This window comes from Trifolium pratense, linkage group LG4 (assembly GCF_020283565.1).
Source record: "Trifolium pratense cultivar HEN17-A07 linkage group LG4, ARS_RC_1.1, whole genome shotgun sequence".
In the NCBI taxonomy this organism is placed as follows: Eukaryota; Viridiplantae; Streptophyta; class Magnoliopsida; order Fabales; family Fabaceae; genus Trifolium; species Trifolium pratense.
The window spans coordinates 39,457,004-39,527,012 of record NC_060062.1 but is presented as its reverse complement, the minus strand read 5'-3'; the positions used below and the strand labels follow the sequence as shown (position 1 = coordinate 39,527,012).

The following is a 70,009-nucleotide window of genomic DNA, read 5'->3' as shown; positions in this document are numbered from 1 at the left end:
ACCATTGCCAACCACAAAATGTTGAAGGGTAGCTACAAATTTGTAGTTGTAATATTAATGCCTCATTCCCATGCAGTGAGTGAAGTCAGTGAACTAGTTGGGACTATAAATATTTTGATTGAAGAAACTGCAGAAACAAGAGAGGAGAAAAAAAAAACTATACTTGTGAGGCATATAACTATGAGCTCTATAGAAAACCAACCATTGCTACTAGGGCTTGACTCAAACTCACACATTGCAAATCTATCAGCAGATGCTATTGAAGAATTCTTGGAACATAGGCCTATTCAGTTAAGATGGTGGCTTAAACTTGTTGCTTGGGAGTCAAGGGTCCTATGGATCCTTTCTGGTGCATCTATTGTTGTCTACCTTTTCAATTACATGCTAAGCTTTGCTACCTTAATGTTTAGTGGACATTTGGGATCTCTAGAGCTTGCTGGTGCTTCTATAGCTAATGTTGGAATTCAAGGTCTTGCTTATGGAATTATGGTATGATTCTTATACTAAATTTTATCCTCATTTCAAAGTAGACTTGTTAGTGACTTGAAAATGTTTATCATTATTATATTATATAGCATTGTACCTAAATTTTATTCATATTTGTTATTTTCCTTAAATAGCTAGGAATGGCAAGTGCGGTACAAACTGTGTGTGGACAAGCTTATGGAGCCAAAAAATATGCAGTAATGTGTATCACATTGCAAAGAGCAGTAGTCTTACATTTAGGAGCAGCAGTGATTCTCACATTTCTCTATTGGTTCTCTGGAGATTTTCTAAGACTCATAGGACAGACAGATAGCATAGCCGAGCAAGGCCAAGTTTTTGCTCGAGGTCTTATTCCTCAACTCTATGCATTTGCATTGAGCTGTCCAATGCAAAGGTTTCTCCAAGCACAGAACATTGTTAATCCTCTTGCATATATGGCAGTCGGAGTGTTCCTTCTTCATCTGCTTCTTAGTTGGCTAGTTGTCTATGTTTTAGACTATGGACTTCTTGGTGCAGCCCTTACTCTCAGCTTTTCTTGGTGGTGTCTTGTCTTGTTAAATGGAGTGTACATCATTCTTAGCCCAAGATGCCGGGAAACTTGGGCCGGCTTCAGTATGAAAGCCTTCATAGGAGTTTGGCCTTACTTTAAGCTCACAGCTGCTTCTGCTGTGATGTTATGGTATGACTCTGCATCCTAATTGTCACTCTCTGACATAAATGCATGCATACACTCTATATATTAACTCAAATTCAGACCATTTTGCTTTGATAATATAATGAAATGTTTCCTGTTGTAGCTTGGAGATATGGTACAGTCAGGGACTAGTACTCATATCAGGGTTGCTCTCCAATCCCACAATAGCACTTGATTCTATTTCAATTTGGTATGTTAACAATTTCTCTCAGAATAATCTTTCTTATTATTTGTCAACATGTTATCTAACCATGATACTTCATCCTTATGTACTTACATTTTTAGCATGAATTACTTAAACTGGGATATGCAAATTATGTTGGGTCTTGGTGCAGCAGCCAGGTTAGGACAATCGATGAAAACAATGTTTTTCATTTAAACAACTTCCACACCATGTTAAAAGTATGTCCTATGATTGCAGTGTGCGAGTTAGCAATGAGTTAGGAGCAGCTCATCCAAGAGTAGCAAAATTGTCCGTGTTCGTAGTGAATGGAAATAGCATCATAATTAGTGTAGTTCTCTCCGCGATTATTATGATATTCCGAGTTGCTTTGAGCGAGCTTTTCACTTCTGACTCTTCAGTCCTTGAAGCTGTATCTGACTTGACTCCATTGCTTGCCATCTCTGTCCTCTTGAATGGCATTCAACCTATACTATCAGGTAATAAAGTTATAAAAACAAACACCAGTTTAAGTTTTTCCGTACTTTTGAATCTGATCCTCCGTATGTTTCCTGTTGATTGGAAAATTTCAGGTGTTGCAATTGGAAGCGGATGGCAAGCTTTGGTGGCTTATGTAAACTTGGTTTGTTACTATGTCATTGGTCTTCCTGTTGGATGTGTTCTTGGCTTTAAAACTTCTTTAGGAGTAGCTGTAAGTTTAAAACATTTCTGTCTAACTGATTATATACAGTTCTTAATTTGTATAAAGTTAGTGTAATGTAATGAATGCAATTGTGATTTTTATAGGGTATCTGGTGGGGATTGATCCTTGGAGTTTTAATACAGACTGTTACACTAATAATTCTGACTGCCAGAACAAATTGGGAAGCAGAGGTAATCAAAACTATTTGGCCTTCAAGATTTTATCTATTTCATATTCTACATTTGGGAAGGTTTGAACCAATTTATAATGCTGTTGTAGGTTGAAAATGCTGTTGTTCGCGTCAAGAGGGCTTCTGAAGATGATACCTTGGATCAGCTGGTTGCCGACATATGAAGGCATTTCTCTTACTGTAACTTTTCTGTTCCAGACATGGAAGAAGAACACTTTAGCAGCAGATTAGTTTTGTTTTTGAACTACAAGGATATTGTTGTTGGGTTTGTTCTATTTAAACTCAACAATAAGATGAATAGAGAATAATAGTATGATGTGGCAAGGTAGTTAGATTATGTTAGCCAATATAGGGCCATGGAGGATTAGAGTTAGAAACCTTCTGTCATAGTTCCTTGTTCAATCAGTAATATTATTTTCTCTTCAATATCAGTTCATAGAATTTTATGAATCAAGTAAATAAAGCAAACCTTCACACCCAGCTTAAGAATTTCAAGTAATAGATTATAGAAAAATGAACTCCAAGACTCAAGTTTCTAATCTCATTTGATGAAAGCAGAACCTATTAGGTGGTGGAAAAATTTGCCTCTGTTATAGGTGAACTAAATAAAACCATAGCTACATGAATCTAAGGTTTAACTTCATTAATAACTAGTAACTACAGGATCAAACTTCAAAGAAAATGATCTCTCTAAATATAAATAGATAATATAAAAAATTGCATTAAAAATAGTAAAATACTCGTCTTGCTCGAGACAAACCAAAATTTCAAGCTCCATGGCTAAAAATGATCGAGATTAACAGAGAAAACTCCAAAGTAACAATACTTAGTATAAAATATAACTGAATGTCTTTTCCAAACACCTAATGATGCATTACTGTACTATCCATGATAATACTCAACCTCAAGGAATCAAAATACTTTAGAGGTACAAAGAGTCACGCCACTCATAAGGGGGCAGCATAAGGCATAATAAAAAAAAAATCAAATACGAGAGATCAGAAGTGGTATGACCGAACCCTCTTCCAACACTGGCTGGAATATATCTAGCTCTCCATATCTTTCTAGGACACGCATCCTGCAGTCCTCAGCAGCCATTGTTCCAGTAGAGTATGCACCATGAACAGACCCTGTATATAATACACTTGTTGCCTCCCCTGCAAAGAATAAGTTATCTACAGGAACCCGCAACCTCTCATACAGACCATGCGGTTTCCCAACTGCATCATAACTATAGGAACCTAAAGAATTAATATCTGTACCCCACCTAGACACGAGATACTGAATCTGCATAAAGGAAACAACTCACTCAATTAGGCCATATTGCTATCATCATATAATGGATTCAATTTTTATAATCTGCGGTAGCCTACAAAACATGGTTCAAGAGATTTTGTTCCTCAAAACTAAAGGGTACACATTACAAAGTAAAATGGTAGTAATGATTTTTCTTAATTGTTTCAGTTCCACACTTTTTCTTCTAAAGTGAACCCTTCAGTCCACCTCACTTTGGAAGAACCAAATCCACTTTGAACCTATTACATCTATTCCATAGTAAAAAAGAGTTAAATAAAAAATTAAAACTATTATAGTTACCGGTGAAGAAGCATCTGGAAGGATCTTCTTGAGTTGCGCAAAAGCAAAGTCAGCAGCTGCTTCATCAGACATTTTCTCAATGTCTTTGGCCAGCCGCCCAGCAGGCATGTAAACAAGAACATTATGACCTGCAGCTTTGTGAAGATTAAGAAAGTAGCTGCATCCATAAGATGTGTCAGCAACTACTCCCAGGAACTCCACATTAGGCCAAAATACATTTTTAAAGTGTAAAATTATTTTATTTTCAACTCCGACTCCAATATCAGCAATAGCAGCTTCTTTCCATTCTGGAAGCTTTGGCTCAAACTTTATGACGTTTGCTTTCAACACACCAAGTGGTACGGCAATGATAGCAGCATCGGCAACAAATGTTTTCCCATTTTCAGTAGTCACCTTTACTCCATTATATCGCCTAACTATCTTTGTCACCCTGGAAATAGGAATTCCCAATGCCAATAAGTTTAGTTAACCAACAAAACAGGACAGAGATTTTCAAAACAAAACTTCAAAATAATATATACCTGTGTCCCAGCCGAATGTCAAGACCCTTGGCTAGGGTATGTATAACAGGAAGGTAGCCCCTGACCATAAGACCATGACCACCAGGGAGCAATTCTTCCTGTAAGCAGATAATATAGAGAAGGGTGAGACATACATAAAATGTTGATGCACATAGTAATTAACAAGTTACTCACTTCACAACATACTGTGAGTAGGGTAACCATATGGAGTCACTTATTAATCTCATCTAATCTAATATTCTTGATAAAAGCAAGAACAAATGGCATATCATATCATTAACATTTAACCAAAACTCACACCTAAGGCGTCTAAACAAGAATTTGCCACTTAATAATTGTGTCCTTCAATTATAAGTCTAGTAAAAAAGATCAAGAAGGACAAAGAGCTGAAATGGAAAAACCATGCATGAATCCTCAGTCCACCTCCGATAAATGAAATGTGTCATGCAATTCAAATTTCAATGACAGAAACTTGAAATGGATGATGCAGGTTATAAAACCCAAACATCTTGCACTTGGTATCGTCCAATTACCTGGTCCCAACATTTCAATGATATGGAATCAGCATCTGCAGCAAACCAACCTTCCATTCTACATAAATACCACTGAAGCACCTTGTGTGAAAGTCCCTCCAATCTGCATCCAATAGTGAAAATAAAATTATATATAAACTACACAAGCTTCAATACAATTAATTGGGGTCAAAGAATGAGTTTTATGCCAATAATGACCTCAGTTCTGGCTTTCTTTCAAAAACAAGTGAAAGTGCACGTAGAATGGACATGTCTTCGCTGAATTCCTGTCGTACATTATCTGTCTGCATTAACAAGGTGACGATTGTTAGATGAGATGCTCGTAGTAAACAATAAGTTGAATCAAACATTTGTGATTTCAATTAGAAAATATTGCATTCCTGAAAATTTGAATTTGAATTCTAAATTGTACAACACATCAAGTAAACCCAATAACTAGAAACAAATGACATACCTCTTGCAAAATCATTTCAAATATTTTACCAACTTCTGTAACCAACTCTTGTGGAACTTGATTTCCATCCATATCAAAGAGCGCATAGCTGTGAAAAGTTGATGAATTTCAATTAAAAAATCCCCAAATAATGTATACCATTCAAGTGACTAGAGGAAAATTGAAGCATGCAATATAATAACAAAAAGTGATGCATTTACCTTTCCAAATCATGATCATAAAGGACAGAGTTATCCTCACAAGTACGGTAAAGAGGTAGGCCCAGCCTTCCAATCAATGGAGCCAGAGGATTCTCATTGCAAACTCCATGCAACCTGAATAATAGTCAGTCAACTTTGATGCTAAAAAAAATTGTTGCATTCTTGTCAAAATGAAAAATTCAGGAAAAAAAGAGTATAATTACCATGATGCACCTAGGTCAATAGGAAAACCAAATGAGTAATCAGTGTGAATCCTGCCACCAAGTCTATCCCGGGATTCTAAAAGAACAACCTGAACAAAAAAGTAGTAAACTTTAGTACAACCTCTCTCAATACAAATAAAGGAGCTGATGACTACAAAATTATGTATGTTCAAGTGGGAAGAGGGGAAAAGGAAACAATAAATATAAGAGATGATGTGTCTCCTCATTAGCTAAATATATGTTTGTTCATCAGTCATCATGTGGAAATGAGAATTTGTCCTAAACGTGTAGTTGAGTTTGACTGACGTACAAAACCAGTCCGATTTTAAACCAACAAAGCAACCAAGTGAAGTCGTGTCTCCCAGAATAGCTCGCCAGGAACCATAAAATGTTTTTATACCAATTATTTTTACCTCCAGACAACCAATAAATTGAGCCAAAACATTACAATCACAATTATAAATGAGTTCTCAAAAATAAAATCATTTTGAGTTTCACCATCTCCATCACCCAATTCTCCCAGGAAACCAAGTCTTGAACGGTTCTACATTATACTGCCACAAACGCAGCTGTCAAGGCCGCTGCAATACTTCATGTGGGGGCAAACACCCACTGTGACGGTACTCCTCAGTAGCACCATTATTTTGCGCTATCGACAACATCAGTAACAACCGATGCAGCAATTCACAGATACGGATAAGTGTAGTCATGTGAGCAGCCACAGGTGAAACTCGGAGAACCAACTGAGTATTGCCGTGGCATGTAACTCTTGACAAACTGAACTTTAAGTAGAAGAAAGCATATAACTAGTACATTATTTGCTTGAATACCTGAAACGAAGCATCCTGAAGTGCACGAGCAGCAGCAATCCCAGCCATACCACCGCCTATGACAATAACAGACGGTGACCTCTCAGACTGCTGGTCAACATTTGTAAAATTAAAACCTACAAAGGAACAGAACACCAAAAAAAAAAACAAGTCAATAACAAACAGAAACACATAAATAGAATCAAAACTTGTGAAAAAAGACAATTATCCAACACAAAAACACATCACTTCTCTATTAGAAACACACCAGTACAACTTTTTGAATTCATCATTTAACAAATGATTAGCTTATGATTATGATGATGATGATGACCCAATTGATTATTTCACTTTTCAAACCCTATTATTGTTTTTCAGCAATATATATAAAAAATTACCCTAATCATAAAAATTAGAAATTTAAGCAATTAGGAGCAAAATCAGCGCAATTTTATTTTAGGTAATAAGTCATTTACACCCAAAGATTTTCTAATAGATTGCAAAAAGCTAATTAATCACTTTCAGTAACCCTAATTAATCACATCAGATCTATAATCTAACCAATATATATAATTACTACATTGAGAATAAATCAAACAAAAAAAGACAGCAACATTTATAAACCAAAATCAATTTGAACTGTAACTACAAAAAACAAAAAAGAGAGAAAATTGGATTAAAAACAAACCTTTGCGTGAATTAGTCTTAATTCGTGACTCCATAGTGAGAATAATCGAAATTAGTATTTAAATTAGTATTAATATTTGAATTGGAATTGATGAATGAAGGTTCAAAATGAAGATTAAAAATTAACAAACAAGTAATGAAGTGAAACGAATTTAGGTTAGAAAATAAACGCAATTTTCCAAACCAGCTCATGCAGCTAAATTTGTTGAAATTCGAAACAAAAGAAAACAATTGATTGAGTAAATTGTGTTTTTCTCTTCTCAGCTCGATCGGATCATGAAAGAAATCAAGCGAATTTTGAGATCCGAGCGAAGAGAAGAGAAATTGGGGAAGAAGAAGAAGAAGGGTTTGGTTTGGTCGGTGTTTGGTTATTGGTTTTTGGAGGAGAAAGAAAAAGAGAGGAAAGTGAAAATTTCAATAATTGGTGCGAAAAGGAACAGAACAGAGAGATTCAGATTTCATAAGAGATGTTGAGTTATGGTTTCGTTATTTATAAGGTTGTTTGTGTGGTGGTTGATATGATGAGGTCAATATAGGGACGCGATTTGTTTTTATATGGGTAGTTTAGTAATTTTAGTTGATTAATCAAAACGACACGTGATGTGAATAGGTTGGGTCTTCTTGAGAATGAAAAGGAAGTAAGTTTGACATCTGCATATACGTTAGTGTATAATTTTGATTACTAATATTTTTAGTTGTTTATTAGTAAAAATTATAAAAACTTAATATTTGGAAAATACTCATCAAAACAAATTAAAATTAATATTTGAAACTTAATTTTTTTTTTTATACAAGATGAAGAAAAAAAGGAAAAGACAAAAATAAAATTATCTAGGAAAAATAGTCTCCCTAGCATCAGCTAGTAGGAGAAGACTCATTTCATCCAACGGAACAGCTATAGGAGAATAAGCTTCAGGGTTGCGAGCTTCAAACTTGGCTAAGAAATTTGCACAAATGTTCCCCTCCCGAAGAGTATGCACCAATCTAACCCTCCAATTTCTAGTAGGAGAAGACTCATTACAGGGGGAGTATTTAGCCACAAGGTCGGTAGTTTGCATCTCTCCAATAATATTCAGAGTCCTTTTTGATTAATTTGTTTTTGAGGTTATGCAAATAGTTTATGCAATATAAATTATGTTTTATGTTTATAAGTTCACACTAGTGAAAAATGTATTTTTATAAGCTATTTTATCATAAACTACCTTGAAAAACTTATAACAATACATAAAAATTGCATAAGCTGTTTACATAAACTCAAAAATAAGCTAATTCAAACGGGCCCTCAGACCGATCTTATATATAAGAAAAATTTGACATTTTAAATTTATTATGGAATTGATATATCTAAACAATAAAACTTATAAATAAAATTCCTTATAAAAATATAATTTTTGTCGGTTAAAATTTATAAATTAACATAAAATTTTATTTATTTGCAAAAGTTATTTTCTTAATCTCAAAAATAAGTTAAATTCAACCGGACTTAAAATAGTAATTGCAACACAAAGTATAAAGTTTAAGACATAATTTTTACGAAAGTACGAAGACAAAATTATACTCAATAAGTGTGGGTTGTGTGGAATGAATGAAATCAGCGTCTCAGGGATTCAGACTGTTCCTTATCTCAACTGTTGGACAAGGTCAAACTTTTTTCCTATTGGTGGTTGATGACTATGAACTTTAATCTATTATCAAACTACCATAGTTAGTGGTCAAACATGTATACTTGTTTGGACATCCATTAATTTTATGTTGTTACTTGGTTTTGACGATTTGGGATCTTTTCGACGGTCCTTGTGCTGAAGAGATTTTCGCTTAATATATATATATATATATATATATATATATATATATATATATATATATATATATATTCATTTTTGCCCATTAAAAAAAATTATACTCAATAATTTTTATTATATCTTAAAACTATTTTAAATTTCTTAAAATTTCAAAATAATTAATTTTTTTTGTGTTTTGCTTTTTTTTTTGTTTTAATATCTAGTATTTGCTATCGACTAAAAATCCGCTACCGCTAGTATATATCAAAATAAAAAAAGGAAGAATTCTTTATCAAGAAGGAAAAATTAAAGGAAAGAGTTGTTCTGTTTTTGTTTAAAATATGTTAATCGTATTTTAAGCCAAAAAAAAAAAAATATGTTATTGGTATTGACTTTTTTTTAAGTATTTTAGTGGCTAGAAATCTCATCCATAAAGTAGTTAAGTGAGATGACCGAGGTTCGAACTTCGAACTCCAACTCGCCTGCATATAATATAAAATATTTGAATATGAAAAATTTGAATATAAAAAAGTTTATGATTCATGTTATGGCATTTGAATATGAAAAATTTGTATTTAATACTATAAAAAATTTGGTGGATTCTAAGGCGAGAGAGCAATTAAATCCTTCACCGGTGTACCATACTATTTCACCATTAGATTAAATGGTCCATTTTTTATTACCACGCCAGATCTTCTTCCATAAAAATAAAATCTTATATCTCCTCTTTGCAAGACCGCAACCATAGATTCTTTTTCTCAGAATTTTGCATCACGGCATAAACCAAAAATCCGCCGTAAAGTAACGTTTTCCATAGATATTTGGATTTGATTTCCGTCAAAAAAAAAAAGAAAACAAAAGAAAAAAAAGGTTTGGATTTGAACAGTAAACATTAATATATATGAAGAGTGTAGTTATTTTTCTCGATTTAATGCAAAACATGAGTTAAGTTTACTATATTATCTCTTTTGAAAAGTGTAAAAGTGAAATAAATGCCTAAAAAATATAATTAAATAAGGATATATTAGGAATAGTAGTATTAATTAGTTTAAAAATAGTTAACTTTTTCTTATAATGGTGACTAAAATTTGAAGTTTTTTTTCTTACAAATGTGATCGGAGGGAGTACCAATTTTCCTAGAAATATAAAGTTGTACCAAACAATTTTTTGTTTTTTGATAACCTTATAAAGAACTACAACGAAATAAGTATAGGGTTGCGATCGCTATAACATCCTCTATCAACAAATGACTAATGTTATTAGGACATCTATTAAAAAGACACTACTAATATTCGTACTACATCCTTGATTATACGATGCATCGACACATTGATTTGCTTCCCAATATGAGTGAGAACTCCCAATTCAAATTTATTAATCTTCGAATTCTCTCTACAAGAGACTCCCATGAACGCTTTTGTCTCCATTAGTTGTAATGGCTTGCACATCCCCTAAAGAATCCACATGTAACTCCACAAAAGTAAAATTGAACCTTCAAAACCCTTTTTGTCAAAAAAAAAAACCCTTCAAAACCCCTTCATAACTCTGCTAAATACGCATTTCCATAGTCAAGACATTTAGCAAAACCATATAACCATTTACCCTTCAAAACCCCTTCATAACTCTTTATGGTCTTTTATTAAAGATCACTAAAAGAGAGAGCGTGCTAAGACTTTTTTTTTTTGACTAAATAAAAGATATTCATTCATTCAAATTGATAAGAGTACACCGATGCAATACAAATCAAAATCGCTAAAAACAAAAAGGATGAATCTGCGAACAAACTCACAGCATCCGTGTTAATAGCATCAAACGGCATATTGCAAAAGCCTACATATTTGACTATATTGAAGTTTCCGGAACATTCATGTCGCCGGATCTGTAGCGTTGATGGTACAAAAGTCATTGATTGGATCTGCACTGGATCAACCTTAATCTTCAAACCTGAAACAAATGAACACCGCACAAAGACGGGACAACAATACTCCGCACTAAGACGGGACAACAATACTGAAAATCAAAACAAAGGATAAAATCGCAAAGATGAAAACAAAACTATAAGACTTAAACTATGTGAAAATCACTTATTTGTATTAAAAAGCAAGAAGAAAAAAATGTAAAGGGGTGATTTTAGGCCAAAAATTGACCTAAAACCACCCCTCTATGGGTGAGAGAAGAAGAAGAAAATCAAAAAGAGTTTTAGGGCCGGCGGTGGTTTTTCTCTACTATAATTTTGTTGAAACATTTCTCATAAAAAATTCTTTTAGAAAATTTAGAACTTTAAAATAAAAAATAGCGTGCTAAGACTTTGGAAAACAGATTTAAATGAAAATGATATATACATGCATGAGAAAATAAACTATTAGTTGACTAATAGCAAGTCAAACTATTTTTTAGTTTTGATGAATCTGAAAGTCAATTTATTTTGATTTGATCCCAAAGAGCATGCTTTCAAAAAATTTAAAAAATATAGAGACTCTTGCATAATTTGTAAACGTCTAAAAAATGTTTGAATTTGTATTAAGAAAAGGGCATTGTTTGTTTTGGTCCTTTTGGCAATATATAGTTGACCAAAACATAATTTTGATAACATGTTCAAGAGATTTAAGAACATCCACAATCGAGCTCTTCAAGTTTGAGTACTTAACTGAATCTCACGTGTATATATATATCACTATAAAGTACCTAATAAGTAATCTCTCCAACCCAACACTCAATGAGTATTGCTACAATAGTAATACCTAATAACACTATATATATAAATACCTAATAGGTACTACCATTAGAGATGGTCTAAGATTGTTCTTAGCGGTACACATTCTTGTGGGAAAAAAATTGGTAGCATGCGATTAGTGTGTCATCAAGGATTAGTTGGGTTAAGTAATTAGTGGCGTAATGGTTTGAGTTTGACTATGAATTTTGTACAAAACCTAAAGCAACCCCAAATATACATTTTTTTTTCTTAACATCATATTATTTGTCCATAAGTATAGAGATTAATCCGATTGTCATTTTGATTGGAAATAAATGAATAATGAGAAGTCTCAGTGAGTTTAGCTCAATTGGTAGGGACATCACATTTTATGTGCAGAAGTCCGAGTTCGAATCAGGAACACTGTGGATTTTCTAGCCACTAGGCTACTTGATTAAATAAAATAAAAATAATGAGAAACATGATAATCATTTTGTCTAGCCAAGTGTTCCATTGGTTATGTGACATCAGTGCAGCTATTGTGGTGGTATCTTAGAGGAAGTGAATTCATTGGGCTAGGTGACGTTTTTTAGTGGGCGGGGAGTATTGAAGGGTTTGAATTTTGATCATGTTTTCCATGGTGGTGGTGAAGGTCACTACTTCAAATGGAGGTGGAAGTATAAGCGAGATGTCTCTTGTTGAAAAGATTTGTCGCTAATTGAGTTGGATTGAGAGATTATGGTTCATCACTCGTATTGTGAAACAAACCAATGTGCAGATGTTTTAGCCAATATTCGGTGTAGCTTGGTGGACGAATGTGTTTTCTTTGATGTGTACTCTAGTGACATTAGTCATGTTTATTTAGCGGATGTTTTGGAGATCGCGACCCTTCATTTAGTTCCTTTGTAATCTTCTTCTATTTGAGCATAGTCCATTTTTATTATTAAAAAAAAAAAAAAGAGATTTAATACTGCTGCATTTTCGCAACTGATTTACCAAATATACATTTTTTTACCAACTGATTTAATACTGTTACATTTTCACAACTGAATTTAAACAATAAACTTTTTGTTATACTAGAATGATCTTTTATCATTTCAGCCAAATATTTTTTAGTTCCCTAATACATATTTTTAGATTTTTTTAACTGATATATTTTATTTTATAATAACCAGATACGTCAGTTATTTGATGAATCTAAAAAGTGAAGTTTTATTTATAATTGTGGTAGGAGGAATTACTATTTTTACAAGTTATTGCAGTAAAAATGTTGATGGCACACCAGATGTATGCATATAAACTAAGGAAATGCTAATTAGTGTCTCCGTAACACTAGTTAAGGAAACTAAATACTAGTATAATCATCTTGGAATATTTATAGTTTAAAATATAAAGGTGAGGCCTACTCCACCTCTTAATAATTTGGGGGTATTGCCCAACAACCAATATTGAGAGCAAGTCACGTAAGTAAAATTGTATAAGCCACATAAGTAAAATTGTATGCGGTACCCACAACTAACTTATAACCAATTTGAGTAGGGGTGTGCAGATTTACCGAATCCGACCGAAACCCGATAAAACCGATAAAAAATAAACCGAACGGGTGGGTGTGAGTCGGTTCACGGGTCTAAAAAATTGAAAAAACCAGTTTGACATGATTATTGTTGGTCGGTTTCGGATTTAAAATAAAAACACCGTCGGAGACCGAGCCCGACCGAGAGGTATTGCAAGAAACTTATGCAAATTGTTTGAAACCCATATGTGTTCAGTTCACGTGCTTTTGCCTGACATGTTCTTTATTTATTTATTTATTTATGTTTATTTCTCATTTTCTCTTGTCAAGTCACATCACTATTTAAGAGAAGCTAAAAAAATCATATCTTTAGCTTAGTGTGTCTGCTACTAGTACAGATTTGTAATCATCTAGACTATACTAGTACTAGACATAAGTTATAACTTAAATTAATATTTAACAATAAGTAATAAATTTGAAACTTATAACTTTTCTTTTTGATAACTTTAGATATTATCTTTCTAATGCTTCGTCTTCCTTTTTTTGAGTTCAAAGCTTTGCACCCTATCTGTCTCTCACTAGCTACAACTTCCTTCTCTGCAGCAACATGAGTTTATGCTCTAAAAAAAAAACTTCATATTGTTTTCAGCAAAAAACTTCCCATCACCTTCCTCAATCTTGAACAAATCTTCCTACTAAACTCAAGAATAGAGATGCAAACCCGAACTAACTGAACCGTGTAACCCGCCACCGATTTCAACCGCACCCGATGAAACCGATGCTCTTGACGGACGAAAATGGGTCTGTTTATTCCCTTCTCGGTTTCATATCAGATGAGATTTTTCGGACCGAATCCGACCGATGCACACCCCTAAATTTGAGACATGTGAGTGTGCTCCTCCTTAAGGTCTCAGGTTTGATTCTCTCTAGTGCCAATTTGAGTGAACTAATTTAGCTTATTCAAAAAACTTATAACCAACTTTTATTTCACATGCATATAGTTTGTTGTCATTGATTAATAGATAAATACTCCAAATTACCAAAAGCTAATCAAATATAAAAGATGTTTATTTTCAACGTAAAGTTTATCATTTTTTTTAGTTTTTTAACTAGTGCCTGAAAAATTAATCAGCATGATTCATAATTAAATAATTTCAATTTTCAAGTCAACTTGTATATTGTTTGTCAAAAGGCCAGTTTTCAAAGGTAGTTTTCATGTTTAATTTTCCCTACCCTTCATGAATAATTTTTATGATGTTATTAAAATTGGTAAACACTCACTAGCATTGTTCATGCCTCTTGAAGGGGGAGAGAAGATAAGCATGAAGACTACCTTTGGAACTGCAACACTGCAAATGCAGGATGGATCATAACTATGTAATAATTAAGAAGATTCAATCATAGTCAAATATTATTTGCAATCGTTTTGTTGCATAATGTCAAATTGATCGCCTCATGATAAATTCCTATAAATCATACTCCACAAATTGTAATTCAATCGATAAAGATGTCGAAATTGTTAGGCCAAACATCATGACCGATGTTCGAACCCCAGCTTCCTCACTTATTGTTAAGAAACATGGCATCATGGAAGAAAAAGAGAATATAGCTCAAAAGTGTATAATATTGATAAAAGAAAAATATTACTAACAAAAAAATTGAGTGTAAAATATTACATCAATATATATATGCATCAACAAATTACTAACTAACGTTAAAAAAAAAAAACAAATTCCTAACTAATTCTCCTAATTACTAACTAACTATATCTTTAACGCTTATACGTGGGAGTTTATTCTGTCATTTCCCTCTATTTAAAAAAATATCCTACCAATTGTAGTATGTAGTAACAAAAAACTAATCGGGCTCTCTTTGCATATAATAAAGCTTCTATGTTTAAAAAAAAAAAGCTTCTAAATAAGTACTGTTGTTTTATTTTATCTTTTTAGTATGATATTAATGATTTTATTTCAATTATACATTCTTACTTATCTTTGTTAATTGTTGATCTTTTCACGAAAAAGTTATTTTCAAAAAAATTATAGTAATCACTTTTTTTTTTTATTATTATTATTATACTCTTACATTCAAATGTTCTTACAATTTTTTCTTCTCATGAATTAGATATTAGCTTTTGGAATAATTATTATCTCGAATTATTTATCTCTTTAAAATGCGAAGACATCATATATTAACTTTTTCTTACAATACCTTACTTGATTATTTTGATTAATATGAGTATTTTAGTCTTCACATATTATATTACTTTAAAAATCAATGCAACTAATGATTTTTTTACAGCTATTAAAATGACACTTATGAGGTAATAAAAATAGGCAAATTCAAAACATGGACAATGTTTGATGTAATGGTAAACCAGAGACAATCCCAATAGGTAGAATTTTTTCTGTAATTTTTTGTCTAAGATTTAACGTAATATTTTTATGTAATGTTTGATATGATTTAAAATATTTATTGAATTTCAAGGAGGGCACGAGAGTTTTGGAGGGAGGGGAGAGAGGGGGTGCTATAGTCTATAGATAACAAAGTTAAAGACAAAATATGGATCCTATGCGATATTGGGCCACATTAATTGTTCAGCAAAATGAATTAAGGACTATCACTTTTGGGATAGCTTATTTTGGCATTCCTGATTTTTCTTGAGTGCCTATGGAATTATGAAAATACTCGTATTACTATTTAAGTAGCAAATTAAATTCGCTACTTTCAGTCTACTACTAAGTAGCGGACGGTGTAAAACTTAAAAATTTATGTTAAGGGTATGTTTTTTTTCTTCTCAAATTTATCAATTTATAACTCCACTACTTAAGTAACGGAAGAGTAAAATAGAAAACTAAAAGAGCTCATGAGAAGTATAGGGGCAAGGGAGCGACAAAAGAAGCTCTTCACCTTTGGTGTACACATGAAGCCCATCCTCTTCCTAATTTTGCCCCTAATGATGAAGATTTTTAAAGGAACAAACTTATTCCTTTTTCAACCACCGCCGGCCCTAAAACTCTTTTTGATTTTCTTCTTCTTCTCTCACCCATAGAGGGGTGGTTTTAGGTCAATTTTTGGCCTAAAATCACCCCTTTACATTTTTTTCTTCTTGCTTTTTAATACAAATAAGTGATTTTCACATAGTTTAAGTCTTATAGTTTTGTTTTCATCTTTGCGATTTTATCCTTTGTTTTGATTTTCAGTATTGTTGTCCCGTCTTAGTGCGGAGTATTGTTGTCCCGTCTTAGTGCGGAGTATTGTTGTCCCGTCTTTGTGCGGTGTTCATTTGTTTCAAGTTTGAAGATTAAGGTTGATCCAGTGCAGATCCAATCAATGACTTTTGTACCATCAACGCTACAGATCCGGCGACATGAATGTTCCGGAAACTTAAATATAGTCAAATATGTAGGCTTTTGCAATATGCCGTTTGATGCTATTAACACGGATGCTGTGAGTTTGTTCGCAGATTCATCCTTTTTGTTTTTAGCGATTTTGATTTGTATTGCATCGATGTACTCTTATCAATTTGAATGAATGAATATCTTTTATTTAGTCAAAAAAAAAAAAAACTTATTCCTTTTCGTCTAACAAAATATTTGTAATACACGTTGGAATAAAATAAAAAATACGAGATCTTGCATAAAACTTTGACACTCTCATAATCTCGTAAGAGTATGAACAACAACATTTGTTTATCTCCTAATAAAACTAACTCCATAACTTTGCTTACCATTCACAAAAGCATTAGAATAACATAAGATAGAGCCAAATTCAATAGCATTGGATTTAAGTGTCAATTGATGCCATTTATCACTGTTTTATAATATAGTTTGATGGTAACTTATTGGCAACTTGACATTCTTCTTGTAATTGAATTATAGATTTCATAAGTCCCCCTTGCTTCAGTTTTTTTTTTGTGATAGGAGTTGTTGCTTGTATAAGGTTTTTGTCCAAACAAGTTCACCTCTTTCGTTATTTTAAGATTTGCATGGTTCAGGGAAAATAGAGAAAAACTTGGAAAATCTTTAAGATAGTAAAAATTATAAGATTCATATTTGATAAAAGATGGTGAAAATAGTACAATAGAGGCTCTTGTATAGAGCAATTTGAGGATAAACTAACTAACCAACTAATAACCAACTTAACAAACTAGTGGAGATTCTAACTAACTAATAGAAGTTCTAACTAACTATTTTTTTTTGAAAACTCGGTATATATTCAGCCCTATGACTGACTAATCCGAGTGGAGATTCTACCTAACTAATAGAAGTTCTAACTAACTATCTATATTCTTTAACACGTTACATATTGAAAAATTCTTGTGTGGTCACAAATTTTGGACACTCTCACAAAAGCGAAAAAGTAATTTAATAATATATATATTTTTAAATAATTAAAGTAAATATTTTTATGTGTGTCCAAATTTTATGTCCAATATATTGTGTCCATCAATGTATCTTGTCCAAATCATGTAAATTTCTCTAAGTCTGTTCAATTTTTTTTTTCTCTAAGTCGTTTGGTAACTTAATTAGAAAGCTGCAGTTGTCTCATTGTCAATACCTTGCTTAATTTGGATAATGGTATTATTCTTTCCATTACTAATCACTTGAGTATTTTTATTTTTTTAGATTGACAAAAATGACAATAGCCATTAAAAACTGACAAATATCAAACTATCAATAGGAAAATTTAATTTCAGCTCTGCAAAATGGTTCAATACATTTATAGCCCTCTTTGTTTGAGAATTAGGGGAAAGAAAACAATATACTAGCAAATTGTTCAATGAATTTGTAACTTACTGCAGAGTGCAAAAGATTAAAAAAAAAATATTATGAGTTATGTACCAAAAAATATATATTATGAGGACTATATATGACATCTTAATGGAAACAGAACACAATATAATAGATTATGCCATAAAATAAACCAGAACACAACTACTACTATATATTGTTGTAATATAAATTTCAGTGAAAACAAACATAATAGATTAATAGAAGCTTACACAGATAGATTAATTACTTACTACTATATAAATACACCATCTCTTATTCTCTACAAATGCAGCACAACACAAACACAAGTGCTAGCTATAACTCTTCATTTCTCACCTCATGTGTGCTTCCTCATAACCTGCTACATGTGGTGCCAAATCAACTATGCTGCGGGCGCTATATCGATGTCGCCATCATCGTCATCGCCTTCACGCTTACTTTGGTTGCAAAAGCTAAGGAATTCAGTTGCAGCCAAGTGATTTCCCATGAGAAACATGGGAAGACTAGATTCCATGGAAGTTGAGACAACCATTGTAGCACAAAAATGTTATAGAGAATAGAGTGTCCTTGGTTTTAATGTGAAGTAAATGTGTTGGACTCAAGATGAGGTAATGAGTCTTCAAAACCACCTTATTTATACACTTAAAGTTTTACTCAAATTTACTGCAGTAAAAAATGGACCCGTATTCGTTTTTTTCCCTTTCTTTTTTCTTGTTTTATTTTTTGGTTCACACCATCATTATCCGGTTCACTGGAACGCCTAATCTGGTTTGGAGGTCAGTTCTGACATCAAATGGTTCTAGTCTCCTCCCGATCACAATTGCGGGGATCGCACTGTGGTCCTCCCTATCAAGTCCAGCGTCAATCACCGTTAGATCAATTAACGATTGGTAATGAACTCGTATTCTATGCAGTCTACGAAATTATGTAATTGCACAGTTGTCTAATTTCAATTGTCCGATGAAGATAAGATTGTACAATTTTAAACTCCAACAAATTAGCTTAGAGCTCTTAGAACACTTATAAAGATAATTATATTATCTTCTTTCAAGAGCACTAACAAGACTCGAACTCAGAACCTCCAAATTTAAAACCTACATTTCTACCACTAAACTAAATTCTTGAAATTACAAATTTAAATTCTTACTACTGAACTATAGACAAAACAATTTAAGATGACATCTACTCCAACACTTATATAATATATACTATAAAAAAAAATACATACATTCAATCATGTTTTATTGTTTTAATCAAATTTCTAAAAGCAACATTTGAGTAAAACGTGTAATTCATAATCTCATACCATAAATGGGACAATTTTAATATATTCAAGATTGTTAGAAAGCTATGTTTGCTTTATTTGCTTTCTCTACCACAATTAAGGCACTTTAATTTTGGTTTTGTTTTCTTGTTAAAACTAAAACATTCTTTAAGAGTGCAAAGGAGGCAATGGCTGAGGTGTTTAGGTTTCTCTCCATACAATTTGACATGATGGACAAATATGGCCCATAACTTGAGCAAAACTCATGGCTTCTTGTTGCATACCACATTCAACATGTGGTATTAAGAGGTTACACACACGCTTGAGTTTTATTGTCACATGCACATTTTAGATGACATGGATAATGATATATATACCAAATAAGTTCTCAAAAGGTGAATGTTAATGCAAAAGGCCAAAGGGTTAAGATAGGTTTAGTTTTTTGGCCAAATGTGACCTCTTGTGTAGAGGAAAAGGGTTGCAACTGTGTAATGCATGTGCTTGTTTCAGAACTTTCATTTCCCTTGTGACTTTTCAAAATTTAAATAGGTAGTATATGAAACTTTGGTGCATATAATCCTACCTAATAAAATAACTTATCTTTCTTTGTAGCCAAACAAATAAACTATCTCTCTTTTTATACAATAGAATAACATCATGTTTTGGCGGTAAATCTCAATTCAACTGAAAATCATAATATTATTAGGTTAGACGTTTTTACTCGGATTCGAACTCGAAACTTTAATGTGTGAATTATAATCCCCCCCTCCCCCCCCCCCCCATCTTTCTCCCAGACCCCCTGAAATTTCGTTTTTGCCCATAGGAGCTTAGTTCATAAACTACGTTCTCAACCATTTTCTAGTTCGGAATCCATTTTCTGTTCGCTTAGGTTCATATTCTATTTTTCGAACTGGTCCTTTATACACACCAGATATTACCCAATGTATTCCACTTCATCTTCTTCATCTATACTTAATCTAAATTTCTCTCAAAAAAGTTTTCGTTTTTGATTGGATTTGGGGTCTAAAATCGACATTGGAGCATTGTCAAGTGGTTTCCACACTCATTTAGACTCAAACATAAGATAATCTTAGTTTTCTACTGATTCCTTTGTGCATTCCTTGATGTTATAATATTTTCGCATTGGAAACTGATTTGGTTAGGAAAACAGATTCTGAACTTTGCCCAGACCTGCAATTTTCCGCAAGTTTTGTATCTTTGACATGCATTATGTGATGTGTTGATGTTTATATGTTTTGTCATTTGTTTGTAGTTATGGTTGATAAATGAAAACCTCCCGATGAATTGAAACCGAATATTGATAAACCTGACTACGGTTCGTTTAGAAGAAACAATATTTTGTGTTGGGTTGTAAGAGGGGTGGCGCATACAAACCAACCAACAAGAAGCCAAAATCTGAAAAGACCAAAACAAGAACATGTGAATGTCCATTTAGACTTCAAGGTTATTTTCTGGCATCACAATAATGGAATCTTACGGTTGTGTGGCTTACACAATCATAAGTTGGACAAATGGTTAGAATGTCATATTATTGCCAGAAGTTTAAAGCCGAAAGAGAAAGAGTTTGTTACTGAGATGACAAGGAATTTGGCCCCGCATAGAAATATTTTGTCAATGTTGAAAGAGCAAAATAAAGAAAGTAAGACCGAAATTAAGTTGTTTACATTGTTTCAAGATATAGATGCTCGTCATGATTCTTCTGTTGTTGCAGAGCCAAAAATTGCATCTAAAATTGTAGATCAGTTCGCTCATGCAAAGAGAGCTAAAGTTCTACAATGTCTGAATTCGCACCAATGGGAAAAATCCACAACTTTAAGTGCAATTTGACAATTTCTAACTTCTCATCAACGGGAGAATCACGAAGTGCATTCATATCTAAAACAACGTAAACAACCTAAGAAAATTGAATTGTCTCAATGAACATAGGTTTTAGATTCTAGAATCTAAACATAATTTTGGATTCTAGAATCCGAACAAGGTATTTTTTAAAAATTCAAAGGGGAAGTGGGTGTGTGAGAGAGGTGGGGGATGGGGGGCAGAAGTAGCGGTCCTCGCATCATAGTTTGTTTCAGACCACAAGATATGGTGGATGACCCAAACATGTGGGACATGATATGAAAGCAACTGTCAAAAAAACATTTTTAAGAAAAATATGAGATTATCCTTTATGTTTTATTTCTATTTTAGGTATGCTTAACAAGTGCACCGGGTGCACCGTTTAACATGACCCTTAAAATATTATGCCAACCACTATAATCTAAAAACATGATGGAGTTTAAGGAAATTATTGTGGTTTCTACTTTCCACCAATGAGTCAATAATGAACATAGCACAAATTTTGAAGACTCCAACATAGAAAATATTAGAGTCAAAGTAGAAGCAACAAATTCAGTTGTGTCCCAATTTCATCACAAGTGAGAAATGGATATTAAAAATCAAACCATCTACATAAACATGAACCTATTCAACCTTCTTTTCTTTGATATTTCCCTTGGGGATTTTGCTAAGCAAACCAGAATCCACCTTCTTATACTGAGTTTGCATCTGATCAATTACCTTGTACACGAAGTTATCAATCTGATCGTCATACTTTTCGTAGAGAACCGGGAGAGTATGTGCAGCAACAAAACCTTAGGACATAACACAAAATTATAGCAATCAAATTCAAGTATGACCAAAATAACATCGACTAGAAAACATCGCCGTTGAACTTCTTAATATCATCCATTCTCACAGTATAATATACATCAACATTGACTAATGTATTGATTACAAGATTTGGTTCTTCATATGATCTATTACCACAAAACACTTAAAAATGTGTGTGTTATTTATGTTATACTATCCACATGACCACACACAAACACATGTATAATTTAGTAAACTATGTGAATTGGATTGTTAATTTCACAGTTTAGAAACATTCTCCATGCTCTCTTCTCTCTTTGTTCAGTTTTTCTTTAATTTTTCATATTATGCAATTGGAATCAAGATAACTTACATATAAAATACTATTTTTACAGTTTCAACTATTTAATTATTTAACGATAAGATTTGTAGGATAATTGAAATTTAAAATATGCTTTGCAAACGTGACCTAACTTAATAACTTGGAAATATTATGGCCAACACATTCTATCGACAGAGAAGGAGGAAGATCTCTTACCGATATACATGACAGTCAAGAAATTGCACCAGCTCCCAAGCACAGCACCAGCCCATAAGCCTACTACAGCCTACAGATGTTTTAAGCATTATCACAAATTCAATCAATGTTTTTGATTTTCAACTTAAAAACTACTACCTCCATCCCTAAATATAAGACCTCGTTGACTAAATCACATGATATTGTTTTTCCTTTATGCTTTTATGATAATATTTATTACAAGTTGCAGAAAAAGATACAACATAATTAGGGGAATGTTGGTAAAGAAATAATTAATACAGTTGAAAATTTGAAAGGGGCCTATAAAAAGTGATAGTGAAAAATCTCAAGAGAGTCCTATATTGGGATGGAGGATAGTATGTTTTTAAGCATGAATATGAATTATCAATGAAAATACAAAGGCAAGAAAACATAAGAGCAAACATACAAGAACAAATTGCTTCAAGTTTCCTCCACATGAAACATTTTGAAGAACCCTTAAACCACGGTTAACCTCAGTACCAACCGCAGTTGCGATATTTGCAAATAAATCTTCTGGGAGAACCAAACGAGGAGCTTTAGATGGCTTCCTGTCACCACAGAAAAAAGAGAAAGTATTATAAAATCTGTAAAGTATTATATAAGAATAAGGCAACACAGGAAGAAATTCAAGGATGCTTCGACAACCTGCTAAACATGGTGGAAGCATTTGTCCAAAGAAACTGTACAGACAAGACAAGAACCAGGGCAAGGAATAGAAGAGATAGGAAATTATAATTAAGCCATTCAAAAAGCACCCAAATAGCTGTTGCAGCGGTTAAAACGCTAGCAGAGATCTTCTTGTTCCTCCATAACAAGACATCAGCAGCTATAACATTCAAAGGGTAAAAAAGAAAACAGATTTAAAAGCTGAAGCCAATATGAAAGATTTTACAGGAAATTCACTAGAATTGCCATTGTCATACATTTTCCACCGCCTAAAATATGGTGCACAGGTTTCTCGCGTCCAAACAATTTATTGAACTGGGAGGTCATTGAGTTTGCCGTCACATCTTCAAAGAATGATCCAGAGTTTTGCTTCTCAAAGAATGACCCAGATTTTTGCTTCTCAAAGAATGACCCAGAGTTTTGCTTCTCAAAGAATGATCCAGATTTTTGCTTCTCTAGTGTTTCCACGAGGGTGTTGAGAAGCTTTTCGGCTGTAGTTTTCTCAGACATTGTTCCTGAAAATCTAACGATAAAAAGAACGTCATAAATGTTGTATGTAATGGCTATCATGCCTAACACCATTGCAACGGCAATCACCATATATGGAGAAATCAACAAACATAAAGCGAATGTAAGAGATGTAAGGGATTCAAGCATTTTCCCCCAAAATCATGACATTAGAGAAGATTGTATAGTTAACTATAAAGTCAACATTCACAAATACATTTTGAATTACATAATAGTATATTTCTCAATGATCCCTTCCACAAAAGCCTATAAGGTATTCATTCGTTACAAACAAACTTACTCAAACAAAAAAGATATCAAACTTAAACATGAAAACCTGTGACTTTTGTAATTTGCTTCACAAAAAAGTCTTCAAAGTTAAAATGAAAACTCGATAGTAAAAGTAAACATTAACAATCGATCTTTAGGAAAAGATAAGTCCATTAGGATCAAGTCAACACACAGTCACACACACACCACATGCTAGTCTTCATGAATCCTGCAATTGACTAGACTGTGCAGAAACTTGATCAAATTTACATGCTTAATCGATATAATAACCTTACTATGTTATGTGTTATCCATTTTCAAAGCACAAACCACAACCAATAACAAGAAAATCGAACTCCAAAAACTTGTCCCGAGCCAAAAGCTCAAGACAGTATTCCCACTCAAGGTTTTAAAAAACGATCTGCAACCACAATTGTAGTGGCAACATATCAAATTTTTTATATCTCTCCAACCACATTGAGGTTGCAGTAACCATATTTGACCCCAATTTTCTGCAATATCAAGGATCAGCGACACATACGTGAGTTAAACCATGTTCCCATTTGCTTTTCATTTGTGCAAAACATCACAAAACACCTAAAAGTGAAAAAAGTATTAAAAACAAAATACTACCACCAATAAAAAAAATGTTTTTTTGTATGGTAGGCCGGGAGGTAATTAAAGCCTGACCACAAATTGTTTTCACCAGGAATCGAACTCGGGTTACCCCGAACCATTCATCCTAGGGAGAACTCATTAACCACTTAAGTCCAATGTCTTGTTAAAAAAAATTATCTTTAGTCTCAAAGCAAACTTGACAAACCAGGATCAATAATTACTAGAAAAAGAAAGAAAGAAAAAAAAAACATTTTTTTTTAAAAAAAATTGAAACTTTGAAAGCAGAAAAGCGAAAGGGGCAACCCCAAATTTTTCTTTTCAATTTATCTCTTATCTTTTACAATTCAGAGGCTTAAAGGAAATGCATTTGACATATAATAGCATAGATCAATGAAATTCAAAGTCAAATTCAATTTCCTTCCAACAAACACATGCAAAAACCTAAATGAACAGTTTTTGAGATAATTCAACAACTCACAGTGTATAGAAAACAACAAATCACAAAAATAATTGAAGAGATGAAGTAAATGAGACAATAGAACAAACAAGTAAGAAGCATGAATAGATGAAAAATGGTGAAAGAAATTGAAATGAAAGAGATGAAACGAATGGGATTGTGGATCAAACCAGAATGAGCAGAGAGAAATTGAAGCTAAAGAGCACTGAACTGAATGAAGTGAACACAGTGAAGCAAAGATAATTAATTTAAGAGAAAATGGGTGTGGTGTGGCAGAGTAGGCAATAATGTATATATTTTAGGAAATTAAATTAAATAAAGTTGGAAATATTCCATTTTGGGCCCATAGAAAAGAACTCAACTTTTGCTTCAAAAAAAAAAAGAACTCAACTTTTAGTCTTAAAATTTTAAAATGTGACATATTTTTTAGATAAATAAAATCAAAACTATTGAAAACTCAAACACATAATAAAGTGAAAAATTAAAATTCGAACTTCGATCATAGTATTCGATCTAATAATTTCGTCATTTTTATCGGTTAAGTTATAATTTATCAATAACATTAATTTTTCTTTTGTAGATGATAAATGACAAATACTATCATAAACTCACATACGAGATTGTGAAGTTTTGAAATTGAATCTAATTGAAAATACTCAATTTAACAATATTGATAATGTGATTAAACTAGACCTTATAGATATTTTTTTTATCTCTCTATCTACAAATGAATATTTATTCTTAAATGCGTTTATCTTTTAAGTTGGTGTTGGTATGTGTAGGCCTGTAGGGATTCTCTTCCGTAAAATATTTCTCCATTAAAATCTTGGCCATTCAAAATTTTTTGTTTTCACATAGTACAATCATAAAAAAAAAGAACGAAAGATTTGGATCAATCCTGAATCATATCAAGTGGGATTATCCTCACCCTGTATGTGTCTAGTGGGACATTTTATTTAGTAATTGAATAATTAAAAAAAATGTTTATACTCGAAATTAAATTATAAGGAATATTTTGAATTTTTAAATCTAATTGTAGAGTCTCTTTCTCCCAAAATTGGTCATTTCTTCTTCTTCTTCTTCTCACTCTCTTGTTATCCTTTAAGCAATTAAAGGATCATTTATGGATAGAGGTAGGTGGTGGGATTAATGCATCCATTTTCAAATTCTTAAGATGACTAAAACTTTGTTTGGAAATAGATAGGAGAGTTTTTTAGAGAGATGAAAGGGAATTTTCTACTAACATAAGAGTGTATTTCTTCTAATATATGAGATTGATATTATTGACATTTACTAAATTATATAACAATTTTGTGTGTGAGTTTTCAATGATTTTGTCATTTCGTCTATCAATTAAAAATAAATAAATTATATAACTACTTTTTGTTTCAAATACAAATTATCTAAAATATTAAAATAATTTTTTGTTCATTAAATATAGTAAAAGATGATATAAATTTATTCAAAACCTTAAAAGTTTGTCATGTATTATTCTATGTGTCGTGTACTTATCTTTTACAAATTAAATATATATACCTTAGCATCACTATATAAAGAAACACAAACTAAACTTTATGCATGTTTAAATCGGGAGATGACAATATCCTCTTCAACTTCAAGTATTTCAAACGAAATTGGATTAAGTGCGGTCGGGTCTGCAAGCAACCGATGTAGTCAGCAATTCATAATATTCCTATCAAAATCAAATAATTCAGATTTTATGACAATTTTTATTTTTGTTTAATATAGAATTTTGAAATAAAATATAAGTTGTCCGATCAAAATTGAATAACCTAAAACTCGACGAGTGCATGACTGCACTATTTTTTGACATGAAGAAAATGACATAGAAATACATATGCATGGCATGACAATATGACATGGCACCAATCAGAGCCATTACTACCTTATCCAACCAACCATGCATCCACTTGTAACACAAAATCCAAAACCAACCAACCACAATCTCATTGTCATTGTCACACAACAGTACAGAAAATACTCGAACATTCTACACTAAATTCCAACTTCACAACGTTGTCTTAAATTAATCACCAAACTTTTGATCAACAGAACAAACAAAGAGAGTGTGATAGTTAAGCTATAGCTACACAAATTCAATGGCTTCTTCTATTCAATGTTTCTTGTCTCACCCTGCACTTACTACAAATACCAAATTCTCATCACAACGCCATAAGCCAAACCAGTTTCTTGTTTGCAAGGCTCAGAATCAGAAGCATGCAATTGATCAAGAGGATGATCATTGCAGCAGCAGCATAGTCTCTCGTCGGTTAGCTCTAACTGTTCTTATTGGTACTGCTGCTGTTGGTTCTAAGGTCTCACCTGCTCATGCAGCCTATGGTCAATCTGGTATTTTACTTTCTTTCTTTCTCATAATCAAATTGTATTCTTTATGGTAAACCAATAAGTTGAGTTTAAGTAGTTAATGAACTTTGATTAAAAAAAAAAGGTAGTTAATGAGCTCTCTTTAGGATGAATTGTTCGGGAGAATCCCAGTTCAGTTCCTTGTGGAAATCACTTTTGGCCAGACTTTACTTACCTCGTAGCCGAACTCTTTATTACATTCCTCTGAGAGGGTTAATAAAGAGTTAGAGTGGTATATATGTTATAGAGTTGGGGTATTTTGTTAGTTTAATGCTTTAGGGTTAATAAAGAGTTAGAGTCGCGGCCGAACTCTGTATTACCTACCTGCCGAACTCTTGCTTAAAAACAAAATACTCCAACTCTAACCGTATAACTTTTATATTGGAAAGATCACTTATAGTTTAATGCTTTAGGAAACCATATACTCCCTGATCATGACTTAAATATCAGTAAATTGAAGGATAGATTGAGAACGATAACATTAAGAGTTTTATGGATCGACTTTTTTGAGTTATCTACTGGCATAAACACGTGTGTGACTATTTAGGAGAACTTATGTTCATAAGTTGATTTCAACTTATTTTCATAAGCTCTCCAACATAGTATATGAAAACAATTTATAGATTATACGAAAACAATTTAACTTATTTTATCTTTTGTATTGAAAGAACTTATACATAAGTACTTATCATGATAAATAAGGCTATGTATAAGCTACAATTAAGTTGTTTATGCAAATTAAGTTGTTTATCCAAACAAGGCCTAAATAGGGTGAAGATAGTAAGAATTTGCTTATATCTTGTATTAGACCAACAAACATTTATAACCTTTCTTTTTTGCTTATAAGCAAAAGGATTGTTTTGCTTGCAGCCAATGTGTTTGGAAAACCAAAGACAAACACAGACTTCCTACCATACAATGGAGATGGATTCAAATTATCAGTTCCCTCAAAGTGGAACCCTAGCAAAGAGGTTGAATACACAGGTCAAGTTGTTAGATATGAAGACAACTTCGATTCGACTAGCAATGTCGTTGTCACTGTGACTCCAACTGATAAGAAGTCCATCACTGACTATGGTTCACCTGAGGAATTTCTTTCTCAGGTAAACTAGTACTACGAAACTAGAGTGGTTTTTTTTAAGTCTATGTTTGGTATCGGTGTATCACAGTGGATGTATCAGAATCACGTGGGTCACCGTGATTATGAAATATCCACCGTGATACCAAAAATACACTTATCTTAAATTTGTACTTACCAAGTTCCTACCATTCATAAAGAATAATGTCTATGTGAATTTTTTAAGACAATGACAATAGTTGCTACTTGGTGGTTGAAACTCAAGATCAAAACTTGATTTTTCCACTTTGCAGGTGAATTATTTACTAGGAAAGCAGGCCTTCTTCGGCGAAACGCAAGCCGAGGTAAGCAACCAACAACTAAACACAAATACACCTAAAATCATTTCTTATAATTCTAAATGAGTATGAACTTCAAATCCTCAGGGTGGTTTCGATCCGAACGCTGTTGCCACAGCAAACATCCTGGAAAGTTCAACACCTGAGATTGATGGGAAAAAGTACTATGTTTTGTCTGTGTTGACAAGAACTGCTGATGGAGATGAAGGTGGCAAGCATCAAATAATTAGAGCAACTGTGAAAGATGGAAAGTTATACATTTGCAAAGCTCAAGCTGGAGACAAGAGGTGGTTTAAAGGAGCAAGAAGATTTGTGGAGAGTACAGCAAATTCTTTCAGTGTTGCTTAAGAAATTTAAGAGAGGATTCTGTTATATGTGCTGCATATGTAATTTGTAAATCAACTTCAAGTGCTATGTCTGTTTTGAGTTTTCTAGAGTCCCTTTTGTTAATAAGTTTCATTAAGTGGACTTGGTATCAGGATACTTAATTTGCATGGCATTGTAAAAACAAACTCTAGTTTCTTTTCTATTTTAAGAATTTCAAGTTTCTTTTTGTTAATAAAAAAATGTTTAGATGAGTTTGGTCTCAAGATGTTAATCAGATCAGAGTTAGAAAACTCTCAACTCTCAAGGCTCAGAGAGTAATTAGAGTATCAACATATATACTTGCATATTATCTTACCGATGTTCTCACATTGATGACAAAACTTCTACTTGAACACACATGTCTTTATGGAATATGAATGTGATTCGATATGATTAGAACTAGATGATTCTGATGGCGAGGCTTGAGACAGTTACGGTGGAAATGGAGTTCACGTATGGTGAATCACGGCGGGGAAGTACCTGCAAAACACATTAACACTCCAACGCTCAAGTCAATATGTGATCCAGAGAGTGATGTGAAAGTGATTGGATTGTGTACCTTGGCACAAAAACTTGCCTTTATATAGGGGAAGATGGTTATAACTGTCTATGTCAACTGACAATAGCTGGCCTTGGGGAGGATGAGAACCGTTGAGATGGATCAAACGGTCTCAGGAGCATAGGGCTTGAGGCGCGGATATGAAAGGCGGAGGGCCCGATCAGAAACCTGATTGCAGGCGACCCAACGAAGTGGCCAAACGAATCATGGATAGACTCTGATATCATCTTAGAAATGAATATTGGGCCTAACTCATCCTTACAAAACCGGCTTGTAAGGTGAGGATTGCCTCTAATTTATAAACACTTAGTCATACCATATCACAACTGATGTATGACTTATTAACACACCAGAGCTAAAATTGATGTTTATGCAGGGACACTTTCTATCGAGTTTGGGAAGCGTGTTATTCACTTCAACTTATTTGATGCTATGAAGCACCCGCATGAAGAACACTTTGTCTTTGCATAGAGCTACTTTCTTATATGTCAAGAGCATTTATTTCGTGAGCTTGTGTTTTTGTGCCGTAATGCAAATGGTGATGTACAAAGTGCAACTAGAGAGGCCTTATTGCGCATAGTCGCATAGATGTGATGTGAGTTTCTTGCTTTTGATTTGTGAACAGTTGACAAGTATGAGTTGGCTACCATCTTTAGTTATTATCCTTGAACAGAGTGTAAATAAAAATATTGACCAGTCAATGTTTCTGGCAATGCAATTTTCTTTGCAAAAATTGCAAGGTCCTGAATTGTTGTTCAAGCTAGAATCAGGATATAAGAAGAAACACAATAGAATGAAATGTATTTGCTTGATTATTTTCTCTGTACATTACACCAATTTATAGACTGAACTAGGACTCTAAAACAGGAAAAAGATTATGCTAATCATGACAGAAATTAAGTGGAGATAATTCTGTGATCTCCCTAGGCCTTAACTTTCTCTATATACATAGTTATATCCTAATTTAGAATATTCCTACTTAGCTTGATGACACAATAATAATAATAATAATAATATTAATTACATACATATAATTGACTTTCAACACAGGAGAAGACGCAGTTGTCATTCGATCAGGTATAATCCAGATCACAAATGATGCAACAAAGTTTTATGTATGCCTTTTAGTGTCTTTGTTCATATAAAGTACTAATGTACTATGCTTTAAAGAAATTTCACAAAAAATTTATGGCAATGAAAGTAGTGTGTGTATGAAGTTGATTGATCATGAAACAATTAATGTGCAAGATATCAAGCCTTAGTTCATGAAACAAATGCAATTCATAATTGGAAATAGTACTGTAAATGATTCAGCCAAGTTCATTGTTGGAAAAAGTATTGACATATATTAAAGTGCTTTTCCCTACAAACAAAGGTATCATGCTTCCTGTTTGGTCCAAAATTAGTACCCTTTTCATAAATGCCAAATAGGTGTGACAAACACTCACAATTCTAATGTTCTGCATTCATGCAATTAAGTAGAAAGTAAAGATAGATCTAAAATATACAAAAGTTACTTGAAACACAAATCGTGTGAAATTAATGTCACGTTTAGATTGTGTAGCTTGTCAAATGTACAGTAATCTAAATCTAAATCCATAATATTAAAACCACTTAGATTAAAAATTAGGTCGTATTATAGGTAGTGGAGTATACAAAGTGAATTCTTCATTTTTAACCTAATATTTTTCATAAGGTTCGAACTCGGATTTCACATTTCTCCAAATTTAAATTTAAGTCTAGTTACTAAGCTATTTGACAAAAAAAATCGGAGATGAAATTATGTTTAAGTTATCCAAAACTCTTTTAACACTTTGATAAATTCATTGTTAGTAAGTAGCAAAGAGAAAAACTCTTTAACACTTTATATCTTAAGATGAGTGAAAAATGTTGGATTTCAAGTGTGAATGGTTAAGTCTCACATCAACTCTTGATTTATAAGAGATGTGACCTATTAACCTAATGCCTTAAATTTTTAGGTGGAGATATGGCGTCTCCCTCTCTTGTGGTTCTGGAGTATTGACCCATTGTTTTTCCCGGGACTCCCTAACAAAAATTTGTTGTATATAAAAATTTATACCAAATACTTTATTTTTTACTTACATTTAAAATAGAGCAATATATATTATCTCCTGAAACTTGCCCAGGATAAAGACCACGAACAGTCTTTTCCTCCATCCAAGGAGAAATCCTGGCAGTCACTCTTAATGAACTGTTCAACACGGCCCATTAATGGATCTTTGGCCCAGCACCGGGGAACTATAAATACCCTCCTTTATATAGTATATTCGATTCTCATTCTTAACCTAGCTTAAATTTGTATCTTCTCTGGTACAAACCCCCCTCCGTGGATTATTCAACAACAATTTATCTGATTATCAACCTTCTCTGATCATCAGGTAAGATCACTATAACTATTAAAAATTATGATTTTTCAGAATCATAAAAATGATGTTAAGGTATGAAAAAAAACTATAAAAATATTTTGATTCAACCCGGTAAGGCTTTGTTTGGCAAAAATAGCTTATGACTGATAAGCTAGCTGATAGCTTCTGGCTGATAGCTTCTAGCTGATTGAAGTGTCTGGTAAAATTAGCGGTTCAACTGACTGATAAATGTAAAATGACATAAAAAGACATCTTTAATTCAATTATTTTTTTAACCAAATTAATACTATTTAAGATACTTATAATTTAATATTTTAATTTTATTTTATTTTTTTGGGACAATATTTTAAGTTTATTAATTCAATAAATATATCTTTCAAATATTATTATTAAACTAATTTTTATATGCTGAATTTTTTTAAAAAAAATTATTTTCCTTTCAGTTGATATACTTTATAAAAAATAACAACAAAATATATTCACAATATAGTATAATGGTTAATTATAGTAAGATACGTTATTTCAAAAAAAAAATTATAATAAGGTACGTACCTATGAATTGATAAAAAAAATGATTTAGCCTTCATATTTGAAAATAGATAATAAGGCAACGTTAAAACATACTATATATATGTGATTTTAAAAGAAACAACGTTAAAACATGTATTTACTTATTTTATTTTAAATTCTAATGATAATAAATTATAAAGGGTAAATATGGATTTTAGTTAAAATAATAAGGGTAAAAGAGGAAGAAAAAATGAAAAGCTAGAAGTTATGAGCTCAGAAGCTACTTGAAATAGCTTCTCAAAAAGAAGTTAAAAGTTAGTAAAATAAGCTAAAAACTCTTTGTGAAAAAACTGTTACCAAACAGATCTTTTAAATTATAAGTCATAAAACAAAATGTAAAAAATAGCTTTATATAAAAAAAAGTAAGCCTGACATTGCATGTTAATTATTATTATTATCAAGTGTTAATGACTCCACCACGATTCCATTTTGTGTAACGTACCAATACGTAGAGATGTACGTTAACTACCCACCCAGTTTACTTAATTACATCCAACAACTTACAACATTATTATTCAAACCTTATAAAATGAAAAAATAGAACAACATTATTCAGATTTCAAACGTGGAAGATTATGATGATGATTATTATAATAAATTGAAGAAAGTTTCGTATAGAAGAAGAAGAAGAAGTAAGAACACAAAGACGTAATAGTTTAAGAAACAAGGAAGGTATATATACAAACAAACTGTAACTCAAGGGTAGTAATTGTCATTTCACAAAACGTGAAGAAGAAGAAGAAGTTAAAATCATAGATACAAAGCCAAAACAGAAAAACAACAAACAAAGAAAAGTGAAATCCAATAATAAAATAAACAATTACTAACAATTCGGATAAAAGTTTCATTTATTAAAAAAAGTATATAATATAATAATATATATTATTTTATCTATATCTATATATCATCGATCATTTTGGTGAAATGAAATAATTAATAAGAAGAAAGGTTTGAGAATTTTCAGTTTCAGCGTTTTGTGGTTTTTGTAACTGAATAACAAGAATCGAAGGTGCGAAGAAGAAGGAATCGACGGTGTTGATTGAACTCACGATCGCACCTCAAACTCCGATTCCGATCGTTTCTCTCTTTCTTCTTCTGTAAGTCGGTGGATGCTTCTTTATCACTTTATTTTCTAATAATCATTCTCAATTTATTGGATCTGTTCATTTTCATGTCGATTCATCATCATCATCATCATATTGTTTTTCAGTTATTATTATTATCATCTTGATCAATTTTAGTTTGTTAATTGGAATTTGCATTTTTTTTTTAAATTTAATTTTTTTTGCAAATTTTTAGTTTAGCATAGATGATGATTATTTTGATTTTATATAGTTTCTGTTATGCATCACACAATCTCTGTATAGAAATTAAATTAGTTGAAACATTATACCTTTGATTATTATGTTTGCAATTTAAGTTTGAGGAATTTGTACGATGTTTTAGCTTTAATTGAGGGGTTAATTTCTATGAAGCACGGACACTCCTCGTGTTCCGTGTCGGAATTGGACACCGACACGACACTAACACTTATGATTACACTTAATTATGTCATTTTCTCATATTATTATCGGTGTCGACGTGTCCGTGCTTCATAGGTTAATTTTGATGTATTTATTGTTGTTGCTGTTGTTGTTTTGATTCGTTTGACTATTTTCTGTGCAGGCATTTTGTTGCTTTGAGGTTGTTTTTTTGGTTATATGCTTGATTGTGTTGATTTTCTGATTGCTGAGATTATTATATATGGGCTGAGGTGAACTTTTCATGGGAGGTGTGGACGATGAAGAACCAGCTTTGAAACGTATGAAGGTTTCCGCTAAAGGGTTAGCTGCCTTGTCGAACGGATCTTCTACGCTTGAGACTGTTGGAGGTTTCTCTAGTAACTCTATGGCTCGGCCGCTACCGTCTGAAGTGGACGAACAAGTTGTCGGTTCTAAAGGGGTTATAAAGAGAGAGGAATTTGTTAGGATAATTGCAAAGGCATTGTATTCGCTTGGTTATAGAAAGAGTGGTGAGCGTCTGGAAGAGGAGTCCGGGATACCTTTACATTCACCTGGGGTGAATCTGTTTACGCAACAAGTACTTGATGGAAATTGGGATGAGAGTGTAGCTACATTGCATAAAATTGGTCTGGCAGATGAAAATGTTGTTAGATCGGCGTCATGTTTGATATTGGAACAGAAATTCTTTGAACTTCTACATGGGGAAAAGGTTATGGAAGCTTTGATGACCTTGAGGGAGGAGATTACTCCACTTTGCAGTTATAGTAGTAGAATTCGGGAACTTTCTTCCTGCTTAGTGTCTCCATCACCTAAGCAAGATATAGTAAAGGTGAGGTCTCGGTCAAAGCTTCTGGAGGAATTGCAGAAACTGCTTCCTCCGACAGTGATGATACCCGAAAAGAGGTTGGAACATCTGGTTGAGCAAGCCCTTATCTTGCAGACGGAGACTTGCCCATTTCACAACTCAATGGATAAGATGTCATTATATTCTGATCATCATTGTGGAAAAGAACTGATACCTTCTAGAACAGTACAGGTTAGAAAATGATATTTCTAATTGGTGCTGTTAGCTTTACATGTGAGCGTTTTTGTTTGATCTCTATTCTTCTTAATATATTTTAAGAAATTGAGATATTTCTTGTTGGCTGACTTGTTAATCAGTAATGACATTCTCTTTTCGTTTGCTCGTTGTGGACTGGAACTCTTTCTGTTAGCTATCTTTTTCCTTTACATTTTTTGTTTAAAGGTTCATTGTTTGCTAAGACCATTGTATGCTTTTGCTTCACTGTTATCATATTTGTTCTTTCTTCATCACAAAGTTAATACTGTGATGTACTAAATTTTGTGTATACTAAATTGTGGCATCTTGCAAGTGGATGTGATTATTGTTGAAGCCGGTGATTTCTATACTTTTGGTTTCTGTCTTTGCATAGAAGGAATGTTAATGATGAATAAGATTTGATCATACCAATTAACTATATTTGGTGACATACATGCTAGTTGGTCACGTGAATTGACTAAATTAGTAGTGATATTACAAGATAAAATCTTCTCTTGGATGAAATGATGTGCATGTACTCGGTATCTCACGAAAGATTAGGTTAACATTCTCACGAGGAAAATTTTGCATCTATTTTGCTTTTTCAAATCTCAATTCTTGAAATAACATTTCAGTGAAAATGAGGTCACATTTTTCCAATACCATAGTTTGATATTTGTTTTTTGCAATTGACTCGTCAATACCCAACCTCTTACCACAGAGTGTTGAGTTTCCTCTAATAAGAACCCAATAACCTTAAAAGTAGAAATTCTATAGAATGCCTTTTCGTTGCAAACTCGTTCCCATTTATGTGAGTATGTATGTTCTCATTCATCCCATCTATAATATTTTTAATCTGATTTCTATGAAAATCCGACCCCAAAAGCCAGGGAGGAGAAAATAGAGAAAAGGAATCGAATTTTGTACTTTTTTTGGTTTCAAAGAACGTAGTGGCGAAACTCACGCACACTAAGTGTTGAGAACTGTGGAATTGTGGGTCCGAACCTACGTCCCAGTATATGAAATGTCTCTGCAGCCTTTTACCACATGAGTTGTACTTGCGAGACAAAATTTTGTCTTTCTGTACAACCCTTTTTCTATTTAGTACAGTGACTGCTTTGCCATTACTCTCTATATAGCTCGAGGGCTATATATATTCTGATGTTATTTCCTTTTCTTGCTAATATTGTAACAGATATTAGAAACACATGATGATGAAGTCTGGTTTGTACAATTTTCACACAATGGGCAATATTTAGCTTCAGCATCAAATGATCAAACTGCAATCATCTGGGAGGTAATATTTGATTTTGATCTGAGAATTTTTATTTGTTTTCTCTGTTCTTTTATTTTTTGGTTTACTGATAAAATGTTTTTCAGTTCCAATTTGAAATCCTCGTTGTAATTTTTTTCCTTCAAATCACAGCCTTCTCTCATCAATGCCCAAAATTGCTTGCTCACACATGTGTGCGTTCACACACGTGTAGTATGGCTTAACCCTACCACATTGGGTTTTGGATTTTAACTCTGGGTCTTCTTTTTAAAGGTTGGCGTAAATGGGCTGTCTGTAAAGCATAGATTATCTGGTCACCAGAAACCCGTTTCGTCTGTTTCATGGAGTCCTAATGATGAAGAGCTCCTCACTTGTGGAGTGGAGGAGTCTATTAGGCGTTGGGATGTCTCTACTGGTAAGTGTCTCCAAATTTATGAAAAAGCTGGTGCTGCCCTAGTCTCCTGTACATGGTTTCCAAGTGGGAAACATATACTTTCTGGCTTAAGTGACAAGAGCATTTGCATGTGGGAGTTAGATGGGAAAGAAGTAGAGTCTTGGAAGGGACAAAAATCTCTTAAGATTTCTGATTTGGATATAACGGATGACGGGAAAGAGATTCTAAGTATTTGTAAACCCAATACAGTATTGTTGTTCAATAAAGAAACAAATGATGAGAGATTTATTGAAGAAACTCAGACAATAACTTCTTTTTCTTTGTCAAAGGATAACAAATTCTTGTTGGTTAATCTTTTGAACCAAGAAATACATCTATGGAATATTGAAGGTGATCCTAAGCTCGTTGGAAAGTACAAAGGTCATAGGCGCTCTAGGTTTATTATAAGATCTTGCTTTGGTGGACTTAAGCAAGCTTTCATTGCTAGTGGAAGTGAGGATTCACAGGTATGGATCTTTATTCATTGATGAGAACGAACAAAATCCTTTGAAGAATAATTTGCAAAATAAATTATTTTGGTGCTTATATGTTTACGTCTTATATCATCAAAATACTATAGTTTCCAAATCAGATAATTTGATTAAGTGAGATTTGATGCAAGCTACAAAGGACCATTAAATATTGTCATATAGAACCTTGAAATGGTGCTTTGTGGTTTGATTGATAATTTAATATATTGGATGTCATCGTGTCACGGTATTAGTAGAACGAATTCAACTACAATTATTTATAAGTTAGGTCTTACATTACATGCTTCTGTAATATTTATTCTAGTCTGTATCAGGATTAAACTAGGAACTTGATAACTTACAAATCTGCTGCTATGCTCTATAGTTGAATGAGTTGGTGTTCTCTTTTTTATTCTTTTAATGGCCTTAAGTTTCCCATCTTTCTATAATGCAAAAGAAAATCCATATTTACTTGTTTCTAGGTGTGATGTTTAGCGGATTTCATATGAATGTAGGTAGAGACAAAATATAGCTTAGATTAGTATAATTTTATTAGTCATGAAGCTTTGTTCATTTGGATGAAAATGTCGACGATTATTAAAATTGAGTTCAATCATGTTCCATCTTTGTAGGTTTACATATGGCACAGAAGCTCGGACGAGCCAGTAGAGGCATTGCCTGGTCATTCAGGAGCTGTTAATTGTGTGAGTTGGAATCCAGCTAATCCTCACATGTTAGCCTCTGCCAGTGATGACCGAACAATTCGGATATGGGGCCTTAATAATCTGAATAAAAAGTACCAAAATGGGCATAGCAATGGCATCCATTACTGCAATGGAGGAACTTAGATGACAAACTCATTTTCAATTGATTTATCTTTTAATTATCATTGCAATTGTGTAAATACCATTACTGTCATCAAAAGTAGACATTTATTTCAAAACATGCATGTGACTTTTCATAAATTTAATAATAAATTGTTGTTTCATTTCATTCAGAAGTTACCTTATACCAACTCCTAAGACATTAATTCAATGACTTATTGTGTATATACTGGTGTCTTACCTTTCAACCAGGAACTTGCAAAAGCAGTTACTGCCAGGAACTACTTATTTGTTCAGTTTTACTTTATTTGCCAATTTCTCTTTTCGATCCTACCATGCATGTGGACTATTTCTTTTTGTCTTGGTGATCCCTGATTCCTTTGTCTATTGCTCATGAGAATTTCTTTTGGCATCCTACCAATTTTCTCATGTGCCCTTCAAAATTACCGAAAAATCCTTGTCCGCTAAGTGGCGGACATGTAAGATCTTGAAAAGTTCGTGTTATGGGTTTTTTCCCCCTCATTTTTATAACGTCGGTCAAGTATCAGACATGTAAAATCTTGAAAATTTCATGTTAGAGATTCTTTTTTTTTTCTCATTTTTATAACATCCGTTACTTAAGTAGCGGAAGGGTAAAAATGAAAATGAGAAGAGCGACAAGTACATATGATGCTAACAATATATTTTTATAACATGCCTTAGTCCTACCACAGTACCGTTTATTTAGCATGCATCCAGAATTTTTGGTGCATCTCTAAGGGGCGAAAATTGTGTTACACTGCCGAAATATTTATTACTCCCTTCGGTCAATATTATAAAAAAAAAAACCACTTTACGAATACTAATGTATTTGGCCTATAAAAGTTTTTCGATGAATCTAAAAAGTTTTTTTTATTTTTTTTTTATTTTTTATATTAGTGACTGCAGGCACTATGTTTAAAATGCTTGTTTTTAGGGTTCTTAGCTGAATAATTTGCAACATATTATTGCTTTTCATTCTCTCAATTTTATAATTAAACTAGCTTGATTTTTTTTAAAGGAAACCATCTTGAATTATAAACAGTTTTTGTTTGTGACAGTAAACAAAACCCCTTAAAATAAACAAAACCCAAAGAGAAGGAAGCTAGTTTCAATGGTGATTTTCATAAAAAGCAATGAAGCTATCATTGATCTTTCTTTCTTTTTTCCCACTTTTTTTTTTGACAATAACAAAATGATATTCATTCATTCAAATTGATAGATTACATCAAATACAACCACATAATCAACATCGCTAAAACCGTAAAGGATGAATCTGCGAACAAAACTCACAGCATCCGAGTTAATAGCATACAACGGAAAAATTCCTACAACAAATAATATGATAAAGTTAAATCTGTAATTGACTGAAACTCACAGTATCCATGCCTCCGGATCTGCAGCGTTGAAGCCCAAATCATTGGTTGAATCTGTAATTGACTGAAACCGATCTTTTCAATAGAAATCAAATGAACACCGCACAATACGGGACAACAAAAACGTCGCACAAGACAACGAACAACACAACGCCGCACTCAGACGTCGAAATCACAAAAAAGAAAACATAAAAGAAAAACTTGATAAATGTGAAGATCACTTATTTAAATAAAGAAGAAAAAGAAAAACAATTATGAGGGGTGATTTTGGGTCAAAAATTGACCCTAAAACCACCCCTCCTTGATAGATCAAGAAGAAAAAAAACTAGGTTAAGGTGGGGGCGGCGACTATGAAGAAAAGGAGTCCGTTGTTATGGAGAGTCGAAATCTTTATTTTCAATTCTTTTATTATTACTATATAGTTTTGAAAATATAATTGCAAATGTATGATATTTAATGAGATCAAATTATATATATATATATAAATGGAAGTGTCATCTGTATTTCATTTGATCCAGTTTTAAAAAGTGAGGACGTCATAAGAATTCTTTGATAAAAGGTGCATTTGGAGGATGCACTTCGATATTGAAGAGTGAAGACCTTCAGGATTGTAAAGAATTAGTCGCATTAGTGATGATGCCTCCATTGATAATCCTAGAGATGAAAATAAATGATTTTATTTTACAGGGACAAAATCCAAATCAATATATAAGTAGGTACCGATATTTTATCCAGGCTTTTCCTCGGGGGCAAGTTTCCTTCTCTTAAAATATAAATGAATGTTTTCCAACTGAACTTCATCAAGACCATGATATACTTCATAATATATAGAATAAAATAGGCTTAAATGCAGTTTTGCCCCCCCTGTTTTGATTAAATCGGAATTTTACCCCCCCTGTTTTAAAACGCGGAATTTTACCCCCCCTGTTTTATAATTTGTTGGTTTTTGCCCCCCCTAAAATTCTGCTTTCGAGTAACAACTTTAAAGCTTCGCACACAACTCAATTTTGATCAATAATTTACCAAAAGGATACCGAAATGACCGTAATCGAGTTATCTTTCCACATAATCAAACCCCACTGAATTTGGAGTTACAAAGAGAGATTAATTACCGTTTTAGTGAAGGTATGTCCCCCAAAATTCTGCAAAAAATCTGCTTTCGAGTCACAACTTCAAAGCTTCGCATACAACTCAATTTGGATCCATAATTCACCAAACGGCTACCGAAATGACCGTAATCTAGTTATCTTTCCACATAATCAAACCCCACTGAATTTGGAGTTACAAAGAGAGATTAATTACCGTTTTAGTGAAGGTATGTCCCCAAAATTCTGCAAAAAATCTGCTTTCGAGTCACAACTTCAAAGCTTCGCATACAACTCAATTTGGATCCATAATTCACCAAATGGCTACCGAAATGACCGTAATCGAGTTAACTTTCCACAGAATCAAACCCCACTAAATTTGGAGTTACAGAGAGAGATTAATTACCGTTTTAGTGAAGGTCTGTCCAATTACTAATTCTGCAGAAATCTACTTGTGATCTTCAAATTCAACATCGTCTACCGAACACATCGTAACTCCAAATTCGACGAAATTGAAATGCCAACAAGGGTAATTTCGTTAGATTTCCATACATGTAAATAGTATTAAAAAATGAGCTACAGGGTGAGAGGAATGACGAGAATACCAGTAGTAGTTTCATACGATAATTAATTTGAACAGACCTTCACTAAAACAGTAATTAATCTCTCTCTGTAACTCCAAATTTAGTGGAGTTTGATTCTGTGGAAAACTAACTCGATTGCGGTCGTTTCGGTACCAGTTTGGTGAATTATTGATCCAAATTGAGTTCTGTGCATAGCTTTGAACTTGAGGCTCAGAAGCAGATTTTGTGCAAAATTTTGGTGGGGGGGCAAAATCCAACAAATTATAAAATAGGGGGGGTAAAATTCCGCATTTTAAAATAGGGGAGGTAAAATTCCGCATTTTTCAAAATAGGGGGGTAAAACTGCATTTAAGCCAATAAAATATAATATAGATTTAAGATGTATATCCAGAAATTCGAACCTCAGACACTTTATTTCCCCACCTTAAGAATAAAATTTCTAGCAACTAAATTATATAACAAAAAATAAAGTTAATTATTACACAAGAATAAAAAATAAACATGCAATAAACTATGCTGCTAATTTTTTATTGATAAAACCAATTTTATTAAACCAGCAAAAAATCAAATATTAAACCAAATAGTTATGATATCAAATATATTGTTGTTATTGTAAGAAAAAATAAAAATTATATTGTTGTTCTATTTATTTATATATGTATAAAAAGTACACAAAACAACCTGACGTAATTAAATCTTATTATAAGGACATGATGTATATATGTACTTGCTCAGTAAAAAGTGTATACTATAATATAAACCAATAGATGCTTTAGGATTGACGGTTTGATTTCTCGCAATTGTGATCAGAAATGATTGAAATCACTTGATGTTAAAACAAATCACCCGAATTAGATTTTAAGTGGTCAGTGAACTAAATGCCGGTGATGAAAAAAAAAAAAATATAAATAATAAAAAGTAAAAATAAAATAAAATATGGGTTTAATTGATATGTATTGATAGTGTAAAATTTTGATATGCATCGACAATATAAAATAATTTTACACTGTCAACCAATACCAACCATCTTTTCCGCCACATTACCCCATTTTATTGACATGAAAAAATAATAATTATTTATTAGACGATCGTGTAAAACTATTTTACACTATCGGGACATATCAATTAAACTCATAAAATATAGTCTCTGATTTGTTAGGGAAAAATTGGAATTTGAAGTGACATATAAACAAACACAGAGTTCCTAAACAAAACACAGCAACAACAATAGCAGCAACTATAGCGGCAGATTGAAGAAACGTTCTTCTCGCTTCATTCATTCACTCATAACAATCCTCAATGCCGAGTAAAAAGAACAATAAAAGACAGCCATTACCCAAAATCGCTGAAGCTACGAGGATTCGTTTAACAAGGGCTTTGGAAAAGTTTCAAGCTTCCAATGATGATGGTAACACTCAATCTTTATCCTTTTCATCGTTTATTGTATAAAATATTACTTGGGCTGTTTCATTTTCAGATAAAAATTATAAAAAATCTTTTTTTGTTTTGTTTTGTGTTGTTGGTGTTCATTGGTTTTGTATGAAATTTCTGATCAATTGAATGTTTCGTTTTATTTGAATATTTGCCATCAAAAAAGGGTTAGCGGCGCAACTTGTTGCTCGCTTACCTTCAGTTCATGTTTGATTATCTTAAATTTATATGAATTTTAGGTATTTGTTTTTATTTTCAAGCTATGAAGCGCGTGCCCGGGTGTCGGATACGCGTCGGTGTCTGATACCTACACAGCACCGACACTTATGATTACACTGGATTATGTTATTTTCTCAAATTATAATTGGGGTCGACCGTCAGGGTCCGTGTTGTGTCCGGTGTTCGTGTCTGTTCCCGTTCTTCATAGCTTTCAAGTTTGAGTATTTGTTTTTTATTTTTTGGCTAGTTTATGATCCAATGAAAATATTTAGGTTTAAATAAAATTTTAGTTCATGCAAATATACATTTTTTGCTTTTGGTTCTTGTAATTTTTGTTTGTTTTTAGTCATTGCAAATAATACATTTTTTTTTTTGCTTTTTAGTCCGTGATGTTTTGTTTTTGTTCATGCAAAATCTGATCACATTGAAGTTAGTCATTGGAATGTTCATTTTAGTACTTATTTTGAGCGACTAGATTCCCAGGATTAAAACAAAACAAGGACTAAAATGAATATTGCAGTGAATAATGTCTTCTTTTGAGGTCATTCTTCATTGAATAAAGAGGAGTGTTAGGAGTTCCGTAAGTGCTGCTCAGTAGCTACCGGGGACGTTGATTTGTAGGGGCCTGAGTACTTAAAATGTGTGATTCTGGCCACTAGGCAACTTGACAAAAAAAAGACTACAATCAATATTTTTTCAATGGCACCATTTGCATATTTAAGCCAAACATTTGTTGCATGACTATTCATTTATGAAATTTGGGTGTTTTTTGTCGTTATCTGCAGAGTACAAGTTTGAACCTGGTTTGTCCAATGTCGACCGTCGCTATGTGCATGTATTATCCCTAAAAATGGGGTTTAAATCTAAAAGTTCTGGGTGAGTGAGTGCTAAGGACAGCACAATTCCTCAATGGAATAATAATTGGTAATGGAAGAATGTGTTTGGTTCAATTTTTACATGCTGTGTTGTTGATATTGAACCTGCCTTTTGTATAGGACTGGGAATGAAAGGAGATTGTCTGTTCGAAAAGTCACTAAGAAGTCTCAGAGTGATAATAAGTTAGAGAGTCTTCCCCATTTCACATTTTCGGAAGAGTCAAAAAGGGCATTAGGCGATTTATTTGCTCATTTTCCACCTGGTGATGGAAACTTGAAGGATATGGTTGGAGAAAATAGTGGCAAGACTCATAACGCAAGACGTCATACAGATGATATTTTCAGCAGTCCCTCTATGACCAAAGATGAAATTGCTCGGAGATTGGAAATAGTAGTTTCTAGAAGAGAGACTGTATCTGGCTTGAAAGAGGTTCCTTTTCCCCCCTCTCGATTGAACTTCAAAGACCATGTGCATATGAATTTTGTTGGATGGATGCTGCATTGCTTTGTTACTCCTTTTTCTGTAGTAATTTGCAAAAGAATAGTTTCATTATTGAATCGTTTAATTGATTTTTGTTCACAGATCACTGAGTTGAGATCTAAGCTACCAATTGCATCTTACAAAGATGAAATTACATCAACAGTTGACTCCCACCAGGTTAATTTCATCTTTTGCTTTGCAAATTTGCCTTTTATCTGATATGGCATTGACACGTAAAATATGTGAAACATAGTTTTTAGAAAGATTTTTGTTAATCCAATTTCAACATTTGAAGGTTGTATTTTTGCATGTGTTTTGATCTTAATTTTCTTTTCATGTGTTTCAAAGCAGGTAGTTCTCATTTCTGGTGAGACTGGTTGCGGAAAGACTACGCAGGTTACCAATTCTTTGCTTTGTCTTTATTGTGGTACAACTTATTTTAATATAATTTGTCTGCAACTGTTTCAAAATGATCAATGTTTTGCTTAAAAGGTGATATTTTTTGATTATGCAAGCTTCTGATATGAATTTTCCCCATTGTTTACTTATAATTTATTAATGTGCTCCCACTTTTAATTTTTATCCTCGATTATTTGACTCTAGCTTTGATCATTGAGGATACATGATGATTTCTTGATGCTTTGGGATGTTGGGTTTCTCCCACAAGTACTCCAATTATTGTATATATATGGACCAAGATCTTTTGATAGCTTTTGTATGCCATGGGAAATATCATATTTGACTTAATAATTAATATTAATTCATGATTCAGGTCCCACAATATATTTTGGACCATATGTGGGGTAAGGGCGAGGTATGCAAGATACTTTGCACTCAGCCTCGGCGTATCTCTGCAATGTCAGGTGTGAAACTCTTTCAAACTTTGATTTTATTGATGTTCCCGTTTCAGTGTAAATTAAAATTTGTTTTCTTCCATCTTTTACGTGTCTAGTTTCTGAGAGAATCTCTAAAGAGAGAGGAGAGCCTGCCGGAGATAATATTGGATACAAGGTAATTTTATTTGTGTATTTTCATAGCTACGGTGCTGTGTTCCTTTGTTCATATTACTTTTTGGTTAGAAATATTTGCTGAATGTTGAGCGATGTTATCATCATCAAACCAATTTCTTGCAGTTGCATGATAAATATCCGTAATGCACTTAACATTTTTTTTATTGATACTGAGGAAATGATCTATAGTGTTTTACATGTCTTATATATAATTCTGTGGCTTATATCTTATAGCAACTGTTAGAAGCTATGAAAATATCATGATATCTTCAATTCTTCATATTATGTTATGAGTACCTTAAATCATCTCATAGGCTTAGTTTCTTATTTTAGAGTATCTATTGTGATTAGTTTCCATTACTTAGTTATTGTTACGGTTTTTTTTTTTTTTTCCTATTTAATTAGGGACAGAGTTTAAATCCCACTTGAGACCATTGCAAAATGGTCATTACTCATTAGTGCCACTGTAGTGAAAAATTCCCTTCCTCAATTTTTTCTTATAAAAAAATTAGGATCTGGAGTCATGTATTAGAATACGTATTAAATAAGGGTTAGTGCTTTGTATTTTTTTGTATCATCAAATCAAACATTATTCAAAGTCTTTATTCTTCCTCCTCCATTTAACAATATCCTCTAACTTTAAATAAACATTCCAGATACGCTTAGACAGCAAAGGTGGAAAGCAATCATCTATTGTGCTATGTACTACTGGAGTTCTATTAAGAGTGTTGGTTTCTAAAGGTTCTGGTCCGTCAAAGATGAAGCATGTGAAGGACGGAATTTCTAACATCACTCACATCATTATGGTACTTCTTCTAAATTATTTGTTATCTTCTGCTAAAGCTTAAACATATTGTATTAATCTTAAGTAAATATTTAAGCTCATGTTTCTTCTATACCATGCTTGTTAATTGGTCGTTAGCCACGACTGTTATGTTCTTAGATACATTGATTAATTGAAAGTTTGAACTGGCTAGGAAAATCTGAGATTGTTGGATGTAATTTCTATTTTTATTTTTTTTTTGTTTGTAAATTATGGAAATTTGATTTGAGCTCTGAACAGGTTCCATTTATGTTTGAGTTGAATAACTATACCAGAGGTGTTTTAGTGTCATGGTCATCATGATTGCCATTATATGGAAGATGGTGAAAGTAGGAAATCTTTATATTATTAATTCTAAAACTAAAAAAAGTTATCACTGACATAGTGACACTGGTGTTAGTATTGCACAATGCTGGATATTTTTATGCGTGAAAAATTGCAAAGGAATTATGTAATTAGTGACTGTGTCTATATGGTCCAAATCATAGTCCAGTTGACTAAGTTCCTGTTTGGATCAGTTTATTTGAGCTTATTTACTGACATCAGCATTTGTGAGACTGTTTGAGAGAACTTGTGGAAATAACTTATGACACATGTATAGGCTGTTTTCAATTTATTTTCACAGGCTCTGCAGGATAGCTTATATGAAAGTCATTTAACTTTATTTTTATCTTGTTTTATAGAAAAGTTTATACATAAGCACTTATATGATAAGTGTGACTAGTGAGAACTAAGAAGTGAATTGAAACATTTTCATACCCTTTATCATATAGAATTTTGGTGTATGTGCATCCTTGCTCAATATGTATTGCAAACTGAGGGGAGGTGACATTTGTTTCTTTTTCAGGACGAAATTCATGAAAGGGACAGATATTCAGACTTCATGTTAGCAATACTCAGGTATAAATTTGAAAGCAACATATTAGTCTTTACTTTCTAGTGGGATATAATAGTTAAATGCAAACATATAAATGTCTGTTGCGTAAGCAAGCATAAAATTGGGCTGTAGGTTAAGCTTGTCCAAAATAATTTGCATCTAATAGCATAATCTTTACGGTAGAGTTGTCATTCACAAGCCCAAGACTTATTTTAGCCCAACGTTGTGGCAATAGCTTTCCCGTTATATTTAATCCCCCCTCCCAAAGAAAAAACATTTTATGTGAGAGATCACTCGTCTAAGACGTTTTTCTGATTGATATTTCTGATTTTTGATAAATTATATGCAGAGACATGCTCCCTTCATATCCGCATCTACGTCTGGTCAGTTCAAACTATTACATTTTGTAGTTATCTTTCTCTATTTCTCTTTCAAACTGTCAAATTCTTTTTCAAATCATATACATAATATTTCCCATTTTTGACCCCTATTTTTAATCTTTATCTGTTTTCTGGTGTTCTAATGTCAGATATTAATGAGTGCTACCATTGATACTGCAAGATTTTCTCAATATTTTGGGGGCTGCCCAATTATCCAAGTTCCAGGGTTCACTTATCCGGTACTTATAGAGTATATCGAGAATTGACTAATTCTTTTTGTTATCACATTTTTGCTACAATCTTATATGTTATTTCTTTGTTCAGGTCAAAACTTACTATTTGGAGGATGTACTTTTTGCTGTAAAACCAAGCAATAATGATACTACCACACTTAGTAATCCAACAAACAATCACGAGATAAGTGAAGACCAAAAGCTTTCTTTCGACGAAGCTATTAATTTGGCTTGGTCTAATGATGAGTGGGACCTACTGTTAGAGTTGGTTTCTTCCGAAGGAACCCCAGAACTATTTAATTACCAGCATTCTTTAAGTGGCCTTACACCGTTAATGGTGTTTGCCGGAAGAGGTAGAGTTTGTGAAATGTGCATGCTCTTATCTATTGGGGCAGATTGCAATTTAAGGGCCAAAGACGGAACAACTGCGCTAGAGATTGCTGAAAGGGAAAACCAAGCAGAAGCTGCTGAAATAATAAAAAAACACATGGATGGTTCCAACTCCACGGAGGAGCAAAATTTACTTGATAAATATCTTGAAACAGTCCGATCTGAAATTGTTGACGTTGTTCTGATAGAGAAGCTGATAAGAAAAATATGTACTGATTCAAAAGATGGAGGCATCCTTGTTTTTCTTCCAGGATGGGATGATATAAACAGAGCGCGTGAAAAATTGCTTGCATCCTCTTTTTTCATGAATCCATCGAAATTTGTGGTCATATCTCTGCATTCAATGGTTCCAATTTTGGAGCAAAGGAAGGTTTTTACGCGCCCACCTCCTGGATGCCGCAAAATTGTTCTCTCAACCAATATTGCTGAAACAGCTGTCACCATTGATGATATAGTGTATGTCATAGACACTGGACGGATGAAGGAAAAAAGTTACGATCCTTATAACAATGTGTCAACTCTTGAATCATCTTGGATTTCAAAAGCAAGTGCCAAGCAACGAGAGGGACGTGCTGGCCGTTGTCAACCTGGAATTTGTTATCATTTGTATTCGAAGCTTCGAGCAGCTGCGTTGCCAGACTTTCGGACTCCAGAAATTAAGAGAATGCCTATTGAGGAGATATGTCTGCAGGTATTTGTCTTCATTAATTGGTGTCTCTAAATCTTGGTGCATATTAATATTCCTCCGTGAAAAAATGGAAAAAGTGTAATAAGAAAAATTGTGAAAAATGGGAAAACTTGCGACTTGATGCTAAATCATGACATTCACACTAATTCCACCAGTCTATATTTCTTGTTTCCTTGAAGATATATTTCTGTTATATTGTTAATCATGTGAAGGAATTGATTTTATATAAAATATACTACAATCTCTATTTCATGTTTCCTTGAAGATCTATTTCTTTTATATTGTTACTCATGTGAATGAATTGATTGGGTACAAGCAATACGTTGATGAATTGATTTTATATAAAATATACTGCAATTTTCCTGGCATTGATCCAATATGTTGATGAATTGATTTTATATAAAATATATTGTGACAGGTAAAGGTGCTTGATCCAAGCTGCAAAATAGAAGAGTTTCTTGCCAAGACATTAGATCCACCGGTTTCTGAATCCATACGTAATGCTATTGTAGTCCTTCGTGATATTGGGGCATTGTCACCCGATGGAACACTTACTGATCTTGGAGAGAAGCTTGGTTCTCTCCCTGTTCACCCAGTGATCAGCAGGATGCTGTTTTTTGCTATCTTAATGAACTGCCTTGACCCAGCTTTAACTCTAGCATGCGCATCTGATTATAAAGATCCATTTACAATTCCAATGTTAACCGAAGACAAGAAGAGAGCCGAAGACGCCAAATCTGAGCTTGCTTCGTTATATGGGGGATTTGGTGATCAGTTTGCTGTACTAGCTGCATATGAATGTTGGAAAAATTCAAAGGAAATGGGTCTAGAAGCGCGGTTTTGTTCGCAGTATTATGTGTCTGGAGGTGCCATGAAGATGTTATCTGGCATGCGTAAGCAGCTCCAAACGGAACTTATCCGAATTGGGTTTATTCATTCAGATGATATTTCAAGTTACAGCATGAATGCGTATGACCCTGGTGTGCTGCACGCGGTTTTGGTTGCTGGTATGTATCCAATGATTGGGAGATTATGTTTTCCAAGTAAAGGTGCAAAAAGGGCTTTGATTGAAACTGCAAGTGGCGATAAAGTTCGCGTGCACAATCGTTCCATAAATTTTAAGTTGTCATTCAAGAAAAATTTAGGCCACACTTTAGTTGTGTTTGATGAGATTACTCGCGGTGATATGGGTGTAAACATAAGGAACTGCAGTCTTATTGGACCACTTCCAATCTTGCTTCTTTCAACCGAGATTTCTGTTGCTCCAGGAGAAGAGAATGATCAGAAGAAGGAGGAGGAGGATGACGACGATGATGATGAAGGGAGTGAAGATGAAGCTGGAGGTGATGATGCGATGGAGTTGGATACCAAATCCAGTGGAAACAACCAGGATCAGTTCATGTCTAACCCTGATAGCACAGTTAGAATAATCGTGGACCGTTGGCTTTATTTTGGTTCAAAAGCAATTGATGTTTCTCTGTTATATTGCTTGAGAGAGCGTTTATCAGCTGCAATTTTATACAAAGTAAGAAACCTATTTTTACTTCAGTTTTTTTCGTAGTTTACACAATTGCGAAAGCTATATCTTTCCCTTTCTTATTATATATCTTGACACACTTTCAGGTATCATATCCAAGGAGTCCTCTTCCTCCCATCCTAGCAGCCTCTATGCATGCTGTAGCTTGCGTTCTATCTTGTGATGGGTGTTCTGGCAGGACAGTGGTGGCCGATGGCGTGGACAAACTGACCACTATGGTAAATGCAACAAATCTAGGGAAGCCACCAACACGGCCACAGCCACATACATTGACACAGCCTCAGCCGCAGCCACAACCACGTACATCGACACAGCTCCAGCCACAGCCAACATGGACACATCCCCAGTCACAGTCACAGCCACAAATATGGACTCAACCACAGCCACAGACATGGACTGAGCGACAGCCACAAACCAGCCACCACTCTGGTAAATGCGACAAATCTAGGGAAGCCACCTACATGGACTCAGCCACAGACATGGACACATCTGCAGCCACGGCCAACATGGACTAGCCACAGCCACAGCCAGCATACAACATTATGGTAATGGGCCAAAAGGATCCTCTGCAGAGTTTATAAATCATGGTGGATACCAGAACTTTGGACCTTCTAGTGCCAGCACATCTATGCCAAAGACATTTGAAATCCAAGCAGGATCAGTTCCTAACCTCTCCACCATTTCACTTGATAATGGTTTAATGGAAGTTAATGATATATTATTATTTCTTATTATGTTTAGTGGTAACAGTGAACTTCTAGTTACTAGAAAACATGTAACATGCGTTGCATTGAGCTTATATAGTGCCAATTGTGACGGTGACAAATTAGACAGTGTTTATTTATTTAGTTTATATACAGAACACAAATCTTAAAATTTCAGTTTTATAATTGCCCTATCGTTCAAACATCCATGTGTCCCACATTTATGTCTATTTGTGCTTGTTTGGTTGATTAATCATGTTGGCCTGCACACCAATTTTTGTGTGGAACTTTAATCTGCTCAAGGTTTTCAAAAAGCCAACAAAATTGATTGATATCTATGACTTAGTTTGCGTCTGATTCCGCAACCTTCAGGTGCTTGTCTGGTAACTTGTTACTCCCTCCATTTTTTTTATAAGTGTCCAGTTAGAATGATAACACCAAATTAAGAAAGTAGATTTTTGTACTTTATCTTCCTATTATACTCTCGTCTTAATTCACCAATAAATTCCTATTTTTTTTGCACTCTGTCAAATAACAGTAAAAAAGAAACTTTCCTATAGTAACAAACTTTACTATCGTAAAAAAAAAAAAACTTTTTTTTTTACAAAAACTTTAGTTTTTTAAATATATATATAAAAAATTATTGAAAAAAATAGGAATAATTGACAAAGGGTATAATTGAGAAATTGTATCCTTAAAACACAAACTGGACAATTAATTATAAACGTTAAATCTAATGAAACTGGACACTTATAAAAAAAAGGAGGGAGTATGAGCTAACGAAATTGGATTCTTACAATATTTATGAATCATTAAGTGTATGTTTTTAGCTTATACGAAACAATTTATACAAATAAAAAAGTATTTATGTATTATAAAAATACAATATTTATTAGAGAAAACTTATGAATTAACATAAAAATTTATTAATTTACATAGGTTATTTTGATAAACTAAAAAATTAAACAAATCCAAATGAGCCCTAAGTTACTTTGGGTCACCAGTACCATCGATCGTATAACATGGTAATAAAATAAATCTTTTTACATACTAGCTATCCTCAACACTAGTAAAAGAAATCCAGTAGTATGTATATGAACTTTTACAATGAAAATTATACTAATATACAATAATTAACTAACCAAATATTATAAAATCAATAAGAGGAGTGAGTTTTTATCATTTCAGTGTGCTACTAGTCTTAGATCCTATCTTTGAATCTGAACAAACTATAATATATCTAGGGTAAACCTGAGATTTATAAGCAGTAATAAACATGAGATTTATAAGCAGTTTCTGTATGTCATCGAAGAAGCAAATTTTCTGGAAAACTGCTCTGGTCAGCCTTAAAAGACCTTACATCAAAATTTTATACACTTTCCGCCGAGGAATTTGAGAAATATGTCAAATTTTCAACAACTGCCAGTGTTAACGTCTCCATAGAACAAAAGCAAACAAGAAAATGATAGTCAATATCATTCCCACATATTTGATCCATTGATCAACACGGTTACGTCTTTCAATTAGCCTCAAAACACGGTTTGATATCCCCACTGTATTGAGAACATCCAATGCTTTCCTCTGTGCACTCTGCACAAAGATAAGTCAAATATGATAGGTATGTCAGCAACAACGTAACACCAACACATTACTACTAAATACTGATTATCACTAGCATCAGCATTCATACTAGTTATATGGATAATAATTAAGCTTAGAATGGAGAGAAACATTGAAAGTCAAAAGTAAAAACCTACAAATTATTCGTATAATTTAAAACAGAAACTGCAATTAAAAAACGTCAAAAACCAACCAACAAAGCTGATGAAGAACTTAACAGATAAAATTGAGCGGGGCTGGTGGTGGGTAAATAAGACATCGTGCATGTTACATGAGGAATCTCTTTTTCTTTTTATAAGCCATGAGGAATCTACTGATTTGAGATTTTATGATTACCCATTTATTCAGATGGAAGGTTAATAAATACTAAGGCAAAAAATATTCTTGGTTGAAAGAAAAGTGAAAGAGAATCGGGGGCGCTAGTTGCTGTTTGGAACCGCAGTAGACTGCCGCTGAAAATGCAGTCATTTCAAAGCTTGCGTTGGACGCAAGAAGTGGCTATCGTACTATGTAGTTCCAATAATCCACTTGCATGTATAAGTTGCCATTACTTAAAACGTCAGAGCAAGCCAAAACAAAATAAAGCGAGAGATATGCATATACAAACATAAAATATGATTCACCATTTGCAACAGAAAGTAAATGACATAAATGGTAAACCTAAACAATAGCATAATGGTGATTATTCTCCTACTCGTCAATTCAAGCTATTAATCATTTGTTGCTGAGTAAATGCAGAAAATGGGTAGATTACCTTCAAGCGTTCCCTTTGTCCATGAATAGATGAAAGTATTGTCTCCCCAAGTGCATTAGCATTTTCCAATTCACGTGCAGAACTACGAACCGACTGCATCGCCTGCGCCTCCTCATCATAAATCCTCAATACATGACTAGAATCACCATTCTGTTACACCGTAATTAACATCAAAAGTCACAATTTAGCAAAAAAACAAACACAAAAACATTGAATCACTAAATAGAAATCACATACAGCTCTTCCCAGAAGTTCTGCTCTCTCTTTAGCTTCCATCATTCGTTTATGATTCCGAGAGTTATATTTCTCTAAACTATCTCTTAACGATTCAGCTTCTTCAGCTATTTGTTCGATTTTCCTACACCAAACAGCATCACAGTTAGAACACGAAGATCCTAATAACTACTACAACACACAAATCATATAAAAAGTAAAAACAACTATGAAACAACAGACACCAAACACAACACTAACACATTGTCTCATCAGTACAGTAACAATACGAAAAGCTAATGTAATTCAGTGTCGAACACCAAACGCACCTTCAATTTAAAGTGCCGGTGCTACCTAGAAAAGAAGTAATTACATCATACAGATTCTCAATTTCACTACTAAACATTGAAATTACTACATATTATAAACACTATTAATTCAATTTCCTTGCAATTTAACTATAAGAAATTCTTCTAAAACCTATAGTGCATTGAAACGAAAGCATCATGATCATCAAAAGTAAAATCTAACAGAAACGGAGATTTCAGTTAAAATTCCGTTATACAGAGACATGAATGGAAAATGCGAAGCACGAGTGAACCTTTTCCAGAGATCGCGTTGCGATTTTGCACCAATAGAGCGTGAGAGACGATCCATATCAACGCAGAGAGATTGGATCTGAGCGATGTCATTGTTTACGGAGAAGGAGAAATCGGATGATGATGAAGAGGAATTGGAATACTCTAGGCGCTCGAGACGTTCGAGACCGTCGCGTGTTCTCAGCAAGAGTTTTCTTGCGGTTTGGTGAATCTCCGATAGCGTTCCTCCACCTCCTTCCATGCGGTTATTGGAGCTCCGAATCAGAATTCAATTTCGGAAACAAAAACGGGTAACGATCGGGTCACTCAAGTTTATATACTCATCATCACTTTCACATTGAATATGTTATTATTTTTTTTCCTACATATTATGTTATTTTTTTAAAATTATTGAGTTCAGATAGATAGATGGAGTAAAAAAAATTTACATACTCAATGAATGTTTTAACCTTTCATGTCATATTAAGACAGTGAGGTTAAGTGGCGTGACGTAACGGAAAACATAATTGTAATTGATCGAGTGTGTAAAATTTCTTTATCCGTAAAAACGTATGTCATGTCCTATGTTCGCTTATGTTTTTATGGCTAATCAATTTTTAATTGTGTAAATGTCCAACTTGGTTCTGTCCCAGAAGGTCTAGCTCAACTGACAAAAATGCTGAAATTGTTAAGTTGGACCTCGTGACCCGGGTTCAGTATCTCACAATTATATATGAGTTTAATTCCAGTGGATTACCACTCCATCTAAGACAAAAAATGTCCAACTTGGTTCTTGACTTTTGCAAAATTAGCAATTTACTCCCCCAAATTAACAAAATTTCACATTAGTCCTTTAGTTTTCAAAAACATCAATCAACTTAATCCCTCTCTCATCCCCAATTGGTTAATAGAGTTAACTGTGTTAACATTATACGTACGCACACGTGACAAATCTCAATGACTGAATTGAAATGTTGTCAGTCTCCAATGTTCATATACACGTGGACAAAAAGTGATGGACGAAATTCACACAAAATTGTGTTTTTAAAAACGAGTGTCTTCTTCAACCTTTATTGATCCATTCTTGTCTTCTATTCTTATTCCATTTTTTTTCTTTTCAAAATGAAATAAGAAGAATGGGTGGTGGCTCGCAAAGGAGAAATATAATTTAGGGTTTCGTGTTTTGCATAAGATAATAATTTTTCAGTTCCTTACTGCATATCTGAGAGGAAAACTGTTATACGGATTTCAACATAGTTCAAAACGTCAATCAAGTTAGTCCGTCTGTCATCTCCAGTTAATTAACAGAGTTACTGTGCTGACATGACACACTAACGCACACGTGACAAATTTCAATGACTGAATTGAAACATTTTGTTGGAAGTGCAAAAGATACCCAAATTGGCATGTCAGCAAATATGGGGGACCAAATCGAGATATTTTTGTGTTGTTTGCCTAACCCTTTGGACAAACAATTCAACCTTTTGTCGCCTTCTTCACTCTTTCAAATGATCAAGTTAGTCTCCAACTTTTGCGAATGTGGCTAAATGATTTTTTGTAACGTAATACAGTTGTTGGGTGTGACTATTTTTTGGTGTGATGAAGCTCATGGTATATTTTTGCCAAAAATGACTTGTGGGATGTACATATGATGTTGGACTTAACATTTAAGCATTGAAGGTCGATGGTGAATTGTTGGTAAAGGTTGATCAAATAATAGTAACATATAAACAAGAAACAAAGGTTATAGAAGAAGATAATGAGGTATTGGGAAAACTTATGGACAAGGCTGAAGATGTCATTGAAGATCAAAACCATCTAATAGAGGATATGGTGAAGCTTATGGAGAAGATGGATAATGTAATTTTAGAACAAAAACAATTAAAAGTAAAAATAAATAATTTATAGTAGTATTACAATTAAGGTAATTTTTTTATATTGGAATGTTTTATTTTTTGAATGATTTATATTGGAATTTTTTTTTTGACAGAATTATATTGGAATGTTATAAATACGACAGAATAATATATTTTCACAAATATTAATTTAATTTGTTTAAAAAAATTGATTTGGAAATAAATTTTAATATGATCATTACACTATAACATTTTTGGACTTGGAATTTTGCAACAAAAGAATTGAAAATTAGTAAATTTGTGTATAATTTTGAGAATGTTTTTTTTAAAGGATAATTTTGATAATACATTTTCAATATTATTTATATTAAAAAATTTCCTATAAAAATGAAATTGTATATGAAAATATTATTAAGTTTATTTTAAGCTCAATAAATCAATTTTTTAACATTTAAGATTATAATATATTATTTATAAACCATAATTTACTTTAAGTAAATAATTAACGCCCATTGACTATCTTTCAATATATTATATATTTATCATAATAATTTACTTTATTAAAAAGCATTGAACAATGTAAATTATTTATTACATTCATCAACTTTAGAAAATTTACTATTAATTTGTGTTTTTTTTTTTTGACTTGACTATTAATTTCTGTTATCACTTTATAAATCCATATACTATTATTTTATTTTGGCAGAAAATCCATATACTATTATTATCAGACCACAAAATAGAAAATCAATATATTATTAATACATATGTTTGACGGGACTATTAATTTGTTGTTATTTTTTTTATCAAGTAGTTCAATGGTTAGAATTTCATTCTAATAAGCGAAGTACTTGGGGTTTGAACTTTGACTCATACATATAAAAAGTGATGTCTTTATCAAATGAATAAATTCCTGAAGACCATTTTTCATTTTATCTATTCCCTCAAGTCTTAATTATAAAAAAATAAAAATAAAAAAATTTTAGATACATTGAAAGTTTAATTTATCTAGTCTATATTTGTCTTGTTATATTATCAATTTGGATATTATCATAGCTAGAAAAAGTCATAGCTAATTTGTTTGTTATATTATCAATTTGGATATCAAGAGTTGAGAGTTTATGAAGAAAAAACAAAAAGACCAAATGTATTTTAAACTCATTCATTATACCATGCGGTAAGAAAAACAACAAATACAACAAACAAATTAAACTTCTCTGATTAGAGTTTGCAACATGCATATCTAAATTTTATTATGAAAAACGAAAGTAACAATTCATTAAACTAAAATAACAAAAGATTTTCAATCACCATTTAAAGTGAAAGAGTGAGATCTAATCCCTTATCATCATTTGCATCTGCAGGACCACTTTCAATCACTGAGCTGGTAGCAAATGTATTCTTGTCATCCTTGAAAAGAAGCAGCTCTTCTTTTGGAGTTTGTATTTCTTCATGACAACCATCGGGGGAAGCTGTTAGCCTTTTCCAAGCAATAGTGTTTTGAATGTCGAGCATGCAATGTTCCGTTGTTGTCTCACGAGTTAGATCCAAATTAGCATTACCAGAAGGATGAACTGGAGGAGGAGGAGGAGTTGCAATTGGAGCTACAATGTTCTTCAAATTGTGATGCTCCGTTGTTCTCTCACGAGTTAATTCCAAATTAGCACCGACAGAAGGACAAATTGGACGAGTAGTTGCAATTGGAGGAACATAGTTTTTCAAATTCCGAAAGCTATTCATATCAACCCTCGAAAGAGGATCAAAATCATTGAACACCAAAGAGTTATTCTTTTGATCAGATCCCTCCCTATAAGGATGATATCGAAATTTCTTTTGGTTATGCAAATTTGGTTTCGATGGTTTTCGAAAACTACTTGCAAGACCTTGGGAACCAAGACAACTGGATGAGGAGTTTCGAGCTAAGTTTGCACGATAAGAAGGAATGATACTCTCACGAGTTGAACCCAAATTAGCATTGCCAGAAGGGCGAATAGGAGGAGTTGCAATTGGAGCAACATAATTATGCAAATTGCGAAAACTATTCATATCAACTCTTGAAAGAGGATCAAAATCATTGAATTCTGAAAAGTTATTATTATGATCAGAACCCCCTTCGTAAGGATGATCTCGGTAGTTCTTTTGATTATGCAAATTTGGTTTCGAATGATTTCGAAAACCATCAGCAAAATCTTGGGAACCAAGACAACTGGACGAGGTGTTTTGAGCTAAGTTTGCACGATAAGAAGGAATGATAGGAGTGTTAGGTGAACTCATATTTGGTAGATCCAAAGGCAATGTTTGATCATATCGAGCTAAGCTTGCACGATAAGAAGGAATGATAGGAGTGTTGGGTAAACTCATATGCGACTGTGGCAGATCCACGGGCAATGTTTTACCATATCGAGCTAAGCTTGCACGATAAGAAGGAATGATAGGAGTGTTGGGTGAACTCATATGCGGCTTTGACAGATCTAAAGGCAATGCTTGACCATATCGAGCTAAGCTTGCACGATAAGATGGAATGGCAGGAGTGTTGGGTGAACTCATCTGCGGCTTTGACAGATCCAAAGGCAGTGTTTGGCCATACCGAGCTGAGCTTGCACGATAAGAAGGAATGATAGGAGTGTTGTTGCGAGAACTCATCTGTGGATTTGGCAGATCCAAAGGCAATGTTTGAGCATTTCGAGCTGAGCTTGCACGATAAGAAGGAATGATAGGAGTGTTATTTCTAGACAATGAAGAAGACGATATCGGCATAGTTGCAGCAATATTATTTTGGCGCCTCCCTGCATTTAACATGTGTGAGATAAATATTAATTTAAAATAATAATAATAATAATAATTTAAAGTGAAATTTTCTTGTAACACAAAATCTTATGTTAAGACATGACAATTTAAAAAAAAAAAAAAAGAACATTAAAAAACATTAAAAATAAGGTTGATATACCTTGAGTGAAATTGTTGACACCCATGAGATGATTTTGGGGTCTCGGTGACATGGCTTGTGATGTTGTGGAGTGGTCATTTGGTGATTGATGGTTATTGGGGTTTTGATTGTCACTCTCATTGTTTTGAGTCAACATTTCTCTACGAAAAGCCCACAAATTATTCACCATTGTTATGAAAAATACTTCTCTGAAAAAAGCTCAAGAAAATTCAGAAGAGACTAGGTGGCTATAAAATAAAAATGTCTTAGTCCTGAGCCTTATTTATAATAAAGAAAATGGTTTAAAATTAATATAAAAAGAAAGTAAAATGAGAATCATAGAGCGTAATTCAATACACGTCACAAAGTTGGTCAAACATATGATATGAAAAAATCGTAAAAACTTAATTATTCATCACATTCGCTATATAATATATGATTTATTAGGTCAAATCTCATTTTACCATTCTACACTGTCATAATATTGTTTGAACAAAACAGTGTACGTCTTGGGTACACTGTCGAAATTGTTGTAATTAAAATTTTAATTTGAAACTAATTATCATCGCGTCAATATTATTTCAAGATTAAAATACATAAAATAAAATAGTAAAAAAATAAGGAAAATAAAAGTTTATAAGCAACTATGTCTTGAATTAGATTTAGATCTTTGTTGAGTTCTTAGTTAACATGTTTGCGATATATCCAATTTCGTATGTTTGTGTGTAGATTATGTTTTTGTATTAGACAAATAATTTTCTCTATCAGAAATGAAGTCCTCTAGCTAATTCTAATCTAGAGCTTTCTATTTATAGAGAATCTAAGAAAACTGGTTTTCAGTTATGCATGTCTGTCATTAAAAACCGTTTGCTTTTATCTTTTTAGATACTTTGAATTTGAACTTCAAAATTAAGTGGGAAGCTCGTTTTAACCGCCTTTGCACAGTGTATCAAAATTGTTCATATGCCAACAAAAACCGTGTCTTTCGAGTCCCCTTTACTCCAATTTGAAAATTCAAATTTTACATATAACACGGTGTTCATTTGGTTTAGAATGATAATAATTCAAGTTTGATCAATTATTGATTCAATCAATGACTTGGCCGTCAATATTGTAGATCCAAATTCATTGATATTTCGATCAATATGATTTTATCATATTATTTGTAGACATTTTGCCTTATTATGATATTAATTTGAATATTGCGAGTTTGTTAACATATTGCCTTATTATGATATTCAATGTATGTAGTTTTTTATTCAATTTTTTGTTGACACTAATGAGCATCTTAAAACCATCCCTAAGGGGATTTGAATTTTTACCTTATTATTACAAATTTATAACACTCAAGTGTATTAAAAAGAAAATGTTGTAAATAGATTAATATTGTTCAAAATTACTTACTCCATTCTAATTTTCATGTTAATTTATTTATATGACAGACCTTCCATTCAAGACATTCAAGATATAGTTTGTTTGTTATGTCATAAAAAAAGAGTATGCTAATTTGTTATGCTCGAGAAGGAATCATTATTTTTCTGTTATCTACATACATTGCTTTAATTTCTATGCATCCCAAATTACTCCAAACAATTAGAAATAAAATGAAAAAAGGAAGTTTTTTATTTTATTTTTTTCTTTTCTGTATTACGTATTCCTCAAAACATAATTCATAAGATAAAAAAATTATTTTTTGATTTTATTTTTCTAGACATGCTATTTTTACCATCGGTGATCACATGAATCTAACACAAACAATAAAATGCCTATTTGTTTCCTTCGAATAAAAAATGGTTTAGTCCCCGTGAGATTAACTTAGTTGGTAGAGATATCACTCGACTTTTTTACCTTAAATTGAGGTGAATTTTCTAGCTACTAGATTACTTGACAATTTTTTTTAAGTATTTACTATTTTTTAGTCAAAATAGTACGTATAGTAGGTAGAAAATTTACCGGTGTTCGAATCTCGATTTATAAAGTGTGGCGTTCTTACCAATTGAGATAAGTTCATGGAACAAGGAATTTAAATATATAAATAGAATATTATTAAATATTAGTTAGTAAATAATTTTATTTTTTTGACCAAAAATATATATTATTTTTAAGCATGTTTTGGTAAGTAGAACAGAAAACAAAGACCAATTGACTTTTACCATAGAATATAAAAAATAGTCCTACGTTGGAAAATGTTTATTACAAATTCTCCTTAAATGGATATAAGGAAAATGACACTTAATGAATACAAAAAATTGTAGGTAAATTATTGGGTACCGGTCATCTATTAGGTAAAAATTTATTAAAAAATTGAATTTAATTATTTTAGTATAAAATATGACATGCATTGAATTTTGTCTAAAAGATACTTATATATTTTTTTAATAAGTTAAGAGCATCTAGGCATCAAGGATTGAATAGATATACCAACTAAGTTGGTACGCCTAAACACTCCCATCTTATAATTATATCTTGTATTAATATAGATGAAAATAGAAAAGAAATACTTATATTCAAAACACTTACTCCCTTAGGTCATCATTATAAGAAAAAATAACTTTTAAATTCATTAAAAAATTCATTAGAAAATTGATGTATCTGGTCCATAATATATATCAGATACATTAGTTTTCCAATGAATCTAAAAAGTAATATTTTTTTGCTTATAATAGTGACCGGGGGAAATATGATATAGAGTGTGTTTGGTTGCAAAATGAAAATGATAAGGAAAAAATAAGTGAGAGTATAAGAAGAGAGAAAGACATGAGAAATAGGGCATATTTAATGTATTGATTGATAGGGCCGACATAGTGGGTGCGCAAGGTGAGTCACCGCGCACGGCCTCAAACATTTAGGGGGCTCTATTTTTTTTAATATTGGTCTATTAAGGTTTTATATATGTAAACAAAATTAATAATTTGTTATTACTAAAAATATTTTATTACTCGAACAAAGAAAATTTAATAGATGCATTCTTAATTTTATAAGTAACTTGTGGTTGAATGTAAAAAAGAAGAAACATTACTAGAAAGTTGATAATGGTTGAGAATGACTCTTTCTAAAAAAATTGTATTTTTTTTTATTAAGGTTTCATTTTTAATATTCAGGAAAAGCCTCCAAATACTCGAGGTCGGTCATGTTGATTGGCATAAGAAAAAGATAGGAAAAAAGAGAGAAGAATGTAATATTTATTATTTTTGAAAGTATCAAAATGTCCCTAACTAAAAAAATCTTCTATAAAAAAAATAAAAGGACAATTTGAAAAAAGTTAAAAGGTTAATAATGGAAGTTAAGAAAAAAAACACGTTACGACAACGATGGACAACGGTCGGTTTTAATGATTTTTTTATTTAACAAAATTGAATTATAAGAAATACAATGTGTACTCAATACTTATACAATTCAAAGTACCATTATATGCTTTAAAGGTGTACTAATGAATCATATATTACACCAATCAGAGAATACAAAAGATGAAATATTTCTTATATGCCCTATAAACCAAAACTAAGAAATATAAATAATTTGATCCACAACGGAGGGACAAATTAATTGCTTCGCCTCTAAATATGATATGATTATGTCCACCATAGACTCCACTTGATAGCTAGGCAAATTAAGTGGCGAGTTTTTTTTCACATTTCTTTCTCTTCAACGGATCTCCAAAGTTTTTAGAATGAATCCAACCTTCCTCAAAGGGTATAAACTCCACGTTCCACCATTGAAAAACTTTGATCCACACTTGTAAGTGCAAGTAAAAAATAAATGATGATACCTTTTCTTACCAAATTTATACACGAAGGAGTCTCTCCAATAATAACCTCCACTCAAATATACTAATTTTGGATGGAACATCAACCACCCAAAATTGATTCAGCATTTTTACCATGCATGTTACCATCATCAATCGCCATAGAGTCAACCATTACATCCAACACATTTCTAACCATTACATCCACAAAAGGAACACCTGAAATAGCAGTTACATTGCGTGTGAAAACATGTTATGATTATTACATGATTTTTTTTTTTGACAAAATGATTATTACATGATTAAATGTCATAATAATTGTAATTATGAACTTGTGAAAACAGGTTGGGTAAAGGAAAATGCTTGTTATCGCGAAAAGTTTTTCACGACAAAATCACGAAGTGGTTATTCAGTACTTACATTTTAGTGGGCGGTAGATGAGGCCAAAGCATACTTCTTTTTTTGGTACATCCAAAGCATACTTCATGAAGACAAGTTTATGAGTTGAGTATTTTTTTCTTTTTTTTTATTTTTTTATTAAGAATTAATTTGATTTTTACAATTTTCTGAGATGACCGGGCCTCAAACTCCGGCTTCCTGCATATATAATACAATATCCTATATCAACTGAAATAAGTTCACGGGATGTTCTGTTACTTAATTTTAGTTTTGAATAATTTTATTCTCTGTTGTTAAATCAACATGTCGTTACTTTTATCTCACACTTTTGGCTTTTAATAAAAAAAATTTTTTGGCTAATAAACGAAATGAAAAAGTCATTGAAAGCTCACACACAAAGTGTAGTGACCGGGGTTGACGTCTGACACTAGCAATTTCAACATTTCTGCCAGTTGAATTAAGATTTGTGTACTAATAAAATTATATTTAATTCATCCTTTTTTTTTTTGACAATATATATCATCCAATTTTTTTTACAAAAGAAATTATCCATATTTAACCTTGTATTGTATGTATTATGCAACTTCCGTATATTATGCAGAAACGTGTATTTTGATTGGTGCGCCTATTGTCGTGATGAATTCGTGATATTTGAATTCGCTGTAAATAGCAATGCTGAAGTGAAAATACCCGACTCAATTTTATGACAAGTGAAAATGTGCATGTCATATCCATTAGTTTGACTGTCATTTCAACCAAATAATTAGAATGTGAAATGAAATTTCCAAATAATCGTCTTCACCAAGAAACATCAAGATTGGATTACAAAAAATTATAGGCTAGAAGATTTCATGGATGTTGAAGACATAGGAAATATCCAAGTGAATATATGAAATGGTTAAAGGTTAGGAGTTTCTAACAATATATTTAGTGTTGTTAATCTTTAGTGATAGTCCAATCCTTTTTCTTATAGTGATAGTTCAGAGAATCAAAACCACTTCAAGCTCTAATTCAATTTTGAGGCAAATGCAACTGGGCACATATGCTCTTCAACATTATAGGCAATAAACGGAACAATACAATTGAAGCATTTGCTAACTAAAAATGTGCACACATTCAAATGAGGTCGACTTCATTGTGCCCACGACGATCACTGGGCAGCTTTACGTGTTCGTAATGTTCTCATCGGTGGCAAGGGGCTTGAACCAAATGCAATGGGGTGGCTGAAACCAGTGAATGAATCTTCCTATGTTTAGTTGAATTTGTACAATTATGCTTTGAAGATATCAAATGGTTTCTTAACGTAAGAAATAATAGTAGTAAAGGGTTAGTGTTTCGGATAGTGCAACCTTACCTCATAATGTGACTTGACAAATTTTGGATTGCATAGATGTAGATACAGAATAAAGATTAAATTGAACTAATAAATGTACATAAAGAATAGGGTTATTGTAAAACAGAACTAACATATTTATACAATATAAGTTCAGATCTAAAATGGATCCAAACATGTTCTTTTCTGCTCTATCACATCTTTCAGTACACACCATCTATGTTTTTACCCAGAAGGAGAGGACACAGAGGCAAGGTGACCTTGATATCAACAATGTAATCTATATTTAATTTTCCTCAAAAATTTCACTGCCTCTTCGCCAATGTCTTCATTAGACCTTTGATAATCTTTGAAAACCAAATCAAGTTCATAACTGACAGCACCACCGGCACAACAACAACTAGTATTTGTCCAAAGGTGTGCATCTGCTGAACCTGTTAAATAATTGAATACTGGCATGAGATCCAGGATTTAACCATGCAGACTTTGCTTGAAGAGAAATTACAAAAGAAATGAAGCATTGTCCAGATTCCCAAACAAGACTACAATATCTATCACAAACATGTTAAAAAAAATTGACTACACATTTTTCTTTAATATAGATAGAAAACCTATACAAATAGTTGTGTGATCAAAGTATATAGTTGTGTGACCTGCTCACTCCTAACACATCTCAAAATAAACCAAATGGAAAAACGCACTACTACACTTAAATACCGGCCCCTGCACCTAATTTTTTTTGGACAAAATCCCACCTTTTTCCCCACACGAAAACCACAAATTACTCCCCTACGGTACATCATACTTATAAATAGATATTGAGAAAGTGATCTTGTAAGCAACAAATGGATCTAAGTTCTGGGCCAATTATCATGGAAGCAAATATGTAGCTACATTAACAGACCAAAATTCCAGTATAAAGATGTCTGCTACAAAGCACCGGGCACAAGACAATTATTAAACTATAAGTGTATCAGCAGTTATTACCTGATCAAAGTGCAAGTAAGCATGGTAAAACATGTACACGAACAAAAGTATTCTAGCAACCTGCAGACGGACCACATTTCGGTAAGCATGTCCCAGAAGATAAGAATGGGAATTCAACACGAAATCTGATTCACAATGGGTGAAAAAAATATATTTTAAACTGTAATGACTTGACCTACCAGCCAAGCAATGAATATTACAACCCCATTGATGAGATACGCTTTTGACCTTTTCATTCCAGCTACATCAAGATACCTTCACAAACAAAATATGGATATCATCAACAAATTAAAAAAATTCATGACATATCGGAGTTCAAATTTAAGTGCAAGATTACCATCTCAAATTGACTCCGGGAGTTGTTGTCTCGGAGATGAGGACCATGTAGGTGTACAGCTGCCCTTCTCCACTCAACATTGAATAGGCTACTGCTACTAAAGAAAGCAGATGATGAATCACCTGAATCAATGTTAATATGAAGTCACGTTAAATCATCTCCAGCTAGGTTTTGATCAAGTGAACAATCTTAAATTCGAAAGAGTCTTCAGCTAGATAAATTATGAACGTCAAAAGATATGATCCTTACATACTCATATCCACCAAGAGAAGGAAAATACCAAAATATCATCCCCAGGTCAGCCATGAAGTAACCAACAGAAACCTGTCACCATAAATAAAACAAAACGTAAGTAATATAGACTTCATGACCAGAAGAAAAGAAAGATGTGTTTCTAGTAAAAAAATATGAGCTACAATTCCTTACATGTTAGTTATGTTTTTATACAGTGGCTCTATCAGAAAAATGAAGGCAGTGACAAGTCCATATTTGATTTAAACAATTACTAACAACATCTAGAAAAAGTTACTAGAGAAGGAAATTTTAGCAGAAAATATGGACACCAAGATGATGCGAACTACTACTATTTAAGCATGTCATTATATGACCTTAAGATCATACACAGGAATAAAAGTAATATGATACATTTATAATAACATTTGACATTGCTTTTACAAACTACAATGAGAGACCAATACAATAAAAAAGTGACGACAACCTGTCATTCTAAGCCATTCAATCAAGAACACCTAACCAGTAAGTTAATTTCATTAATCACACGTTCTGGATCCACATGATTCACATTATATTATCCTGGTTTGTTCTTCAACGTGAACCTTATTGGTGGATTATTTTGCCGTTCTTAGTTGGTTTATCCAAGATATCTTTTTGGGTCTAATTATGTCAGGTGTTACATTTTCTCTTTCAAATGATATATTTGTAACAAACTTAAAGTTTAGTTAGCTTTAACTTGAGGGGGAGTGCTACAATATAATAAAATATCTTATAATATGTATGTTATTATATTAGATTGTCTTAGTTTATCTCCTAAGTTTAGTTTATAATCTTAGAGTATCTTAGATTATCTCTTAGAATTAGTTTTCATATTACTTTGGTTATTATTATGATTCATTTCCCAATTTCCATATTTATTTAGTTGATTATGAATGACATTTCACCATGGTCACATTTATTCTTATTATTACTATTGTTTACATTTATTATTACTATTGGCATCATCAAGTTGATTATGAATGACATTTCACCATGGTCACATTTATTCTTATTATTATCCCCTTTATTTATCTGAAACTCATAACTTCGACTGTTGAAATCTCCTCCTCATTATATGTGATTACTGATTACTATTGTTTACAAAATTGTGACTTGCAAAGATGTTAAGAAAAGGAAAACAAAACAAAAAAATGCCACAACGATTCTTACCCCCAAAGCAAACGTAGACAACGCAGAACTCCGTTCTGTAAGAAGTTCAACTGAGTGGCTATCAGAATATAGATTTGAGCAAAACACCAAGTATAAAGACATAGTTGTTATAAAAACGGCATGGATAGTTGACATAGCACTGCACACAAAATAGAAAAATAAATCATTAACATATATCTCATCCGAAACAAAAGAAGAGATCTTTTACTAAATGAAAAAATCCAGTCACCGGTTGTTCCACTCAATACGTTGGATTTTAGTGAGACTGGAATAGCTCTTAAAATGAGTAGTGCTAAAAAGCTGAGTCAGATCATAGACCTGCCAAAATAGAATATTTAGACATATATGTAAGATATAATAAGTAATAGCAATTAACAAAGAGGAGAGATCCGTTGACTCCAAGAGTAAGTTTATCGAGTTACTCCAGAGTCCAGATCACAACCATCCATTTTATTTTAATCTAATGATCCAAATTAATTATTAATCATCTGATGTAAACCCTAAATTATACTATCCCATATATTCACTTGGTCCTCTTTTGAGTCTCTTCTTCCTCCTAAATCCTTACATATATTCACTTGCTTGCATTCAAATAAGAAAAGGCTTTGGAGTTGGAGTACCGGCACACTACCAAAGCCACACGTCTCTATAATTCTCTCAAGGTTGTTGCCACAGTCCATCGTTCCCATCCCTAAAAAGGTAAAAATATTTCTTCCACTTTTCTTTTAGAATAATCGATTAAAGAAAACAAGGGATAGCCTCTAAAAAAATTATAATGTAAAGGTCAATACTAGAATTCATCAATAGTTATTGAAACAAGTGATAGCCTCCAAAAAATTAGAAAGAGTAAAACAATACATGGGAGAGAGTTGGATTTTTCTTCAATGGTAGAAAGCAAAACGAGGGATAGTAGAGAAATAGTTTGGGATAGCATAATTTAGGGTTCATGAGATAATTAATAATTAACTTGAGACCATTAGATTGAAGCGAAACGGATGGCCGTGATTTGGAGTAACTCAATAAACTTACTCTTAGAGTCAATGGATCCCTCCTCATTAACAAATGATAAATTATAGTAACCTTAAATTCTCTTAGAAAAAAATAATACAGAAAATAGAAAACCAACACAGTACAATACAACATACCAACTTGCAAGCAAAAATGCCACCAATAATGGAAGTATATGGAATCAGAGGGTCTGCTAATAAATATTCCTTCACAAACAAATTAGCCTGGTTCTGGTATGATTTGAATTTCATAATTTCTTTGGAAGCCAACATTGTGACACTATCTCTTTAATGAGAAATATCTTGAAGTTTGTGCTTTGCACCTTTCTCTCCACTCACCTGTTATATGAAAATTACAAGATTGAACCTAGATGTCAAAAAATTAAAAGCCAGAGATGAACCCAACTGGATTTTTTTTGAAAAATGACTTACATGTTAAGGATAACAAAAACTATCACAGAAGTTAAATACATGGAGGAAAAGAGACATAACAATTCAAAAACATGTCAATTGTGTGACAAATAGGCAATGCCACTAAGTTACTGATTGTGACTTTCTTATGGACAAAGCAAGAATATTCATTGAAGGAAAGAAGAAATGCAGGTAATTTGATGATGAGATATTCCTTGCAGAAAAGGACATCATGATCATAAAATAGAAGTGCACATCCAAAGTCAAATACATAAAACTAATGAAAGTGATCCTAATCCCAAATCAATTCTAAAAAGGTAACAACTTCCCATGGAAAATCCAAACGTTCTACACCAAACAAAGATACTAAAAAGCTTATTGACATAAAAACACACATTGATACCCATAACACTCCTTCCTTCCTCTCAGCCAAAACATCTGAAATTAATCAACATGAATACATGATAAGAAATGCATCATGCCATTGTCCCGCAAGTGCAGCTCACATGGTTAAAAGCTATGAGCATTGTGCAACGATGATATTTGATATATTGGGCTGCAGGCTCGAACCACAATACCCCTCTTCGACATAACATGTGTGAGTTTCGTAACAACATAAAAAGAAAGAAATGCTTCATACCCTATCTACATACCCAAGTTTCACCCACAACCCCAAAAACGGTCCATCCTAAATTCGAAATGTATCTACCAAGCAATGTAAATAAAAAGTATCAAGCAAGCAACATTACCATAGATCCACCAAACCAAACCAACCGAATTGTAATTAAATTATTAATATCAGCAATTCATAAATCACTGGTACACTAATCGATAATAACCTATAATAACCGGTTTGTTTATTAAATTCAATCAACTCTCAACACTTCAGTTACCAACTATAATTAATTAATAATAACAAAATAACAAGCAAGTTACAATCTTTGAATAACAGTAACTACTAAAATCAATGAATATTCTTATCATCATTTCAATTAAACTATAGATTAAATTAAAAGCATCTTTATCATAAAAAAATAATAATTAAAAGTATCTTCACAAAACAAAAACCGAAACGTTTAATCTTTGAAATCACTGAATGCGTGAAAGAAGAAAGAAACGTACCGATCGCAGTGTATATATATGGAATATGAAATGAAATAAAATGCGATCGCGTGGTTTATTTGAATTGGAATGAAGGTATTTAGGGATGATGATTGAAGAAATTGAAGAGAAAATATGAAGAATGAAAACCCTAATACATTGAATTGGGATTTTGGGAATGAGAATTGAGAAAAGTTGATGTGAAGCGGAGGAGGAAGATAACAATAGCCACAGACAAGTATGGTTCGTAACCGCGTCTTCTATACTATTTTTCTATTTTTTCTTTTCCTTTCAATGCCGATTGATTCCTATAACATTTTTCCCGTCCCCATGAATATAGTTCAATTGATAACTAACTCGATATTATTAAGATTTCG

The 70,009-nt window shown here is 32.8% G+C and overlaps 9 protein-coding genes across 11 annotated transcripts in view; 4 read left to right on the top strand and 5 right to left on the bottom strand.

Moving 5' to 3' along the window:
- The first annotated feature begins 84 nt into the window (after positions 1-84).
- LOC123921185 (protein DETOXIFICATION 41) lies at positions 85-2,687 on the top strand. Its single transcript, XM_045973615.1, has 8 exons — positions 85-489; positions 621-1,165; positions 1,284-1,370; positions 1,466-1,522; positions 1,602-1,840; positions 1,934-2,052; positions 2,148-2,234; positions 2,323-2,687. The coding sequence occupies exons 1-8, from the start codon at positions 181-183 to the stop codon at positions 2,395-2,397; spliced, it is 1,518 nt and encodes a 505-aa protein (XP_045829571.1). The 5' UTR covers positions 85-180; the 3' UTR covers positions 2,398-2,687.
- Positions 2,688-3,043: 356 nt separating this feature from the next.
- On the bottom strand, positions 3,044-7,833 carry LOC123921186 (polyamine oxidase 2-like). Its single transcript, XM_045973616.1, has 10 exons — positions 7,238-7,833; positions 6,571-6,686; positions 5,741-5,829; positions 5,538-5,651; positions 5,338-5,425; positions 5,082-5,167; positions 4,884-4,986; positions 4,351-4,448; positions 3,830-4,259; positions 3,044-3,520 (listed from the first exon to the last, which is right to left on the bottom strand). Exons 1-10 carry the CDS (start codon positions 7,269-7,271, stop codon positions 3,218-3,220), a joined length of 1,461 nt encoding a protein of 486 aa, XP_045829572.1. The 5' UTR covers positions 7,272-7,833; the 3' UTR covers positions 3,044-3,217.
- A 13,723-nt stretch (positions 7,834-21,556) lies between these two features.
- On the bottom strand, positions 21,557-25,273 carry LOC123923642 (reticulon-like protein B8). Of its 2 annotated transcripts, none has more exons than XM_045976337.1 (6): positions 25,158-25,273; positions 23,393-23,658; positions 23,115-23,295; positions 22,876-23,017; positions 22,449-22,518; positions 21,557-21,912 (listed from the first exon to the last, which is right to left on the bottom strand). In XM_045976337.1, exons 2-6 carry the CDS (start codon positions 23,643-23,645, stop codon positions 21,743-21,745), a joined length of 816 nt encoding a protein of 271 aa, XP_045832293.1. In that variant the 5' UTR covers positions 23,646-23,658; positions 25,158-25,273; the 3' UTR covers positions 21,557-21,742. The 2 variants fall into 2 exon arrangements, with proteins under 2 accessions (XP_045832293.1, XP_045832292.1); XM_045976336.1 differs by having other exon boundaries at positions 23,393-23,650; positions 25,158-25,259.
- Positions 25,274-26,967: 1,694 nt separating this feature from the next.
- Positions 26,968-29,366, top strand: LOC123924625 (oxygen-evolving enhancer protein 2, chloroplastic-like). The gene is made up of 4 exons (XM_045977571.1): positions 26,968-27,357; positions 28,243-28,475; positions 28,744-28,794; positions 28,876-29,366. Exons 1-4 carry the CDS (start codon positions 27,108-27,110, stop codon positions 29,134-29,136), a joined length of 795 nt encoding a protein of 264 aa, XP_045833527.1. The 5' UTR covers positions 26,968-27,107; the 3' UTR covers positions 29,137-29,366.
- Positions 29,367-33,509: 4,143 nt separating this feature from the next.
- On the top strand, positions 33,510-38,380 carry LOC123921734 (WD repeat-containing protein 26 homolog). The gene is made up of 5 exons (XM_045974386.1): positions 33,510-33,767; positions 34,336-35,208; positions 36,407-36,508; positions 36,758-37,384; positions 38,020-38,380. Exons 2-5 carry the CDS (start codon positions 34,435-34,437, stop codon positions 38,233-38,235), a joined length of 1,719 nt encoding a protein of 572 aa, XP_045830342.1. The 5' UTR covers positions 33,510-33,767; positions 34,336-34,434; the 3' UTR covers positions 38,236-38,380.
- A 4,061-nt stretch (positions 38,381-42,441) lies between these two features.
- Positions 42,442-51,127, top strand: LOC123881998 (DExH-box ATP-dependent RNA helicase DExH6-like). The gene is made up of 15 exons (XM_045930768.1): positions 42,442-42,682; positions 43,710-43,800; positions 43,920-44,229; positions 44,383-44,457; positions 44,632-44,676; positions 45,053-45,143; positions 45,233-45,291; positions 45,947-46,096; positions 46,961-47,013; positions 47,340-47,373; positions 47,520-47,609; positions 47,695-48,684; positions 49,100-50,206; positions 50,305-50,564; positions 50,750-51,127. Exons 1-15 carry the CDS (start codon positions 42,574-42,576, stop codon positions 51,090-51,092), a joined length of 3,807 nt encoding a protein of 1,268 aa, XP_045786724.1. The 5' UTR covers positions 42,442-42,573; the 3' UTR covers positions 51,093-51,127.
- Positions 51,128-51,945: 818 nt separating this feature from the next.
- LOC123882125 (membrin-11) lies at positions 51,946-54,447 on the bottom strand. Of its 2 annotated transcripts, XM_045930928.1 has the most exons (5): positions 54,111-54,429; positions 53,534-53,654; positions 53,297-53,446; positions 52,333-52,512; positions 51,946-52,300 (listed from the first exon to the last, which is right to left on the bottom strand). In XM_045930928.1, the coding sequence occupies exons 1-4, from the start codon at positions 54,347-54,349 to the stop codon at positions 52,351-52,353; spliced, it is 672 nt and encodes a 223-aa protein (XP_045786884.1). In that variant the 5' UTR covers positions 54,350-54,429; the 3' UTR covers positions 51,946-52,300; positions 52,333-52,350. The 2 variants fall into 2 exon arrangements, with proteins under 2 accessions (XP_045786884.1, XP_045786885.1); XM_045930929.1 differs by having other exon boundaries at positions 51,946-52,512; positions 54,111-54,447.
- A 2,810-nt stretch (positions 54,448-57,257) lies between these two features.
- Positions 57,258-59,059, bottom strand: LOC123922658. The gene is made up of 2 exons (XM_045975352.1): positions 58,891-59,059; positions 57,258-58,729 (listed from the first exon to the last, which is right to left on the bottom strand). The coding sequence occupies exons 1-2, from the start codon at positions 59,057-59,059 to the stop codon at positions 57,258-57,260; spliced, it is 1,641 nt and encodes a 546-aa protein (XP_045831308.1).
- Positions 59,060-64,404: 5,345 nt separating this feature from the next.
- The window catches only part of LOC123924714 (TLC domain-containing protein 4-B-like), a 5,609-nt gene continuing 4 nt past the window's right edge, over positions 64,405-70,009 (bottom strand). The window contains exons 1-9 of the mRNA XM_045977677.1: positions 69,654-70,009; positions 68,259-68,459; positions 67,343-67,431; positions 67,114-67,252; positions 65,920-65,994; positions 65,671-65,792; positions 65,513-65,588; positions 65,334-65,393; positions 64,405-64,780 (exon numbers count right to left, since the gene is read on the bottom strand). The exon at positions 69,654-70,009 is cut by the window's right edge and continues 4 nt beyond it. Coding sequence (XP_045833633.1) covers positions 64,652-64,780; positions 65,334-65,393; positions 65,513-65,588; positions 65,671-65,792; positions 65,920-65,994; positions 67,114-67,252; positions 67,343-67,431; positions 68,259-68,393 — 825 coding nt within the window. The 5' untranslated portion in view covers positions 68,394-68,459; positions 69,654-70,009 and the 3' untranslated portion in view covers positions 64,405-64,651. The remainder of the gene's footprint in view (positions 64,781-65,333; positions 65,394-65,512; positions 65,589-65,670; positions 65,793-65,919; positions 65,995-67,113; positions 67,253-67,342; positions 67,432-68,258; positions 68,460-69,653) is intronic.

Coding starts and splice junctions, on each gene's coding strand:
- LOC123882125 (XM_045930929.1), bottom strand. CDS start 54,349: ATGGAAGGAGGTGGAGGAACGCTATCGGAGATTCACCAAACCGCAAGA. Junction 53,447..53,533: donor CAGAACTTCTGGGAAGAGCT/GTATGTGATTTC, acceptor ACGGTGTAACAG/AATGGTGATTCTAGTCATGT. Junction 52,513..53,296: donor GACAAAGGGAACGCTTGAAG/GTAATCTACCCA, acceptor ATCTTTGTGCAG/AGTGCACAGAGGAAAGCATT.
- LOC123921186 (XM_045973616.1), bottom strand. CDS start 7,271: ATGGAGTCACGAATTAAGACTAATTCACGCAAAG. Junction 5,830..6,570: donor TTCAGGATGCTTCGTTTCAG/GTATTCAAGCAA, acceptor TTTTTTGTTCAG/GTTGTTCTTTTAGAATCCCG. Junction 5,426..5,537: donor TATGATCATGATTTGGAAAG/GTAAATGCATCA, acceptor AACTTTTCACAG/CTATGCGCTCTTTGATATGG.
- LOC123922658 (XM_045975352.1), bottom strand. CDS start 59,059: ATGGTGAATAATTTGTGGGCTTTTCGTAGAGAAATGTTGACTCAAAAC. Junction 58,730..58,890: donor TGTCAACAATTTCACTCAAG/GTATATCAACCT, acceptor TGTTAAATGCAG/GGAGGCGCCAAAATAATATT.
- LOC123921185 (XM_045973615.1), top strand. CDS start 181: ATGAGCTCTATAGAAAACCAACCATTGCTACTAGGGCTTGACTCAAAC. Junction 1,166..1,283: donor GCTTCTGCTGTGATGTTATG/GTATGACTCTGC, acceptor TTCCTGTTGTAG/CTTGGAGATATGGTACAGTC. Junction 2,053..2,147: donor AAACTTCTTTAGGAGTAGCT/GTAAGTTTAAAA, acceptor TGATTTTTATAG/GGTATCTGGTGGGGATTGAT.
- LOC123881998 (XM_045930768.1), top strand. CDS start 42,574: ATGCCGAGTAAAAAGAACAATAAAAGACAGCCATTACCCAAAATCGCT. Junction 43,801..43,919: donor TTTAAATCTAAAAGTTCTGG/GTGAGTGAGTGC, acceptor CCTTTTGTATAG/GACTGGGAATGAAAGGAGAT. Junction 46,097..46,960: donor ACATCACTCACATCATTATG/GTACTTCTTCTA, acceptor TTTCTTTTTCAG/GACGAAATTCATGAAAGGGA.
- LOC123923642 (XM_045976337.1), bottom strand. CDS start 23,645: ATGTCTGAGAAAACTACAGCCGAAAAGCTTCTCAACACCCTCGTGGAA. Junction 23,296..23,392: donor TATTTTAGGCGGTGGAAAAT/GTATGACAATGG, acceptor TGAATGTTATAG/CTGCTGATGTCTTGTTATGG. Junction 22,519..22,875: donor ACTTGAAGCAATTTGTTCTT/GTATGTTTGCTC, acceptor AAACATCTGTAG/GCTGTAGTAGGCTTATGGGC.
- LOC123924625 (XM_045977571.1), top strand. CDS start 27,108: ATGGCTTCTTCTATTCAATGTTTCTTGTCTCACCCTGCACTTACTACA. Junction 27,358..28,242: donor TGCAGCCTATGGTCAATCTG/GTATTTTACTTT, acceptor TTTTGCTTGCAG/CCAATGTGTTTGGAAAACCA. Junction 28,795..28,875: donor TCGGCGAAACGCAAGCCGAG/GTAAGCAACCAA, acceptor TCAAATCCTCAG/GGTGGTTTCGATCCGAACGC.
- LOC123921734 (XM_045974386.1), top strand. CDS start 34,435: ATGGGAGGTGTGGACGATGAAGAACCAGCTTTGAAACGTATGAAGGTT. Junction 36,509..36,757: donor AAACTGCAATCATCTGGGAG/GTAATATTTGAT, acceptor TTCTTTTTAAAG/GTTGGCGTAAATGGGCTGTC. Junction 37,385..38,019: donor GTGGAAGTGAGGATTCACAG/GTATGGATCTTT, acceptor CCATCTTTGTAG/GTTTACATATGGCACAGAAG.